A 70,392-nucleotide genomic window follows, 5' to 3' on the forward strand; every position below is an offset into this window, starting at 1 on the left:
AATTGTGATGGAGGTGGGTAATGGGTATTTAGGTGGGAATTGGGGAGTGAATATGGCTCGTGAGTATAGCTTGGGTCGATTTGTTTCATCATTTGTACAAGCTTACTCTCTATATTTTGAGATGTCTTTAGAGCTTAACGAGTCATTTTCTTGAAAATTGAGTGATTGTGAAGGGTAATTTTCTTGGAAAGGTGGAGGTGGTATTTCATATGGGTGTGGGTAATGATTGTGTGTATGAAATGGATAAGGATAGGGAGGTGGTAAGTAGTGGTGTGGAAATGGGTAAGGATTTGGAGGTGGGCAGTGATATGTTGGTGGAGGGTAGGTATAGGTGGAATGGGGGTAATAGGGATATGGTTGGGCTAGAGGATTTCTATAAGATTGTCCTCCATGATGTGGGTAACCATGGAGATTCATTTGAGAACTCGTTTGTAAGCTTCAATTGATTGAATGAAGAAAATTTCCTATGCAAAGCTTAACAAACAACAAACAATTCGCAACTAGAGGTAGTTGCAAGTGAGTAGCAAAATATTCAAAGATAGTATGCTCACTTTCTCAATCAAATAAATAAAATTTAAGAAAATAAAACAAACAAAAGAAAGAAAGCAATTCAAGAACTCTTTCAAATCTACTTCAAAAATGTCAACACAATTTAAGAACCGTTTGCCATCCCCGGCAACGGCGCCATTTTGACGAGATTGTATGTCTAGGGTGAGTGTGAATGTAGGTATGGAGGGTGTTAAAACGAAGAGTCAAGACTCCCCGAGTGTCGTGTCTCTCAAGGATGACAAATTGGAACGAATGTGTGTTGGCGTTTAGGAAGTTGAAAAAGAAGAGTTACGGGAATGGCTAAGGGTAGGATTCATTTGGTAAGAAAATAGAAGGTTGAAAGTGGTTGTGTAGAAGGAAAGGAAAGGCAGAGATTGGGGCTTGAGGCTATCCTATGTGGTCTACCGTCTTAAGGTTTTGCGAGCAAATGACGTGGATGTGACTTGGGAGTTCATGGCACTTTACCAAGTGGCGTCACACTTTGGACTCCCACATCCTCATTCGGTTGGGGCATTTCATCGAACACCTTGTCTACCACTCCTCTCGGACCTCATCCTTTCGGACTAAGGGCGGAGATGTGGGTGAGTTAGACTCGTGAGTGGCCGCTATCGCGCACACACTCACTTTCTCTGGGTTTGCTACCTAATGTGGCCACACTTAGGCACAAAGCTTCAAGAACATAAACCACACAAGTTTACAATCCAACATTCAAAGAGCTCACATTTCTACAAGCAATTTCATATCAAATCAACCACATAGTTTAGCTTTGGGGCCATCAATCCCCTTTCTAATCTACTCTAGCATAATAAAGAAACAAGGAGAAGAAATGAAAATCTCAAAGGAAACAAGCATTAAATTAAGACATTAAAGAGAAGAGTTACCACCCATAAGAATGGATCATTTACATCTTGTTCTTGAAATTTCAATCCTCGATGTTGCTCTTGAATCTAATCTACTCTAAAAGGAATTTTCCCCCAAGAGGGGAGAAAACCCTAAGGAATTTCAGATATAGTCTATTCTATTGCTCTCCTCCTTCCCCCTCCTTTTAGGTTTAGGGCAAAAGGGGTTTATATAGGTGGCAAAAAGACAAATTTCCCGAAATGGCCCTTGTGGCCCGACCACGCATGCCACCACGCGTGGTGGAGGGCGTGGTCGGTTACTGGAAATATTCCACGCCCCTCCACACGCGTGTTGGGCTGCGTGGGAAGATTCTGCTTTGCGGCTTCGTTTGTCTTTTGCTCTGTTTTGCCTCAGATCCCTTTCCGATCTGTAAAATACTTCAAAACTTTTCCTAGAATCAATGTTAGAAGATTTTGATCACATCCGAGCTAAAAAAGCATGAGATTGTTATGATCGGATGGTAGAACTTAATATTCTATCCTGTTTTAGACCCTTTGTATGTACTATTCTTGGTGCTTATCAGAGGTGTTCAGTAATAACTGTTCACTAGGGGCTATTCACTACCCGGAGGCTTGGAAACCGATGGGTGTGTACACAAAGGTAATGGTTCAGTTTCCAAATTGATAATTGAGAGGTAGTTGAGATTGCTACTAGGGATCATTTACTACTCAGGGGCTTGGAATCCCTTGTGAGTGTACACATAAGTGATAGTTCAGTTTCTAACTGTGAATTTCTAATATGGGTATTATTCTTGTATATGAAATTGGGACTTGAAGTGTTCTCCACATATAAATACATATATTATTATTATTATTATGAAAATGATATTATGAATGGATATGGAAAAGTGTATACAAGTTTTGAAAATAATAAAATCCAAGCCTATATTTTACGGGGTGAAGTGATGCTTACTTAGCTTATGCTAATTTTTGTCTACACCATGTTTTTGTATTAAATGATTTTACAGGTGAACATGGATGAGAATTTGAGATGAAATCAAGTAGAGAAGGAATTAGTCTATCTAAGAATGGACCTGGAAGATTTATTATTTGAGGAAATCATTTGGTTGTAAATTTATTTCACTTTTATGTATTAAAGTTGAATTTTGATAGTTATTGGATTTTGTAATTTTAGCCTTAGCATTTGGGTATAGGAGAGATACCTGAGCGTGGTGGGGTAACACCCGATTTCATTTGGTTAGTTAATGCTTCCGCTATGATTGTAGTAATTTTCAATTATGAAAGAAAGATTAAGGAAAATTTAGTTATGAAAATTGGGGTGTTACAATACTGCCAAAGCCATGCAAGGCTTAGGTTTGCCTTCCATTTTTTCTACCATTGCTTGTAATTTTTTAATCTCATGATTCATTGCTTCAATCTTCGCCTCGCTCGCCACATGACTATTAATCTCATACATACCTCCGTGTTCTCCTCTTCTGTCATACCAGCAGGAGGTATTCTTAGATATCCTTTCAATTAATTCTTCTGCTTTTGGTAATGCCAAGGAAACGAAAGCGTTGCTCGAAGATGAGTCAAGTAACATTTTTCCTTCATCAGTCAGCCCTCCGTAGAATGAACTTATGACATCCCATGGATGCATTAAGTCTTGTAGGCATTGCCTTTTTAGAACTTTAAACCTTCTCCAAGTTTCTCCCAAACTTTCAAGCCTTCCTTGATTGAATTCTTGTATTTGTCTTCTGATTCTCATGTTTTTAGTAATAGGGAATAACTCGTTCATAAACTCACGGTGTAGCTGCTGCCATGATCTAAAATGGTTATCATCTTGACTTTCCAACCAGCGTGCTGCCTCTCCTATAACTGAAAACGGGAATAGCTTGAGTCTAATTATCTCTTCACTGACACCTTCTTGTCTGTACATTCCACATGCTCTTATAAACCTAGTGATGTGTGCATTAGGATCTTCTGATGGCAATCCTAAGTATTGGCTATTTTGGACCAGAGTCAGTATAGTTGGATGTACATGGAAGTTGACATTTGTAACACCCCGTAATTTCGTTCAAGCTTTGAGACCGGTAATTATTTCTACCGTGTAATTTATTTGATTTAATTGGGCTTCGTTCTTATTTTGGAATTAATTATTTATTTTAAGGCCCTATAAGGGATTTCTTTAAATTGGATCCTTATATTTATTATAAGTAAAAATATTTTGTAATGGCCCAATTTATTTATTTTTGAAGGACAAATTTCATACTTACTAGTATTGTATTGAATAATTCAAGACTCATTCTTTATAAAAGCCCATTATTTATTCTAGTTACCCTAATATAATATATACACTATGTATGTTATGATCTTCCTATCCATATAAAAGAGTTTGTGTTAACTCTTCCTACCCTTTTCATTCTCCTACAAAATAACTCTTCCTACCCTATCATTTCCTAAGAACCCTACAATATACACTATCTTCTATCCTTCAAGATTCAAGACAAAGATTGCTCCTTTATGATTTCTAGGGCTTGGATAAGTGTTTTTCTTTATGAATATGCCTTGTATCATCTCATTTTCATTATCTTTTTATAGGTTCTTATGGTGTTCTTTTGGGATCTTTCTTTTGGAAAAGATGATCAAGTGGGTGGGTTCGAAAGATCAAAGGCTGATACTTTACAAACAACTCATGGATAAATGGATGAATAAGAAGGGTTAGGGATCAATCACTCAGGGGGGAAGATCCTTAACCAAATAAGCAAGAGAACACAAGATTATCTAGATCAAAATGGACGAATAAGGAGGTTTAAGGATCAATCACTCAGGGGGAAGATCCTTAAACTAATATGGAGTCATATTCACCTTCGAGAGGTGATAACGAGGGTTTCAACGGCTATCTGTGGAAACGGCTAATTAAGAAATAAATATTAGCCATGTGGTCTTCGGTTACTGACGATTTTCCTATTTTTAAGGACATTATCTAGGTTAGTGGGAGCATGCTCAAAAAGTGACACTTATTGTTTAATTATCCCCACTTTCTCGAGTCCCAAACCGTCCCAGACTTTATCAAATATACCCTTACCAAATGATCTTCTCATAACCGTTACATAAAGGGTATTTCTGACATTTCATGTTTTCAAATCAACCGGGATCACCAATCGGGTCAAACTCTTAACCCTACCCAAATATCCGACCCATTTCCATAACCTATAAAAGCTAAAACCCGTCTTCCTCACCCGTTACCAAGCTAAACCCAAATACCCAAATTCCCAAATTCTTAACACTGTACACATTCCCTCCAAAACTTCAACTCTCAACAATGGCGTCTTCTATGTCATCATCGTCATCTTCTGCTCAATCATCCGACGCATATCAGAAAGAGCTACAGCATATACGCACCCTCATTAAGCAAGTCAAGGCTGGGAGCATCCTTGACAAGGAGGGATACATTACCCACTCGGAGAATCCAAAGGAGACGACAAAGGTCCTCAAGAAGTTTGAGAAGGCAGGGCTACTGCGATACATGACACACGACTGTCAGACCACTCATGCCCTCGATTTTACAGAATGGTTCGCAAACGCCAAAGTCACGAAAGGCAAGATTGTGAGCAGTATTCAATAATCCAAGTGACGGTGGTGATGGGAGACATAAGGGCTGCGTTTGACTTCCCCACATCGGAAGGAACGGTCACTGACTTATCTTCTTACCAGCTGGACAAGCAAACCTTCTGGGATAAAATCCGATTGGAGAATGCACCACCCAGCGCAACCTCTGCTCTCCGAAAGTACCATCTTAAGGAGAGGTTCGCAAAAGCAGCTGACCTAGTAATGAAGTTCATTATCAGCAAGGTCTCCGGCACCGATGAAATAACGATGGACATGCTCAAGCTAATTCATGCCATCTGGAACAAAGTGCCAATGGACTGGGCTCACATCCTCTTCAACTTCCTAAAGCAGCAAGTGCAGGGCTCGGTCTCGAATGTCAACTAATCGATCTCTCCAAAGGTTGGTTTTGGATTTCTTGTTCAACATCTTTTGAGTTTAAAGGGCTTTCAATTGAGGGAAGGGAAAGGGATCCATCGAAATACCTATATGGGTAGGACGAGATCCCAGGCCCCTAAATCTAAGACTGTCAAAGTTGCCCCTTCTCCCCCAAAGCCGAAAGGCAAGGGCAAAAGGAAAGTCCAATCAGCATGCTGATGAGGAGTCTGATTCCACACCTCTTAATGTGGCTTTCAAAAAGACTGCTGGTAAAAGAAAATCCAGCCCAGTAGTAAGGAAGGCTAAGAAAGTCAAATCTGTTGCTGTGTCTGAACTTCGAGAGGTAGCACCTTCAGTGATATCAGTTCCATTTGAGGACAGGGCACAGGCCCAGGGGGGACCTCAAGCTACACTGGCCACTGAGGTTGAGAGAGTACCCCCTACCAGGTCCATATCTGGTGAGATTATTGTTGATTTGATTGTGGATGGAGCTGCTGAAACTGTTGAAGTGGGTGCATCTGAAAGTGTATCTCGAGAGATGGCTCGAGAGGCTGAAAGCACTGGGATCAGTGATCCAGTGCAGGCTGATGTTGATGAACCACTTGTGGTGGTTCGAGAGATAGATAGCACAGCAGAGGAGGTTCGAGATGTGGACAGTAGTCTGGAACCAGTTGAAAATGTTGACACCAACAATGCTGCTGTGGATATACAAGATCAGGGCACTGTGGTCAGGGACTCAGTGCAAAATGCTTAAAATGTTGAACTGACTCCCACCGAATCTGCTCAAGTTGATGGTTCGATTGCTCAAGTGATAGCAGATGCCGGGTTGGGTGATGTAACCCCTCGCCTATTCCTATAAGACTAAGGTTCGAAAAATATGTCTTTAGGCAATGAAATTCATAAGATGATCTCCCGATGCTTCAAAGGAATTTTTTATAAGGGAGTATAGTTGTTATTAAGCTGCGATCATACGTACCGGTCGCGAACCATAAAATTTTTAAGGAACGAATTTTCAGCTCGGATTTCCTAGGAAATGGATGATTATGCATATTATGACTAAGTATGAACTTCCTGCTTAGTTAAGTTGGAATTAGACGGACTACAAGGGTGAAAATTTATTTTGACCGTAACATCGCAGAACTTCGCGGTGTACCGAACCTAGCCCAATTTTGAGTTTCAGTCTGAGATAAATTTTTAGTTTCGGAATTATTCCTATTTAAATTATTTCCTACCGAAATTATATCTGTTTTGACCCTTACCAGTCCAATTGAAGATATTTTTCTTGAGTTACCATAAGATTTTGACACTTGTCACCATTTCTAGCCACATGTTATTATTTAATTAATTCTTGAAGATGATCCAAATAATGTGGCTTATCCTACAAGCTCCCTCATATAATATATAAGCTTTGTCTTTAATTTTTTTTCCATTTCCCTTCAAATTGCCGAAATCAAAGAGAGAGAGAGAAAGTGTGATCATCTTCATCTTCTTCACCATTTTTCCTCCATTAAAGCTTGCTTCCATAGCCAAGTTTCTTCACAAGTGTCAAACTATTCGGTAAAACTTCGATTTTATTCGGTGGAAAGCTTTGTTTTTCCTCCTAGAGCATGAATCTAAGCTTAAGTTCTTAATATTTGTTGTTATGGTGTTGATTTTGATCTTAGGGTTTTGAGTAAATTGGGGGAAAAGATCCAAAATTCATCCTACGGTGTTAATATACTCTCAAGGAGGTAAGGAATCCCTTTATTTGGTTGAGGTTATTTGAAACTAGATAATTGATAGCTAGGTTGTGAATTGTGGTTGATTGGTGTACATGAAATCTATGTGTTATGTGAAAATTATGTGTTTAACTTGAGGAACTCTTAGATGGTTCAAGAAAATACTCTTTGAATTTTTGGTAGTTTTTGTGTACATGTTCATAGCTAATATATGCATGTATATGTTGTATTTATGTCCATATAGGCTTATACTTGTGAAAATATTGAAAATCAAGATAGATTTCTGGCAGTAACTTCCGAGATTTATTGAGAAAATTTGGTAAGGTATTTTGATCCTATTTTCTTCAGATATGTAGTTCAATAAGTGTAGAACCTGCATATAAAATTTCATAATGATCGGAGTAGTATAAGTATGGTTTTCGAATTTTTTTCCAAAACTGGTCCAGAGAGAAAAATTCTGGACAGCACACTGCCAAGGGCAAAAATGGAATTTTCTGTGTTTATTCGCGGATCAAAATGATCAAAACTTTTTATGGACATCAAGTACTATGAGTTGGGGTTCTACCATAAAAATTTCAAGTGAAAAAGAGTTCGGGAATTATTTTTACCGGCTCAATCTTTCGGACTGCGCCAAGCTGAAATTTTCTTATAAGGAGGTGGTATTATGTACATGTAAAGAGTAAATGTATTTTGTGTATTGTGCCTATGTTAAGGTTGGGAAGTACATATGTTATATGTATTGAGATGTATGTCAAGTATGGAACTTATGTGAAAAATGTGGGGTTGGAAGTGTAGAATGGTTACACTTGATTTACCATTGTGAAGGGTTGTTAGTGGATTATCTAAATGTTTTGCAAGAGAAAAGGGAAATTTCCGAATTTGGTTAAAAGGGGGAATCGATTTCCGAGTATTGGAATTGACTCAAGTATGTCCAAAATATTTTCAAAGCAAGAAAAGGGAAAAGGTGGAAAAATGTTTTCAAATCTTAGTTCTAGTAAAAGTGGTGAAGGACCTTGTCTTGTAGCCTACGGGATAGAGAGCTTAAAGTGCCTTCCCGTATGGTGGTTATGTTATTGTATGACCAGTTCATACTGTGGGCGAAATCTATTCGCCGAGTACTATATCACCCGGAAGGAAAAGGGTCTCCTGCGGGGGTGTGCACACTTAAGTATAGTCACTCTATATTCGGGTAGGGGTCGTTCTTATGAACCTAGTGAGGCTAGCTAGGAATCATTCCAACGCTCCTATAAGTCCAGGGGATCAGTATTAGACCGGGCGATGACCACTGAACCCGAGTTGAACGATCCAAGTGGTCAGTCAAAAGTGGAGAAAGGATACTCTGAGGCCTCACACTCACTTTCTATCTAGGACCAAGTGGATTTTTAAATATGAATGTAGTTACGCTGTAGCTACGGAAAGGAGATATGTGACAAGTAGTGAAAATACCCAAAGGTTGTGGGTGATCTCTCTTTGAAAGGTGAAAAGTGATGAGAATTCCCTTTTGAGGGAAAGTTTTTGCAAATAAAGTGATTGAGAGCAAGGTGTGGAATTTGTGTTTTTCCATTACTTGCTTGCATGCCTAAATGTTTAGCCTTATATTCTTTGGGTGAGTAAATGATCTTCAAATGACCTCGTCTAGAGGGAAAATGATTCAAGATGATGTTGAATTTTGCCTAATATGTGTGCAAGTTGCCATTTATAACTGTTGCAGGTAGAATCCCTGCTGATGAGTAAGGTATAGGGTTTCCATGTAAAAAGTTTTACCAAAACCTTTATTTAGTTTTGAATAACCCGCGGATATCCTTGCTTAGCCGTCGCGCTAACTACACTTCAATGTGTCTTTTAACAGATGATGAGCGATGAAAGTTCATCTGAGTTTGGGGTTCCAGTATTGGACTATGATAACTATGTGCAGTTCTTGTTAGATGACGATCCCTATGTTCCTAGCTGCGCTCCTGACCCTCCTGCTCCTCCCTCTCTGAAGTATACTCCTTTTTGTGTATATATCTTTTGTAGTCATGCTAATTCCAAATGGCTAGTAAAGGTCGGGTCTAGCTCAAACTTCTTTATGGGCTGTAATTAAACCATGGTACCTTTTAGTAGCTAACTTAGCTACTCTTTTACTGATGCTACATATATATATATATATATATAGTTATGATGGTTATGATTACGGGGTACAGTTTCTTCATCTTTAGCCTGTGCACCTAGAGTGGATTCTTCTTGTATTTGATTGGGTTCAGTCTAGGTGTGGCGGTAACCACTCCGGTTGTTCGGTACAGCCGAGCCGGGGTGTTACAGGTGATGATCTCTCGGATCAGGGTCGAGAGATCACTGAACATGCTATGCACGACACAGAGAATCAATCTGCTGACCAGATTGATATTGATGAGGACATTGTAAATCAGTTGAGATCAGAAGCTGCAAATGAAAATCATTTGGATGATTTCTCCAGAGTGATGAGATGGATTGAATGGAGAACAGGTCCCTTTGCTCAACTGATGGCACAAGCAGCAGCTATGGAGGTAGAAGAACAGTTTGCCCTTCAATGGTTTGGCATTGCTGAGATCCCAGCTCATGAACTATTTAACCTTGCTCATGAGGTACGAGCAACCAAGCTACATAGCGGGCGAATAGATAAGGGCAAAGGCATAGCTGCTGAAGAGACAGAGGACGAGCCTGACCTGAATCCTGAGCTAGAAGCAAAGTTCTGAGAGGACATTAGGCTTGCCACTACGCTATCCTTGGGACACCAAGTGGTTGATACGAGAGGTCCTGGGAAAACCTCGGGAGTTGCTAGGGATGATCCTGAAGATCCAATTGCAACTGCAGCAACTCCAGTGTCCCAAGTAAGTGAATCTGCTCTGGACAGACAAGAAGCAGCTTCGAGAGGTGACTTCGAGACCTCTGAAGCACACGAGGCAGACCCATGTTTGGCAACCTCGGAAGGAGGACAATACTCTTGCATAAATGCCTTGTAAAGTTGTTCCCAAGTAACAAAGTGGTTGGCAGGAAAGGAATTGAGCCAACTCAAAGCTTGATCTCTCAAAGAAAAGGGAAACAATCTCAGCTTAATGACATCACTGGAATTTCATTCATCTTTATAGTCTGGCAGATCCTGTCAATGTGAATAACATGGGCCTTGGGATCCTCAACCCTAGCACCTCCAAACTGATTAGCTTGAACCATCTAGATCAAAGAAGTCTTCAGCTCAAAGTTGTTCGCCTCTACTCCTGGATAAGCAATACAGTCATCTTCATAAAACTCAGGAGCTAAGTGGGCTATCATTGATGGTTGACCACCCTGCTGGAACATAGGAGGAACTCCTTGTGGAAACTGTTGGGCAAAATAATTGAAGAGATTGGGATTCATCTGATAAAGAAAATTCTGCATCCCAACTCCTTGGCCCTACTGCTGGAACATAGGAATGCCACCCTGATTCACGTTAGGATAGTATGGGACTTGAGCTTGTGGAACTTCTATTCCCCAAGCAAAAAATGAGAGAAAATTAACCTCTAACAGATTGTTAAAATTTAGAGAATTTGTCCTTAATAAAGGATTCAAAATTAAATGGGAACATATAAAAGGAAAGGATAATAAAATTTTTGATTTATTATCTAGAAAATTATTATGTGATTTATTTGCCTTTTATAAGTTGTGAAGAAAATTTGAGACGCTAAGCACAAAATTTGAGACTCTCAACATCAAATTTCAAACTCTAAACATGGAAAAAAATTTCACATTTGATCAGACGGAATTAAAGACATTCCCGGAGAAAAATCAATTTAAAACAACATTCCGAAACAAACTCCATGATGAGGAAACATGCCTCTTGGACAACATTTGGAACTTGTTTACTGAAAGGCAAGCTAACCCAAAACATATGTCTGCTATGTTTTATACAATGGTTCTAAGGCCGGAGTATATTTAAAGTGGGAAGAAATGGTACCCCAAAATTCAATCTATTTCTCCACCTAAATAGCAAATTATTTCTTCTGAATAAGTAAATTTAAAGACATTTGTTCTCCTTCAAGACTGTTATTAGCCCAAATTCAAATGGACCAAATTTTGCCCAAAGGAATTTCCACTACTTGGGAATTCTCCTATAATATTTTCAAAATTTGCCATAGCCAATATCCCAATTGCCCAGAAAACCAAGAGGGAGAATGATTCTGTAAATTTGATTCTGCCATTAGAAAGGCAAATTTGGAAATTCCAAATTCTAAACAATTTAAATTCAAAGATTACCTAGTCACTATTCCAACACTTATCAAACATGGGTTGATAAATTCTATCAATTTTCCACCACTTCCAGACTATTCTTCATACCTCCCATCACTCCTGGCTGATACATTTGAAGCCATAATTCTGGATCTGAGGAAACATTCTAGAATAAATTTAAAATCACTCTACCCAGATTTTGAAAGAAAAATTCCATCTCACCATGTATTGGAAGTTTTCTTCAAATATTTTGATGATGAATATCAGTAATTTACTGTAGAAAATTCCAAATTTAAGACCTTCAAAATTGAAGAACCAGTGGAAACACAGCTGAAAATTGTCCGAGGAAAAATTCTGGCAGATGAATTTGGATGGACAAGAAAGAAATTTTCCACCATGAACATTTTAAGAGAAGATGAACATGCGAAAATTTATTGTGAATCATCAATAGCATCCAAGTTCTTCTTCCCTTTTCAAATTGAGCATTCAACACCAAGACTAGTCCAGATATACAGAAGGCACAGCGAAGCTCTTCTAAATTCCAATACAGGTGACCATTCAAGACACTCTTCATCTGACTCTTTTCAATAAAATGATTGAAAAAACAAATTTGTGACCTAAAAGAAGAAAACTTCAGCCAAAGCAAATTTGAAATGACACCTACTTTTGAAAAGAGTTGTACCCATATTGTACATGGAACCCAATTTTAGAACAAAATTAAACACCATATTGCTAAGAGAAGGGAGTCTGTCCCTTCCAAGAGATAAGATCAACTTATCTCTGAGTTGTAAAAAGATAAGATAAGATTCTCTCTTATCTTCATCTTTATTATAGCCTGTAAATATGTAACATCTGTATAAAAGTAGTGGGTAGCTGATAAGATAAGATTCCATTTTATCTTTATCACTGTAGATAGTAGACTTCTGTATTATTTTAGAAACTTCTACTGCTTGTATAAATATGTGTGATGCTCTCTCTGCAGAACACACACAACTTTCATCATCCTTTGCATCATAAATGAAATCTCTTTGTTTCCTACCCACTAAATTTTCATACTAAATTCATTTACTCCTAGTTCTTCAAATTGCTACTACGAGGTATGATTCTAACTTAATCTTCTTACTTTATGTTAGTTTTTGTTTTTATTTTTAATCATATGCATATCTGTATCCAAAAGACGTAAATCTTGTTTGAGCCGAAGCAATCCATGTAGTCTAGAAAACCTTCGGGGAAGAAGTACCAGGAAGGGAAAAGAGTACCCAAATAAGGTTCATAGATGTCATTAGGATCGTAGATGGAGAAATCCGGTAGTAGGTTAGGGATGAAAAGGTGAGGGTCCTAGATAAAATTATGATTAATTAGTAAGCATAAGAACTAACATGAACTGATCAGATTAAAAAGAATCATATCTGGAAGTAGTAAAAAGAAGAAGGATTAAAGCTTAAAAAACTGTTGAAAAAACCTCAAATTTGAAAAAAATAAATTTTTCTGAACAAACATTTTGAAAAAATAAATTTTTTTGAAATGGATAAAAAATTTATTCAAGACTATTTTGGCAACAATTAAAATTTTCAAGTTGAAAGAAATTTTGGAAATAATTTTTCAACATATTATTTATGTGAAAAATCAAAAGACGAAAATTTTATGGAATACCCAATTAATATTCCAAATTATAATGAAAAAATTTACTACCTGCTCACAAGATTTCCTTACCCAGACTTGGTAAAAAAAATTATAAAATATTTAAAATTTTCCACATTTCAAGAAAAATTTATAATTGAACAAATAAAAGAAAAATTCCAAAAAGACTTTGAGGAAGATAAATTAGAAAATTTGATTGAAGAAATTCTTGAACTAGTCTTCCAGTCAAAACATATCAGAAATTTTGTAGCAGAATTTCATCAACAACTTTCGCACATAAATTATGAAATAGGAAAATCCTCTAGATATTCAACTCCTGTTTATCTTGTAATTTATGACTCTGAAAATTATAACTCCGATAAGAATTATAAAAATTATTATAGTGCAGCAGAAACAAACTAAATTAAAATTTTCTAGCAATTTACATTAAAAGATGGAATCATTAAAAATTCAAAAGACCATTTGGAAAAGAAATTTGTATTACAGATCCCGACATACTTGCACTAATCAGATCAAATTTACCCCAATATAAACAAGAACCAATTTTAGAAAGAAGATTACTCCCTGTAAAAATTCAGATGCAACAACTCTCTAATTTTATCTTCAAACATTTTATCTACACACATGAAACTCCTGCAGAAGAAATTAATGAGACTCAAATGTTTGATATAATGAGGCAATATTTACAAGCACATAAACAATAATTGGTATTTTTCTGAATTTCTGATTTCCAATTCTTGGTTCAAATTTTCCATAATTAACTCATCATTTTTAATTTTTTCAAATTCTTCTAATGTGAGTGCTCTTGGAATATTAGAATCCATAATTTATTCTTCTTCTAAATCTTGCTGGTTAGAATTTTCATAATTTTTGAATCTTAATAACAAAGATCCATTTTCATTAGTATAAGTTACTACTTCAGTTGGCCTAAAGTCTCAACTTCTGTAGTTAAGTTTTCAATTTTCCATTCTTCTCCTACCAGAACAGAAGAAGAAAGTGGTTTTGGTCCCAAAAAATTAATTCCCTTGGACTCAATTGTCTTCATTATGTTATCAATTTTTATCTTAAATCTCGGACAAACTTGTGTGGATAATCTTCCCATGAAGATTACATCCAACGAAATATTTGATCCTTTATAATTTCCAAATCCTTTTATTTGGACTTGAATTTTTATGTACTTAATATCTTTTAGGGCCATAGTATAATTTGGACATAAATAATGAATTCCAATATTATTATTCATTTCTACTTCTATTACCCCAATTACTTGTTTGTTTAATGAGGATTGATTTCTAGTATCTAAAACAACAACTAGGACTTTTGTCCCGCTTTGTTTCATTACTAGTTCTCTGACTCCAATTGTAATTAGTCCTAAATGTATATAATTTAAATTTTTGGAAGAAATTTGGGTTATACTTTCATTTGTTATTAACCCAAATGTTTCAGTCCTACCACCTGGTAGTTGTAGCATTTCAGATCTATGTGTCATAGCTAGAATTATTTTCTAAAATTCCTGTTTCGTATAACATATTTGGCCTTAATGTATTAATGTAATCATTTGACATAATTTCTTGATCTCTTTCTGCATCAATAATTTGTTCTAATTGGTAAGAATTTCTGTTTGAATTTAGTCTTAAAAGTCTAGTTAAATAAGAAGGACTATTAGTTTGGTTTAATGTATTAATTCTAGAAGAACTAGGTTCTTCAGAGGTTAATGTTCTTGACCTTCCAGAAAAAGGATTCATTTTTTCAAATTTTTCTTTACTTCTTCTAAATTAAATGTCAAAAAATTCTTTGTTTTGGGTTTAATTTGTGAAGAGATTCGAATATGTGAAAATTTTTTAGATAACAAATCTATGGAATTGTTTATCTCAATTAATTTTGGATTTTCAATTATCTTTTTTTCTCTTAAAACTAAGTCAATTTTTGTGTAGTAAAATTTTTGAGATTTTTAATATCTTCTAGAAAAAATATATAATTTTCAAAAGTCAATTTATACATTTGAAGATTTTGAGAAAATTCTTGCATTTTTTCATCAAAAATTAAGAGGGATATATATATATATATATATATATATATATATATATATATATATATATACTAAACTACAAAGAGTCAATATCACCTCTACGGAGACTCGAAGTGGAATCGAGTGCCACTAGACCATTAGGCCTTGACGAAAATTATATATTCTATTAAAATAAAAAATTCTAAAACCAAAATAGATATGTGAAATTTAATTTATTCTAATAAGATAAAATTGAAATCTTGAATTTTAATTAAAAATTGTTAAAACTAAAATAATTTAATTTGATTCAAATATATATATATATATATATATATATATATATATATATATATATATATTCTAAAAATGGAAAATAATAACTATAATATATATATATACATATTGAATCATTGTTGCATGTCAAAAATTCACCCAAAAAAAATTTGTTGCATGTCAATTTGTTTACTTCATCTAATTTTTAAACATAACTACGATATTATTACTACTATATATAAATTTCTCCCTACATAAATTATTATGATTTTAGTATTCTACTACTGACAAATATAAGTATTATTGCATTAATTTAAAAGTTTTGTAGTACAAATGCTGTAAACAAATTTTATAAAATACCATAAATTATAAAAATTTACAAATCTAAAATAATAGTTATTATTATTTAAATATTATGAGCCCAAAACAAATTAATTTTCGTTAAGTTAATAACATAACTGAAAAAAAACTAACATAAAAATGAATTAATTGAACTAACTTACATTTGCGGAGTTTGAAAATAATATAATGTTATTGGGTAAATGTCTCACATTTAAATATAATGTTATTAAATTAATTAAAATTCACATATTTAGGAATGATGCATTATCTTTCACTAAATTTGTTAAAATGAAGAAATAAACTTTCACTAAATTTGTTAAAAACATATTGGCTCTAGTGGCACCCGGTTGCACCCCATATGAGGAGGGGTGGGTGGGTTCAAGCCTCAGTCTAGGTGATATTTGCAATAGTATTATAAAATAAGAATGTTTTTTCATGCAAGAAAAAAAATATAATATTTATCACTATCTATATAATAAAAAAATTATCAATTTCTCTTTTTATTCATTTATGTAGTCATATATTATATTTATAGTATTTTGTACAATATGAAAATATATACACATTTTTTTATAGAATTGTGATTATTGACATAATTACACACGTTAATTATTACACTTGTTAGTTACTAAAAAAATTATTTTAAATTATGTCTATACTCATACTCTTAATTAAAAATTCACAAATATTTAAAAATTTGTCTAAGTATGTAATATAATTAGGGACTACATTAATCCATATAAATTTAAAAATTAAATTCTTTTTATTTGTAAATGTAATTTTATTAATTATGATTAATAAAATATAAAATATATTTAAAAATAAAATTATAAAATTAACAAAATGTGTGTTCATAAATATTTATATTTTTAAAAAATGCATACATACATATACTTATGCATTATACTAATCATACAAAATTAAAGTTCTATTTTTTAATTTCTAAATTTAATTATTTTAATTATAATTACATAAATTATATTATAGAATTTGCATATATACATATTAATAACTATTATTTGTATATACATTGTATTACAAAATCATATAAGAAAATGGATCTAATTAGAGTTTAAAATCACATATACCATACACAATTAAAATTTTATATTTTTTAAAAATTTATAAGTATAATTTTCTTAGTTATTATCCATATGGTTAGAATTATAATATATATGAAATACGATTATGAATAATTCAATTTATTTATGTAAATTTTCTCTATAAATTTATCTAAATATGTACATGATTAGACATTATATTAATCATACAAAATTTTAATTTTAATTTTAATTTTTTATTCTACGATAATAGACACTTGAACAAATATATGAAAATTTAATTATATTATTATATTATTATTATAATGTACTTATTTGTACATTTTAATATATTTTCATATTTTAAATTTTTTAATTAAATTCATAATAACAAATATTATATATAAATACTAGTATTTATATATAATAGAAGTAGATAGTATATTGAGTTTCTCCGGTAAATGAGTTCAAAAGAGAAAAACGAGAATCATATCCCTCGTGGACGAACGATAGGACCGGCCCCTGAGTCCTCCACGTTGACGGCTGACTTCTTCCTTTAGTAAATTTTGTCCATACCTTTAATTTCTAACAAAAATAATATATTCTCCTGGTCGCAGGTTCATCTGGGATTGCAGGTATACATAGGGAAGCCTGAAAGAACAGATTTAAGCAAAAGCAATACTGAAGATTTTACAGAGTGGTAAAGAGGTAAAAAATATTTGTGAGTAGACACAGAAATAACCAATCTGATCAACTGTATCATGGCTTTCTTCTCATCCATTTATGCTTGTTTGCCAAAATCAAAAAGAGTTTCTTGTAAAGGAGATGAAGTCAACAAGCAGCACAGTAAACCACCCATCAATGAAAAAGAAGAGAATATCGAAAAGGTTAAGAAGAAGAAGAAGCCCAAACGTCCCCCAATTAAATTGCCATACTTCCCAACTGGCTCCAAATTATTATTTTATTTTTAGTTTTACTAAGCACAGCAGAGCTTCATGAACTATTACACAGTATTACCAATTTTGGAGTCAACCATTAGTTCAAACAGCAAGGTTATTTCATTCTATCTTTTTTAACGGAGGACAGCCTCTGTGCAAACTGCAATGGTGTATGTTTGAGGATGACTGTTGGAGAAAATTTTATTAATAACGCATATAATTCTATCTTTATTTTTTTAATTGGTTATTTCATTCTATTAGGATCAATTGTATTAATTTTTTATTTTTGTATTTTTAAACTTTATTCTCATATATTATAGACTCATACATAACCAAACAAGGAAATATAAGTTATATAACATTATCAGACTCAAATTACATAGTTAATTTGAGATGACCTGAACCAAACACCCCGTAGTGTCATTGCAGTCCCCATTCAGAATTTGCAAAGATAATCTGTTAGGAGTACTATTAAGAAAAAGGAAGTAGTATAACGTCTTTTTTTTTTTTTTGCTTTAAAATAAAGGAATAGTGACTGCATTAATGTGTAATCTACCAGGTGCTTTAAAAAATGAGAGTGCAGAACAAACATAGAGATAACTGAATGAGTTCTTGAAATGTTTATTTATGGTAGCAAATCAGTACAAAGAATTCCTGAAATGTTTCAGCGGAATGAGTTCTTCTTCAAGTTCAACTGTGTATACCTGAAATACAATATTGAAGCAAAATTTGTGAAATGGCCAAGTTTTCTCAGATGCAGTTGTTACAAATACAAATGGAAAAAAGAAGCTGACATTGTATGACCATTACCATTATCAGAACTCATAACTCAAATAGATTCCTCATACTTGTTAGATAAAAATAGATTATTGATGATATGCACCATATTCCCTTTTTGCCGGTTTCTCAAACTATCATTTACGTGGTTATTGAAATAAAAAATAATTGGATTTGATAATATAAATGTAATATTAATTGAGCAATTATATTTTTCCATATGCTGATAGGGGATTAATTTGCTTGTTCCTGGTGTGTTGACGGATGTTGATTCTTTTGTTAATAATGAATAGTGTTAGAAGAATGAGTATGCATTACTTGTACAAATTGAATGCTGAAAATATACCAAAAGAGAAATGATAGATGAGGGGCAAAATCATATCATCGATGTATCTCTTTCACTTATATCTGGGAGAGGGCTAAGCTAAAGGGAGCTAATGATGCACACCACCTTCAATATGATTTGCCCAACAAAAAAAAAAAAAATTACTTGAATGCTCAACAAATTCCCCCACTCTTGAGGAATCAATCTTGAAATCTTGTTTATATGAAGCTCTAATTGTACTAAACTTGTTACGTTTGACATAACTGAGGTGATACATTGTTGTTATTAAGTAGGAGTCACCACTTATCGTGATGGAATCAATTGAAGAGGCAAGCAATACATGACAATTAAATGTCTTAAAATCAAAGATCTTGCACTACAAAAAAACGCAGAAATAACGACGGATTTAGCGACGGATTTATTCCGTTGCTAATGTAACGACGGACTAGCGACGGTTTAATTTAGCAATGGATTTACTTATTTTTAAAAAATTAAAAATTAGCGACGGAATTTTGCATTGGAATTTTGCAAAATCAATAATGATAGATTACTGCATAATAACATTAATAAAGTCAGGTGGGACAGAGTCCTAATAAAACGTGTTTGAAGGTGAATAGGCCACCAAAACTAGAGTGTGAGCTAGGTGTACACGAGTTCGATTTTGTCATCACCATTTACATTAGCATTAAAAAATTACGTAGTCAAGTGGTTTACCAATCAACATTTAATCTTACTTCTAGTGACAATGTAGAGGTATGTAAGGGTATACCTTTAAATAGTGACAACGGTTTTTCTTTTCACAATAAAAACACACACGCATCTGTCTCAATTTCACTTTTTTATTGTGTTTAAATGTATTATGTTTTTTGAGTTGTTTTATAATACAATAACTTTTTTTTTATTGATACTTGAGTAAACACCTCATTCAAATCAACACTCTTGAAACTCTATATATATGATTATTAAATGAATGTGCACTATACATATGCGAAAGATATAACACAATTCTGCCTAAATGATAATTCAGGTATGCATTGTCCATCGGAATCTCGTCGCCAAGTGTATCAAATACCCAGGGCAAGATAAATTAAATCCATGAATTAATTTTAGTTTGTCCATTAATGTTACCCTTCGATGAATTAATTATGTTCATAGTTAGAAATTTATTTATATATGTAATAAATGTGATGGGACAAATGATGTTGGATTTCAATCATTAAATGTTTAATCAGTCGTGGTTAAAAAATGGAAACTATATATATATATATATATATATATATATATATATTAGTATTACTAACTCTGTTACTATACGATGCAGAATCTGTTCATAACTACTTTTTTAACCTACTGAAGCATAAAGAGACTCTGTTACAATGCAGAAGAAGAAGAAGAAGTATATAAAGTAATTTTTGTTAGGTCTCATCAAGAGGTCGAAACAAAGATCAATCAAACATCAATAGGGCGAATGAAGAACAAGCAGAAGTTTTACCTTGGATGAAAAGGAAAACTCATAAGACGCGAAGTAAAATGGAACAAGTTTGTCTCTATTTTGAGGTTGTGCACTAATATAATTGTTGTGGTTAAGATTGAAGTTTAGCCAACATTATATAAGAGAGAGTTAGGCGATGAATGACGTTAGCCATTTTGTGGTAGTTTCCTGATGTAATGGTGTTTTTTTTTTTTTTTTTTTTTTAGGGAATTCGCTCCACCTTTTTTAACAGGTGTAGCGAAAAGGTCTCATTATATGTTCACTTTTGTAGTAGTGAATGATACTTTAGTTGTGTTGAAATAAAACTGAATAACAAGTCTTACATATTGAGTATATGATAGTCAAATTAAACTGTAGTTATATCAAAATAATACTTTAGTTGCGTTGTAATGAAACTATATTGTATATAAATTGAAACTGAATAACAGTTTCACATATTTAAATGTATATTGTCCAATGAATCCGTAGTTGAATTAGAATTATAATTTAGTGGTGTAATAATAAGACTACAGTGTGTATAATACTATAAAATGAAATACAATAACAGGTCTAATTGTAATAAGACTACTATATATATATAATGTCAAATGAAACTGTAGTCGAAAAAATGCATATAAAATTAAACTAAATATGTTATATAAACAAAACTAACTACACTGAATGGATGCCATTTCTTTTCATTAAAAGAAACGAATCCGTTTTGGACCATGGTTCACAGCAAAATTTGCCTTACATGTCTTCACCCAACCCCACCCATGTTGACCCGCAGAGGGTGGACTGTTTCAAAACCCACTCCATCCCACCGAATACGGGTACCCACTCCGCTAATTCTCAACTTACTGAAGCACAAAGAGAAAACGTCCCCACTGGGGATCGAACCTGTGACCTCTCACTTGAGAGAGCCATAACTATATCGCTTGACCAAAAGATCTTTGGCAAATCCGCTAGTTATATTAAAACAAAATAAAAAATATATAAATATAGCAACTAAATTTTTTATTTTTGTAAAAATAAACATATTAGTTTTAAGTTTTAAGTATTGGCAAAAACATGTGTGAGACCGTCTCACCATGAGACGAGTCGGGTCGGGTCGGGTCAAGATGCAAATGTAACACTTATATGCACAAATGTCATACTTATATGCTCAAATGTAATACTAATCAGGAATAAAATTTTTGTTACTTATTAGGGTAAATGTAATACTTTTAAAGGAAAATACAATACTTTTACATTTCGATTTAAAAGTATTACATTTTTCCTCAAAAGTATTATATTTGCCCTTATAAGTGAGAGGCACTTGTCAACATTACTTATTATGAAAAATGTATTACTTTTTCTCTTATAAGTAACAAAAATTGTATTTTTGATTAGTGTTATATTTGAGCATATAAGTGTGAGATTTGCACATATAAGTATGACATTTGCATANTTTTGTGGTAGTTTCCTGATGTAATGGTGTTTTTTTTTTTTTTTTTATTTTAGGGAATTCGCTCCACCTTTTTTAACAGGTGTAGCGAAAAGGTCTCATTATATGTTCACTTTTGTAGTAGTGAATGATACTTTAGTTGTGTTGAAATAAAACTGAATAACAAGTCTTACATATTGAGTATATGATAGTCAAATTAAACTGTAGTTATATCAAAATAATACTTTAGTTGCGTTGTAATGAAACTATATTGTATATAAATTGAAACTGAATAACAGTTTCACATATTTAAATGTATATTGTCCAATGAATCCGTAGTTGAATTAGAATTATAATTTAGTGGTGTAATAATAAGACTACAGTGTGTATAATACTATAAAATGAAATACAATAACAGGTCTAATTGTAATAAGACTACTATATATATATAATGTCAAATGAAACTGTAGTCGAAAAAATGCATATAAAATTAAACTAAATATGTTATATAAACAAAACTAACTACACTGAATGGATGCCATTTCTTTTCATTAAAAGAAACGAATCCGTTTTGGACCATGGTTCACAGCAAAATTTGCCTTACATGTCTTCACCCAACCCCACCCATGTTGACCCGCAGAGGGTGGACTGTTTCAAAACCCACTCCATCCCACCGAATACGGGTACCCACTCCGCTAATTCTCAACTTACTGAAGCACAAAGAGAAAACGTCCCCACTGGGGATCGAACCTGTGACCTCTCACTTGAGAGAGCCATAACTATATCGCTTGACCAAAAGATCTTTGGCAAATCCGCTAGTTATATTAAAACAAAATAAAAAATATATAAATATAGCAACTAAATTTTTTATTTTTGTAAAAATAAACATATTAGTTTTAAGTTTTAAGTATTGGCAAAAACATGTGTGAGACCGTCTCACCATGAGACGAGTCGGGTCGGGTCGGGTCAAGATGCAAATGTAACACTTATATGCACAAATGTCATACTTATATGCTCAAATGTAATACTAATCAGGAATAAAATTTTTGTTACTTATTAGGGTAAATGTAATACTTTTAAAGGAAAATACAATACTTTTACATTTCGATTTAAAAGTATTACATTTTTCCTCAAAAGTATTATATTTGCCCTTATAAGTGAGAGGCACTTGTCAACATTACTTATTATGAAAAATGTATTACTTTTTCTCTTATAAGTAACAAAAATTGTATTTTTGATTAGTGTTATATTTGAGCATATAAGTGTGAGATTTGCACATATAAGTATGACATTTGCATAATGATTTGACCCGACCCGACCCGTCTCACGAATAAGAATCCGTGAGACGGTCTCACACAAGTGTGCCCCTTAAGTATTAGCCTTAATTAGCTTTTGGGTATATAGGAGAAACACCTAAGCGTGGCGGTAACACCCATTTTCTTTTAGTTGGTTATTATTGATAATTTTAAAGAAAATTTGGTTATGAAAAACTGGGGTGTTACATATATAAATTAATAAAATTGAGTAAGTTTTGGGCTCAAGGTAAACTATTCTATGAAATTATTTTTGTCAAAAGAATTTAGGCAAACGAAATGAATAACTAACTTTTAGACAATATTTATAATAATAATTTCGGAATAAATTAATACGAGGTGTTACACACACATATAAATAAAAAAATAAATAATATATATATATATATATATATATATATATATAGGGAATGATTTAGGTGCGGGGAAGGGTTCCCGTACAGTTACGGACCTTAGGCATTACAATGGCGGACCTTAAGCACACAAATCACTAACCTTAAGCACACAAACAAAGTACCTTAAAAACACAAACCACGCACACCTAAAGCTTTAGGCCAACGCTCCTTAAGTACACAAGTCACGCATCTTAATAACACAAATCACGCACTTAAGGTTTTAAGATGGCGCACCTTAAGTTTCAACAACTCATCGCACAACCACACGGGAGACACCCTACCGCACTGGAACTGAATTTTATATGTATACTAGTATGGCTAACAAGTTGTGAACAACTTAAACTTTCATGTTTTTGGACCCAATGGGTCGATCCTTGTATATATAGTAGTAGCTAACCTAGCTACCTTCCTTTCTTCCCGCTGCAATATATACGTAAAGCTTTTGTCAAGTAGAAAGTGTGTGAAACAGTCTTCCTTCTTTAGCCTGTGCATCTAGAGTGGACTCTTTCTGGATTTGATTGGGTTCAGTCTAGGTGTGGCGGTAACCACTCCGGATGTACGGTATAGCCGAGCCGGGGTGTTACAAGTTCACCAGTTTAAGCCTAAACCATGAGTGAACCTCTATTTTGATTTGGAACGACTCTCAAACTACTATACATTGAATGTGAGAATACATGAACCGGGGAAATTTCCCGGGGACGAATACTAGTTCCATGGCCCTAGCTTAAAAGCCTTGTTTCTACTAGTCCCCTTGAAATGCTACTCTGTCTAAAGAGTTGGTATTTAACAAAGCTTCGTCTTGACCAACTTTCATGGGAGTATAATTGAGAATTGTCTATCACATGCCAGTATAGTATGTTTGTTAGACTTTACATTTCCCTTTTGCCCAGTGATTACAATTTTAGATTAATTAAAGAGTAGCCACAACATCTTTAATTTACTAAAAATTTTCTAAAGTTCAAATCACGTAAAGATGGCAATGATAATTGCCTAGTGACCTTATAATTTTAATTAGTTGAGAAGTAGCCACAACATCCTTACTTAGTTAAAATTATATATTGAGTTGTTGGATCACATAAAGTTTTAGACATATCAATTGTGATTAATTGTTTGTAATATGATGGAATTTAGCTCACATGAAATTTCGTTATATTTGCATTATTAATTATGATGAAATACTGAACTATGATCATAATTTAGCCCACATGCAATTATATATCGGAATGTAGTTTAGTAGTTTATTAGTGATGATAGAAATAAAGAATTTTATTTACTTTATGCTGATTTGTAGATAATTTTCGTCCCTATCATGAAGCTTAATTTTATGATGTAAACTTTGGATCATATTTCTTAATTTTCCCAAAGGGATTAAGAAAAGGAACATGATTTCTTAAGTTTTATATCATAATGGTTGTAATGAATCTAATTGAATTAAAGTTTTAACCTATATGCAAGTTTTATGTCACTTGATTCTTCAACTCATTTGATAATTGTTTAATCATAAAATTTCAGTTCGATCTAATTGAGTAAAACTTTAGCCCACAGGTAAGCTTTATGTCTCTAGATTCTTTTTGTTATTTTGTTATTTAGTAATTGATATTAAAATATTATCATAAGGGTTTACTTGGATTTAATAGAATTAAAACTTTAGCCCACAGGCAAGTTTTATGTCAATAAATTCCTCAACCTCCTAGGTAATAATTTCATTACAATTATTAGAATTTATAAATTTATTTCAATTATAATTCTAAGTTTCATGGTTTGCATTGGTAAACCATGTATTTAGTTACTTACCAAAATTTAACCACCTTTTTTAATTGTTCACGAAGCTTACTTTGTTATTTGGACTAACTATAGTAAGTTACATGGTATGATATACCTCTTTTGGATTCAAAAAATAAAATGTGTCTTTTGAGCCAAATTCCAACTTCATTTTGGAATGTGTATTTTATTATTTTAGTATGTCCACCTATGGTGGGGAGTTATATCCTCATTAATTATTCCGATCCTTTAGTTGGATTATAATTGGAACCAAAATTGATTATTTAATATGCCCAACTAATGGTGGGGATTTATATCTTCATTATTTAGTTGGTCAAATCAATTATGAGTGCGTATATTATTAAGTTCATTTCATTAATTTTGCTGAAGAATATTTTAATCACTGGGAGTGATCAATTTGAAAAAAGTCATTAAAATACTTTACTAAAGCTGATGAATTTAATTGTCTTCATACATTTCAAATTGTATTGTAGGTCTAACATTAAATCCAAAAGTTTCCACATGTATTAATCTAGGTTTTGTTCTTATGAATTCATAAGTTCAATTTATTGAACATTTGGTTGTACAACATATTTATGAAAATGTTGTAACAATAATAAGGGGTTGATTAGAGAAAAAACATTTAACTTGTGGTGCGCAAGGGGTGTAAACAAATCAAATATAAAATTGAAATTTTGTATATGTACGTAAATCATAAATTACTATTTATTATAAATTAAGGTACGTAAATCATAAAGGTACGTAAATCATAAACTACTATTTATTATTATTGGTAATTACTGTTATAGTTGTTAACCGTTTTTTGAAATAGCCACATTTTATTTTTAAGTATATGGAAACATTAAGATATGTATTACTATGTTTCTTATTATTAAATGTTAATAGTGATTATAATGTTCCTTATTATTACTATTATTTTAATTAATGATAACATTATTTTTAAGGTATTAAGTCATTGATTGTTTCCAAATTGATTTATGTGGCATTGTTTGAGATAAAAAAAAAAATATTACACACATTATTATTTTCTAGACATTAATATTTTTCGAACTTAAGTTTTATTAAATTTTAAAGTTATATTCGAAAACGTTTTAAAAGTTAACGGTTTAACTATTTTTTTCATATTTAGTCTCGAAATTAACGGTTTAATATTATTATGGCTATTTATTGCTATTTTGGATTATTTACAATTTTTTGCCATTAATAATACTTTTAATTAATTGAGTTTTGGAGAGTGAATATGAATCCGTTCAACATTTTGGAAAAACATATTTTCTTAGGGAACTGACTATTGCAATTATTGTATATCTATCACATAATTTATTTAGTATTTCAATTATGATTTTAAATGTTTTTGCTCACATTAAGTGAAGTATGAATATTTGAATATATATTTGGTGTTTTTCATACTCTTTAGATTGTTTTTATGCATTCAATCACATTAAGTAGATAAATTAAGTTTAATTATGCAATTAGGGTTTGTGAGATTTTGATTCACGAATGAGATTTTTATGCAATTAAAACATTTTCATGTGGGCTTACAGTTTTTTAACCTTTCAAAGTATATATCTATTACATTATTATACAATATTTTGGATTTCATTTGGTTTGAAGTTATACTAGTTTTGAATATTAATTATATACTTTGATGTTATTGCTCAAATGAAAAATTATTTTTAGTTATGCAATTTAGTTGTGATATATGAGTTTACTATTTAATTTTATGCATATTTGGTCTAAGCATTATATTTTATTTTTAAATTATGTGATTTTTGTTAGGAACCCCAAGTTACTGATTTTGATGATACCAATAACCCGAGGATATCCCCAATTTTTGGATTGTCTTTTAGAATAGATTCTTGATCTCATATCTTAGTCTTATAGGTTGACCAAATCCTTAGTAACAAACCATCATTGAAATATCTCTCTTGAAAAGGATTCAAGTCACTAACATGGAAGCCTTGGAAAATCAAACCGAAGTGTTGAAGATCTGAAGAACCGAACACTAGTACAAAATTGCACATCCGCTACTGTTGTAAATGACTTTTCGCTACTGTTGTACAACAGTAGCGGAAGGAACAGTCACTAATTGTCATTGACTTTCCGCTACCGTTGTGGAACGGTAGCGAAAAGTCTAGTCATCCGCTACCGTTCCTCGCTACCGTTCCTAGCTAGGAACGGTAGCGGATGATATTTTTTTTTAAAAAATAAATAGTAATAAGGGTATCTGCCACCGTTTTTAGTTAAATACGGTGGCGGATACCCAAAATTAAAAAAAAATCATAAAAAAAAAAACAGATTCGAGTAATTATATATGATAAAATTATTACAAATAATAAATGAAATATTAAACATAAGATTCTTCTAATTGTTGTATATACTTATAATATTACATCACAAATATTAAATAAACATCACCAGTCTTTCTAGTAACCATATTAAATAAACATCACTAGTATTTCTAGTAACCATACTAACCAGCTCCTTGATAAAATTTACAACAAAAATACATACAATTCTTCAATATAACATATGGGTGAAGAAAAACCAGTTTCTCTTAAAAAATCAGACATAAAAACAAAAGATAATTTACAGAGAGCTGCAGATCCCTTTCATCCTCATTTAAAGTTCTTGCCAACAAGATGAATCTCCACAGAAACATAGAAAGAAATCAAATAAACAATGATAAGGTAGTAAAAGCAGGATTGACAGGAAAAGAAATGGAGAAATATAGACCATGTACTGGGGAACTATATGATCTAACTAAAACAAAGACAAAGTAATGTATTGAATAGGAAATATCTTACAGTTATATTTTGTCCATCCAATGGCCTGACTTTCAAGATCATAGAGGACTAGCTTATTTGAAAGTACCAAGTCTGCAAGCATAAGAAAATATTTTGCTAAATAATTTTGGTCCATGGTGCTCAGGTATTCAGGCAGTGTCAAAACAAAAATGACTAAATGAGGTGATAAATCTCCATAATATCAGGTGTCCAATTAACCATGCTCAAAGCAAATTCCATGGAACACTATGAAAACATCAATACTTAGCTGCATGAAAAAGCACAATTTTAGCCCAATAATAGACCATTTGAATTGGCTCTATAATATTAATCATATATATCAAAAGAATTGTGTGGAAGGAAACAAAACAGTCAAGATTCGCATACTCAAATTCTGTACTAAATTGCGACTATATATATAAGAAATCACACCAATTCTAATACAAGTTAATTGGTGAATGAAAATAATCATTAGAATAGGAATAGCTATTTAATTCAAACTGGCAGTTATTTCCACTCTTCCAAGTTTTATATCTCATTTAACAAGTCCAATGGCAACGGGGAAAAACAAAATACAAAAGGAGCTAGCTCAATTAATCTCACAGCTTTGTGGAGGGCCCTCTGTTGTAGCAGATTGTAGCACAAAGAGACACAATGACCCCAACAGTAACAAAAACAAGAGTTGTCACCATAAACCCTATCTCCACTCAATGTTGGCAACACCCCAGCTGTAACAAATCCCTAAGAAATCCAGTTCACACCACAAAGTTCATAATTTTTCTTTAAATATAAATTTATCATAATTTCAAGTAATTCATAGCTAACTAAAGAATATGATGTAAATTACCGTAATAAACTTTGAGATAATTGACGTTGAAGCCATCAGGGAACGAATTATCTTGCTCACATCCAACTTCTTCAGTTGTCATCTTAAAGAACTTCACAAATCAACAAGTATCCTATTCTGTTAGAGAAATGTAGTGAAAAAAGGATAAATAGATTACCAGATCGGCAAACCCTAGCTACATGAAAAGGTGGGAAAATCAAAACAGAGTTCCGTCACAGATCTCTCACCCTCCGTCGCAGATCTCTCCCCCTCTGTCGCAGATCTCTCACCCTCCGTTCGTCGCAGATCTCTCACCCTCCGTTCTTCGCAGATCTCTCTTTCTACGCCGCAAAAGACTTCCTACGCCGGCCGGTGGCGATCATCGCTGCCCTCTCACCCTCCGTCGCAACGCTGCCACTAAGCTCCCTCCATCGCCACCAAGTCATCGTCGAGAGAAGAGAAGGCGTGAGCTGATAGAGAGAGAGATAGACGAGAGTGGAGTGACGGAGAGAAGAAAAATAAGAAGAATCGAGAAGAAAAGTGTGAAAGAATTTTTCATTTTTTTTAATATTATTTTCCGCCACCGTTTTAGCGAGAAACGGTGGCGGACAATAAATGTGTCTTCTTCTTTTTTTCAAATCGCATCTGTTGCAGCGAACAACGGTAGCGGATTATTGATTGATTAATTACAAAATTGCCACCGCGAGTTTTTTTTAAGAATAGACTACTGTTCTTTTAACAACAGTAGCTAAATGTTAGTGTTATATGTTCTTTTTTGTACTAGTGGAAGTGTAGAAGGCTTGAAGAACCGAAGACTAGGATTACAGGCCGAAGGATGGAAGGGCCAAGCTCTTATGACCGAGTAATCAAACTGTGATTGTCTCGAGGAGGTTAAGAGGAATGATAAGGTCAATCATTCTCTCGCACAACCAAGGCAAAGACATTCTCTGATAAGTTGTCTTATCTACTGCCTTGAGAATGGGTATAACTGAATGTCAAATCGGATCCTATGCAACGATCCCAAGGAGCATTTAATGATTGTCACCTTTTTGTGAGACAAAAGACAAATTGTCCTTGCACAAAAGTGAACAAACGGCTAGAAAGTACTAACATTCTGAAAAAGGCTAAAACCTTACCCATTGGATATTACACACTGGACAATAGGTTTGAATTTCACATTCCCTCCAACGGATTTGAAATTCCACCTATAAATACCCTTGTCCCATCTCACTTTGACAAGGTTGAAAAAGCGAAATATTCTCTAGCAAGTAAACTGCTCTCAGTGTGATAAAATATTCAAAAGCATACAAGTGATATTTAGCTGAAAAGAGACCGTGTGAAGCTGAAAAGTTGACATCAAGAAGCTCAATCACAAGGATCTCAACGTTGGAGAAACATCAAAACATTTCAACCATCTCTACAAGTGAAGTAGAAAGAGGCGGAGTAAACTTGGAAGAAGTTGAAAAACCTACATCAACGTGGCTGCCGGGCTTAGTGATCAGAGGAGCACGTTGTAACGGAGTTTGTACTATTAAGGGGAATATAGTGCAAACCTTCACGTGTTGTGAAGAAGAGCGGAGTAGGCTTAGTTAACAGCCGAACCACTATAAAAATCTCTCTCTCTATCTCTTTACATTTACGCATTGCATTGCACACCTCACGTAATCTCAAACGTAATATCTTTTATAAGAAAATCCTAAGTGCAAAGTGAAACTAAAACTTGACATAATCTTTCCGCTGCGATATAACTCTTTTGAAAAAGTTTTCAAAAACCCCTTGTGAGTCTATTCAACCCCCCCTTCTAGACTCACACCGTTACCACCGGGACCAACAAGTGGTATCAGAGCACGTTACCTTGAACGGTGAACACTCTGTGTATACTGCCTGGTGATCCTCTTTGAAAAATCATCAAACTCTTTTTCTACTTTGCACTATGTCTAAAATGGAACATCATAGGCATTTTCTCATGTTTAACTTGGACAAATTTGATGACTAGAAAGTGCGAATGCAGGCTCACTTGTCTGCTATTCATGATGAGATGTGGGACGTGATTACTGGCGGACCCATCAAGATATTGCAAGTGAAGCCCAATCGTATTCCTACTGATCCAACATCACCAGAGATGATACCGAAGGAGAAATCCTTGCTGACCACCGAAGAAAGAACCCAAGTGAATCTAGACAACATAGCCAAGGACATACTTTACAAGGCTCTGGATGAATCATTGTTTCCACGAGTGAGAAAATGCAAGTCTGCCAAAGACATCTGGGATGTACTCATGCAAATAGGCGAAGGAGACGAACAAGAAAAGGAAAACAAGTTGACGATTGCCATGAAGATGTTTGAGGATTTCAAACTTGGACCGAAGGAATCCATAACTGACATGGAGGCTCGGTTCATGAAATTGCTGATGGACATCAATGATCTTGACGAAGAAAATCTATCACAAAAGGAGATCAATCTGAAGATTCTCCGAGGACTACCCAAAAGCTGAGAGATGAAGATGGTGGCTATGCGTGATCATCGAGATCTCAAAACCACAAGCACCACTCAGATCTTTAGTGATCTGAAAGCTTATGAGTTTGAGAAGGAAGCATTAAATGATGATGAACCAGAAACAAGAAACATAGCATTAGTTGCGAATCAACAACCTTCATCGTCAAATGTAAGGTCGAATTCTAATCCCTCATCTGACTTATTCACTGACGACCTGCAGTTTGCTTTGTTTATGAGAAAGTTTAAAAGGTTTATGAGAAAGAATCAGACACATGATACTGCAGACAAGTCGAGAAGATCAAAACATAGGAGCCACGATAAACCAAGTGGATCCAAAGCACGCGAAAATGAAGAAACTCAGATGTTATGTTACAACTGCCGTAAGCCAGGACATTTCAAGGCCGAATGTCCTTACCCCATTGTCAGAAAGCATCATGACGAATACAACTATAGGAAGGGTTCGGGAAACTACACTACCCCAAAGAATACATCCAATGATGCTGATGAGCAACCTAGCAATAATCAAAATAATAACAGGCGAAGGAAGGCTCTAGCTGTGGAGGAGAAATCAGGAGAAAAGAACGATGAGACATGCACGTCTAGCTCCAGCTCCGAGAGTGACAGCTCGGAAGACGAAAAGGGGCTACTATGTCTCTTTAGCCAAGAGGATTCGGACAAAGAGATATGTCTTATGGCTGATGAAGAAGAGGTAACTTCACAAAACCACTCATCTAACTATAGTTCCGAATCCATATATCATGAAAACCCTAGGGAAGCATTCGAAAGAATGATGAAGAGTTTTAATGATATTGAGGATTCACACTTCAAACTTAAAGAAGAGAATGCTAAGCTATTGGCTGAAAGACAAAATCTCGAGGACTTAAAGTCCAAAAATGCTGAGATGATTGAATCTATAAGCCAGCTTGAGAGGCAAGTTCTTCTTTTTAAGGAAGAGTGTAAAGCGAAGGATGATAGAGAGCAAAACTTGCGTGCGGTAATTGCGACGTTTACAAATTCATCCAGATTAATGGATCGAATGGTAGACGATCAAAGACCATCAGGGAGTAGAACCGAACTCGGTTATAACTCCAGCTCTCATCAACATGTTCTCCTTGTACGACCAACTGACCCTTCTACTAGTGGAGGATTAAGCTTAGTTTTTGTCCAAGGTCAAACCGAAAATCTTGAGCCCATGATCAATGCCGAAAATGGAACAGAACCACAATCAACGAGTCGATCTAATAATTCGACTGAAACACGAATTGTGGAACCTATGAGAGGGAACTCCCAAAACGGTAACCCGAGAAGTCATCAGATTCCTCGATACAGACCTCGCAAGCATAACCATCATGGTTTCTTTGCAAATGGTCAACCACATGGGAATAACCAATCCAAAGGGAAATTTCAAGGCAATAAGAGGCAACACTACTTACAGAGGCAACGCAAGGGTAGACCTCAGGGAAGACCGAATTCTTACCCGAGTAGTGTCAAGAATTTCAAAAAGTTTCCGAGCAAGCATAGAGGCGGAGATGGTAGACTATATCCCAGTGATGAGGACTGGTTCATGGAATATGAACCAATGACAAGAGCAAAATTTTTGCTCACTCATAGACATAAACAGACCTCATACACTAGGATAAACACGAATAAACAAACGCCGCCACTTCATAAGGTTTATTCACCGAAGTCTCCTCAGGCCTACTACGCTATCACTTATGATTATCGTGTGTTTAACGGGTATCGTGGACCGAGGATGAACCTTACGAGTTCTAGGTACGCATGGATGCCCAAGCTCACAGCTAACCGTCAAGGACCCAAGAAGGTATGGGTACCTAAAAATACCTAATCTTTGAATGCAGGGAAACAGGACCATCTGGTATGTAGAAAGTGGATGCTCAAGACATATGACGGGTGATAAATCAGAATTGAGCAACTTTAAAGCGAAGAATGGTCCTAAAGTAGTCTTCGGTGGGAACTCAAGTGGACGAACTATGGGCACCGGAGATGTTATGTGATAAGACTCCGAGATACCCTTATTTCAGGCACATTTTAGGGTGTTTTATCGCGTCTATAGCATCCTTATTTGGTAAATTATGTGCGTAAATGCTTGAAAATCACTAACTGATGCACAAAAGCTATTTTTAGCCTAAAAGAAGTAAAACAGGAGCCCCAGGAGCAAATAGGACAAAAAGATGAGCTTAAAGAGCAAACCAGGCAAAAGCGGAGCCCCGGAGGACCAATCTGGAAGGCCACACGCGTGTGAGCAAGCGTGGAAACTTTCCAGAAGCTCCCCACGCACGCTCACACGCGTGTGAGAGGCGTGGAGGCGTGATGCGCGAATTTCAGCTAGGGTTGTCATTTCGGAGACTATTTAAACCCCTTTGATGAATTTCCATAGGAGGATTTTCCATAATTTTAGTTTTTCCCTTTTCTTAGTTTTTCCTTTGGGGAACATTCTCCATTTTTCCTAGTTTTTAGATTAGATCAATCTCCATTGTAGAAGACAACAAGCTTGGATTGAAGATCTTCTTCTCTCTAGGTGATCTCTATTTCATTTCTATAATTTTAGTAATCTTATTCTTGGATTAAATTAGCTTTTGCTTTCATTTCATATCATGAGTAGCTAATTTAGTCTAGGGATTTGGATTGTGTGATTGAATATTGCTTTTGTGATGATCTTATTTCTATATCTTGGATCTATGAGTTTGTGTTGATGGATTATCTATTCTTGTCTTTTGATTGTTGTTTTGATGAGATCTTGTTGGATTTGGCCAATCTAGATGAGAGATTGAGCTCTTGACTCTTTCATGTCTTTGATTAGAGTTAGGATTTGAAGCTTTACACAATCAAAGTTCCTATGAACTTCTTAAGAATAGTAGGATAGTGTGTAGCTTAGTGTTTGATAAAATTCCTCTTAGAACTTTGGATGCTTGAAGGCACTCCTAAGTCAAAGAAGCCTTAGTACACAAGGTGGAAAAGGACTAAGACAACACACTCTTGAATAGACAATATCCTAGCAATCCTAATCCATGACCTTAGACTCTCACTATGCAATATTCATGAACACTATCCAATCCCTACCCCTTTTACATATTCCCAAAATCACTTTCACTTTACTACTCTCTTGCACTCAAACCAACCAATGAACTACACTCTCACTAGCAATTCCACCTTTCACCACACTCGAGTCCTATGCATGATTCAATCAAGTAAACTCCCGAATTTTTGAAATACCTCCACGTCCCTCCTTCGAGACCGACACTCGGGGAGTCACAGACTTTCCGTTTTATCATAAAAATATCTTTTGACATTTCACCCTATACACGCAAGTGTTGTCAAAATGGCGCCGTTGCCGGGGAGGGCAATAGGTTGTCATATGTTTTTGTTTACTTTGATTGCATGAATGCTAGATTTGAGAAATGTTAATCCATTCCACTTAATTTTGTTTTATTATTACTTGTTTTTGCTACTAACCCAATTGACTACTTCTAGTCAATTGTGGAAATTTTCGTTTCGTTGATAATTTTACTAGGTGAATGCACACGAGAGCAAAAGGAAATCAAGGTCTACTATAGCTTGATATTTTTTGAATTTATGAATTCAACCTATTGCTCACAAATTTTATGCAATTAAAACATTTTCATTTGGGCTTATAGTTTTTTAATCTATCAAAGTATATATCTATTACATTATTATACAATATTTTGGATTTCTTTTGGTTTGAAGTTATACTAGTTTTGAAAATTAATTATATAATTTGATGTTATTGCTCAAATGAAAAATTATTTTTAGTTATGCAATTTAGTTGTGATATATGAGTTTACTATTTAATTTTATGCATACTTGGTCTAAGCATTATATTTTATTTTTAAATTATGTGATTTTATTATGCATTTAGAAAGCATAGTTTGAGAGTGGATTTAGTTCCTTATTAAGTTGAACTTTATGCATAAAATTAGTTGCGGTAGTGCTTAAATTTAAGCATGTTTCGTCCATTAATTTAGTTCACCAGTTTAAGCCTAAACCATGAGTGAACCTCTATTTTGATTTGGAACTCTCAAACTGCTATACATTGAATGTGAGAATACATGAACCGGGGAAGTTTCCCGGGGACGAATACTAGTTCCATGGCCCTAGCTTAAAAGCCTTGTTTCTACTAGTCCCCTTGAAATGCTACTCTGTCTAAGGAGTTGGTATTTAACAAAGCTTCGTCTTGACCAACTTTCATGGGAGTATAATTGGGAATTGTCTATCACATGCCAGTATAGTTTGTTTGTTAGACTTTACATTTCCCTTTTGCCCAGTGATTACAATTTTAGATTAATTAAAGAGTAGCCACAACATCTTTAATTTACTAAAAATTGTCTAAAGTTCAAATCACGTAAAGATGGCAATGATAATTGCCTAGTGATCTTATAATTTTAATTAGTTGAGAAGTAGCCACAACATCCTTAGTTAAAATTATATATTGAGTTGTTGGATCACATAAAGTTTTAGACATATCAATTGTGATTAATTGTTTGTAATATGATGGAATTTAGCTCACATGAAATTTCATTATATTTGCATTATTAATTATGATGAAATACTGAACTATGATCATAATTTAGCCCACATGCAATTATATATCGGAATGTAGTTTAGTAGTTTATTAGTGATGATCGAAATAAAGAATTTTATTTACTTTATGCTGATTTGTAGATAATTTCCGTCCTTATCATGAAGCTTAATTTTATGATGTAAACTTTGGATCATATTTCTTAATTTTCCCAAAGGGATTAAGAAAAGGAACATGATTTCTTAAGTTTTATATCATAATGGTTGTAATGAATCTAATTGAATTAAAGTTTTAACTTATATGCAAGTTTTATGTCACTTGATTCTTCAACTCATTTGATAATTGTTTAATTATAAAATTTCAGTTCGATCTAATTGAGTAAAACTTTAGCCCACAGGTAAGCTTTATGTATCTAGATTCTTTTTGTTATTTTGTTATTTAGTAATTGAGATTAAAATATTATCATAAGGGTTTACTTGGATTTAATAGAATTAAAACTTTAGCCCACATGCAAGTTTTATGTCAATAAATTCCTCAACCTCCTAGGTAATAATTTCATTACAATTATTAGAATTTATAAATTTAGTTCAATTATAATTCTAAGTTTCATTGTTTGCATTGGCAAACCATGTATTTAGTTACTTACCAAAATTTAACCACCTTTTTTAATTGTTCACGAAGCTTACTTTGTTATTTGGACTAACTATAGTAAGTTACATGGTATGATATACCTCTTTTGGATTCAAAAAATAAAATGTGGCTTTTGACCCAAATTCCAACTTCATTTTGGAATTTGTATTTTATTATTTTAGTATGTCCACCTATGGTGCGTATATTATTAAGTTCATTTCATTAATTTTGCTGAAGAATATTTTAATCACTGGGAGTGATCAATTTTAAAAAAGTCATTAAAATACTTTACTAAAGCTGATGAATTTATTGTCTTCATACATTTTAAATTGTATTGTAGGTCTAACATTAAGTCCAAAAGTTTCCACATGTATTAATCTAGGTTTTGTTCTTATGAATTCATAAGTTCAATTTATTGAACATTTGGTTGTACAACATATTTATGAAAATGTTGTAACAATAATAAGGAGTTGATTAGAGAAAAAACATTTAACTTGTGGTGCGCAAGGGGTGTAAACAAATCAAATATAAAATTTGATTCGTGATTCGAATTTAAATATGCCGATACGAATTCGAATAATTCGAATACGAATCCGAATTCGAATGAATTCGAATACGAATTCGAATTCGAATTGATAGTATTCAATTCAAATAGTATTCGATTATCGAATATGGAATATATATATATATATATATGAAAACTTAAAAACCCTAAGCAAAAGAAAAGTAAGGGACTGCAGTCATTCATGCAAAACCAGACGGCAGACCCGTAGATTTTGATTCACGAAGTCGGTAGCTCTTCCCTACCGGCATTTGATTGACGAAGTTGTCACTCATCCCTGCGGGAATTGGATTCATGAACTGAGCTTCTTCGATCTCTAGCGCGACAAGTCGGCAACTTCCGGAGACAGCAGCGGTAGTGTAGATGGATTTTTTTTTTTTTTTTTTTTTTACGTTTTATCTTAATTTATTGAAGGATTTGGAAAAAAAAAAAGTAAGTTAGGCATTTTAGATCGAATATATTCGAATAAAGTGATCGAATGAAATACGAATCAAATTTGGGATTCGAATAATAAACGAATACGAATACGAATATTTATCATATAGTCGAATTCGAATCGAACAGTAAGATATTTGACTCGATTCGATTCGATTCGTTTACACCCCTATGATGCACTGCCAATTAATAAATTTTTTAGCAATTAATAGAGTCTTTAGTTTATTTAAAATTGATCTTTGGTCATATATATATCATATAATATATATCTTTAATGAAGGTTGTGCCATATATTTACATGACGTAAAATTTGTTAACAATGTAATAAATTGACTTGAGAATTAATTTACACAATCAAATATTAGCATATTATCCTATAAGGCATTATCAATATAATATATTAAATCAACAATCACTTGATTTTATTTCACGAATGATCATACACACGTATTAGGAATTGAATAACAAGAATTTCGTTGAAAAATGAAAATTTGATTTACTTTGTTATACTTAGGGTGAGCAAAATATCGGTTAACCGCTCAATGATCGATAATCAAATTGATTAAAAATTCAGTTTTCAATCAATTTCAGTTATTAAAGTTAAAAATTTTCGATTATTTGGCACTTCAGTTATTGAGCGGTTATTGACTTTTTGTTATCAGCCGCTAATTGATAACCAATTTACACACACACGTACACACATATATACATACTCCCTTCGTCCCATTTTATGTGTTTAGTTAGTTTAACGAAGTTTGACTGAAGTTATTTTTAATTCAATTTTTTATAATATTTAGTATTAGAATACAAAATTTATATATTTAGAAATTAAACTTAAATTACAATAAAAAAAAATTAAAAATTACTAAAATATAATCAAGAAAAAAAAACAAAGAAGAAAGAGTTGGTTTGAGTAGGATACATAAAATCGGATAGAGGGAGTATGTGTGTGAGTGTGTATGCATATAAAATTCGGTTCCAGTGAGGTGGGGTGTCTCCCGTGTGGTTGTGCGATGAGTTGTTGAAATTTAAGGTGCGCCATCTGAAAACCTTAACTACGTGATTTGTGTTATTAAGATGCGTGACTTGTGTACTTAAAGGAGCGTTGGCCTAAAGCTTTAGGTGCGCGTGGTTTGTGTTTTTAAGGTACTTTTTAAGGTACTTTGTTTGTGTGCTTAAGGTGAGTGATTTGTGTGCTTAAAGTCTGCCATTGTAATGTTTAAGGTCCGTAACTTTACGGGAACCCTTCCCTGCACCTAAATCCTTCCTATATATGTATATGTGTGTAACACCCCGTATTAATTTATTTCGAAATTATTCTCATAAATATTGTCTAAAAGGTAGTTATTCATTTCGTATGCCTAAATTCTTTTGACAAAAATAATTTCCTAGAATAGTTTACCTTGAGCCCAAAACTTACTAAATTTTATTAATTTATATATGTAACACCCTAGTTTTTCATAACCAAATTTCTAACAATTTTTCTTTAAAATTATCAATATTAACTAACTAAAAGAAAATGGGTGTATACCCAAACGCTAAGGCTATACTTAAAACTTACAATAAGTTAATCAACATCCAACTTAATACAATAAGAAAAAAATGCTATACAACCATAAAACTCCTCAAAACTTACAATAAGTTAATCAACATCCAACTTAATACAATAAGAAAAAAATGCTATAAAACCATAAAACTCCTCAAAACTTACAATAAGTTAATCAACATCCAACTTAATACAATAAGAAAAAAATGCTATACAACCATAAAACTCCTCAAATTAATAAATCTTTCACACCGTCGTCTATCCTTGGATAAACTTAATTAATTCCTCCTCAACTTGCATCCTAGTTCATATTCACCTATAAACTTAATTCCTTCTCAACAGAGTATAGATAACATTAACTTAAGCTAAGTAAGTATCACTTCACCCCGTAAAATATAGGCATGGATTTTATATTTTCAAAACTCATACGTTTTAGTGTATTTATATATTAAAAACTGTAAACAAAATATAAATTAACTGCAATGCATATCCATAATATTAAAAAGTGTAAACAAAATATAAATTAACTGCAATGCATATCCATGTTTACATGGTTTATTTGGTACGCTAAAACATTTGATATAACATGGATTCTCTTTTGCTTTTGCCCATCTAGTCGTAACTCACCCAGAGAAGGTCCATTTCGCCTATCCAGTGGCACACCTCTCCTTTCCCGGGAGATGTCTTGAGTAGTTTGAAGGCCATGTGGTTCGGTGTCCTGTCCATATGACAAATTGCAAAGAGATTATTGATTGTACCACTTTTCTTTGGACTAATCACTTCCACCGCATATACTTGTGTTAAAGGCAACATATGACAATAATACGCGGCAAAGGGGAAAAACACCTCATGACATGCAACTATCTTTTCGGTCTTATTGTAAGGTTTAAGAACATTCCTAATCGTGACAACTCGATTCCCCAGGCCTTTTGTATTCTGCGATGCCAATGCCACCATATGTTTGCAGCCTAAAGTATCCCTAGAGAACTCAATCATGTCCTCTAGGATCTTTGCACAAGTACGCCTTTCTCCCTTAACTCTGGAAGCATCACAATGGTGAAGGCTCATGTCCACAGAGGCCTTGGTGGATGGAATGGAAAGTGCGGTGGGAAATATCCTTTGCAACTAGCTCTCGCTAAGTCGAATAGTTGTGGCTATTTGACGAGGTAAAAAAGCACGGTTAGGGAATTTGTTGTCGAGTTCAGGCTGAGTTACTTTGTTGCGGTTTTTCAGGACCGAAAGTCTAAAGAAAGACCCTTCTTCAATAGGGAAGGTAACATTATCATTGGGATAGTTGTGGTTGGTATAGATAATGCAAGCAATTGGCCTTACAGCGGTTGTACAAATCAAATTAGCTTTTCTGCATAGTTCGGGATTGGACGATACTAATGGAGATATTGCTTTTGTTTCGAGGTCGGTGAGGGGGGATAGTTTAGAAAAAACAGTGTGTGGCATCTTGTTATCTACATTCTTGGACCAGAATTTGAATTGTTCAAAAGCAACCGAAGATGGAGAAAGAGCATTAGAAGCAACAAGCGAGAGGAAAATGAACAAGAAAAACGATATAGAAGCCATACTTGCCTCTTTACCACTCTGTAAAATCTTCAGTATTGCTTTTGCTTAAATCTGTTCTTTCAGGCTTCCCTATTTATACCTGCAATCCCAGATGAACCTGCGACCAGGAGAATATATTATTTTTGTTAGAAATTAAAGGTATGGACAAAATTTACTAAAGGAAGAAGTCAGCCGTCAACGTGGAGGACTCAGGGGCCGGTCCTATCGTTCGTCCACAGAGGGATATGATTCTCGTTTTTCTCTTTTGAACTCATTTACCGAAGAAAACTCAATATATTATCTACTTCTATTACGTATACGAGTGTTATACCCGTGCAAGACATGGAAAAATTTTTGTTATTGTGAATTTAAATTTTTAAACAAATTGAAAAAAATGAAATATTGTTAAAATGTACAATATAATAATATAGTTAAACTTTTATATATTTGGTGAAGTATCTATTTTTATAGCACACAAAATTGAAATTAAAATTTTGTATGCTTAATATCATCTCTAATCATGTACATATTTAGATAAATTTATAGATAAAATTCACATAATTAGGTTGATTTATTCCTATTTATATTACATATTTATTACAAGTGTATGCTCTAAGTGTCTCCGGTCTTGGGGAGAGGGTACTGTGAGGTACAGGGTGGTCTTGCGTGTTGCTGATCATAGTGGAGATGCTCCCATACTTGTATGGGATCGAGAGTATTCCAGTTTAGTTGGGAGGTGATTGTGTTCCAGTTGAACTTCAGTGTCTTAGTAGAATGGCTTTGTTATTTTGAGTTATTGTGAAGAAGGAGCAACTTGATAGTCTTCGGTCTTCATTTATTGTGCTTAGTATTTGTAAGGATGAGGAAGTGCTTAGACTAAGACACTGTTCAGAGTCTCATAATTTGATTAGCTCATTGTAGACTACATGGTCGCGAGAAGAATGGAGTACAAAGATTTCTTGGCCGGAAAAATTTTTTTTGTCATTTTTGTTTTTGGATATGATTTTTGAAAGACTGAGGAATGTAACTTTTTGAGGTAGGCAAATAATGAAAGTTGAAAATTTGTATATGAAACTCATCAAATGCATAGATATGACGATATGAGATGTTGTTATTAGTTATGGGTTCATATAGCCAATTGTTAAATATAATTCCTCCTCAATTTTATTATTAAATTATCATTCAACTTTAGGCAAATATTATGTATTTAATTTTCTCATTGAATTTTAATTTAATATTGAGGTGTACATTAAATTGCTTGACCTATTGCAATTTATTTAGAATATATAGGTTAATATATATTCATATGCATAATCCAATCATGCTTTGTACATTTATAATTATTTTATTGTTATAATTATGCGTCTAGAAAAGCATGTTTAATTTTAAAGATGGATTTAACATATTATTAACTTATAAATTCATTATAAAATATCATTCAATTTTAGATCTGTAGGCCAATTTAATTAAGTCATTATGGCCTATTAAAATAACTTGTTTGGTTTCCCTTTAATATTAGACATATTTTAATTTTGTGTCTCTTGGATTTTTAAACCTATTTTGGACAAGCTATTTGGGACCTATCTTGGGTCATTAAAGTATGGATCTTACCATTATTGATTGATATTTTAATAATAATTATAGCTTTTTTATTTGACATATAACTAGTTTATTAAATTTTAATATAATTATTACTAACTACCATAGTTTGTTAATGGTCTTCATCATTGGTAATAATATATATTAGATTTGGATCTATTTCAGTACTAGATCAGTTTTAATCCATGTTGTAATTCACTTGGGTTAGTGCTATTGATAGATGCGGTTTGCATCATTAAGGTACGTAAATCATTAATTACTATTTATTATTATTGGTAATTACTGTTATAGTTGTTAACCGTTTTTTGAAATAGTCACATTTTATTTTTAAGTATGTGGAAACATTAAGATATGTATTACTATGTTTGTTATTATTAAACGTTAATAGTGATTATAATGTTCCTTATTACTACTAATATTTTAATTAATGATAACATTATTTTTATGGTATTAAGTCATTGATTGTTTCCAAATTGATTTATGTGGCATTGTTTAAGTAAAAAAAAATATTTAAAAAAAATTATGGACTTAAGTTTTATTAAATTTTAAAGTTATATCCGAAAACATTTTAAAGGTAAACGGTTTCATTTTTTTTTTCATATTTAGTCTCGAAGTTAACATAATAATATTATTATGGCTATTTATTGCTATTTTAGATTATTTACAATATTTTGCCATTAATAATACTTTTAATTAATTAAGTTTTGGAGAGTGATTATGAATCCGTTCAACATTTTGGAAAAACATGTTTTCTTAGGGAACTGACTATTGCAATTATTGTATATCTATCACATAATTTATTTAGTATTTCAATTATGATCTTAAATGTTTTTGCTCACATTAAGTGAAGTATGAATAATTGAATATATATTTGGTGTTTTTCATACTCTCTAGATTGTTTTTATGCATTCTATCACATTAAGTACATAATATTAAGTTTCATTATGCAATTAGGGTTTGTGAGATTTTGATTCACGAACGATAACATATACTATAGCTTGATATTTTTTGAATTTGTGAATTCAACCTATTGCTCACAAATTTTATGCAATTAAAACATTTTCATTTGGGCTTATAGTTTTTGAATCTATCAAAGTATATATCTATTACATTATCATACAATATTTTTGATTTCTTTTGGTTTGAAGTTATACTAGTTTTGAATATTAATTATATACTTTGATGTTATTGCTCAAATGAAAAATTATTTTTAGTTATGCAATTTAGTTGTGATATATGAGTTTACTATTTAATTTTATGCATATTTGGTCTAAGCATTATATTTTATTTTTAAATTATGTGATTTTATTATGCATTTAGAAAGCATAGTTTGAGAGTGGATTTAGTTCCTTATTAAGTTGAACTTTATGCATAAAATTAGTTGCGGTAGTGCTTGAATTTAAGCATGTTTCGTCCGTTAATTTAGTTCACCAATTTAAGCCTAAACCATGAGTGAACCTCTATTTTGATTTGGAACTCTCAAACTGCTATACATTGAATGTGAGAATACATGAACCGGGGAAGTTTCCCGGGGACGAATACTAGTTCCATGGCCCTAGCTTAAAAGCCTTGTTTCTACTAGTCCCCTTGAAATGCTACTCTGTCTAAGGAGTTGGTATTTAACAAAGCTTCGTCTTGACCAACTTTCATGGGAGTATAATTGGGAATTGTCTATCACATGCCAGTATAGTTTGTTTGTTAGACTTTACATTTCCCTTTTGCCCAGTGATTACAATTTTAGATTAATTAAAGAGTAGCCACAACATCTTTAATTTACTAAAAATTGTCTAAAGTTCAAATCACGTAAAGATGGCAATGATAATTGCCTAGTGATCTTATAATTTTAATTAGTTGAGAAGTAGCCAAAACATCCTTAATTAGTTAAAATTATATATTGAGTTGTTGGATCGCATAAAGTTTTAGACATATCAATTGTGATTAATTGTTGTAATATGATGGAATTTAGCTCACATGAAATTTCGTTATATTTGCATTATTAATTATGATGAAATACTGAACTATGATCATAATTTAGCCCACATGCAATTATATATCGGAATGTAGTTTAGTAGTTTATTAGTGATGATAGAAATAAAGAATTTTATTTACTTTATGCTGATTTGTAGATAATTTCCGTCCCTATCATGAAGCTTAATTTTATGATGTAAACATTGGATCATATTTCTTAATTTTCCCAAAGGGATTAAGAAAATGAACATGATTTCTTAAGTTTTATATCATAATGGTTGTAATGAATCTAATTGAATTAAAGTTTTAACCTATATGCAAGTTTTATGTCACTTGATTCTTCAACTCATTTGATAATTGTTTAATCATAAAATTTCAATTCGATCTAATTGAGTAAAACTTTAGCCCACAGGTAAGCTTTATGTCTCTAGATTCTTTTTGTTATTTTGTTATTTAGTAATTGAGATTAAAATATTATCATAATGGTTTACTTGGATTTAATAGAATTAAAACTTTAACCCACAGACAAGTTTTATGACAATAAATTCCTCAACCTCCTAGGTAATAATTTCATTACAATTATTAGAATTTATAAATTTAGTTCAATTATAATTCTAAGTTTAATTTCATGGTTTGCATTGGCAAACCATGTATTTAGTTACTTACCAAAATTTAACCACCTTTATTAATTGTTCACGCACGAAGCTTACTTTGTTATTTGGACTAACTATTGTAAGTTACATGGTATGATATACCTCTTTTGGATTCAAAAAATAAAATGTGTCTTTTGAGCCAAATTCCAACTTCATTTTGGAATGTGTATTTTATTATTTTAGTATGTCCACCTATGGTGGGGAGTTATATCCTCATTAATTATTTCGATCCTTTAGTTGGATTATAATTGGAACCAAATATTGATTATTTAGTATGCCCAACTAATGGTGGAGATTTATATCTTCATTATTTAGTTGGTCAAATCAATTATGAGTGCGTATATTATTAAGTTCATTTCATTAATTTTGCTGAAGAAAATTTTAATCACTAGGAGTGATCAATTTGAAAAAAGTCATTAAAATACTTTACTAAAGCTGATGGATTTATTTGTCTTCATACATTTCAAATTGTATTGTAGGTCTAACATTAAGTCCAAAAGTTTCCACATGTATTAATCTAGGTTTTGTTCTTATGAATTCATAAGTTCAATTTATTGAACATTTGGTTGTACAACATATTTATGAAAATGTTATAACAATAATAAGGAGTTGATTAGAGAAAAAACATTTAACAAGCAAATTAATCCCCTATCAGCATATGGAAAAATATAATTGCTCAATTAATATTACATTTATATTATCAAATCCAATTATTTTTTATTTCAATAACCACGTAAATGATAGTTTGAGAAACCGGCAAAAAGGGAATATGGTGCATATCATCAATAATCTATTTTTATCTAACAAGTATGAGGAATCTATTTGAGTTATGAGTTCTGATAATGGTAATGGTCATACAATGTCAGCTTCTTTTTTCCATTTGTATTTGTAACAACTGCATCTGAGAAAACTTGGCCATTTCACAAATTTTGCTTCAATATTGTATTTCAGGTATACACAGTTGAACTTGAAGAAGAACTCATTCCGCTGAAACATTTCAGGAATTCTTTGTACTGATTTGCTACCATAAATAAACATTTCAAGAACTCATTCAGTTATCTCTATGTTTGTTCTGCACTCTCATTTTTTAAAGCACCTGGTAGATTACACATTAATGCAGTCACTATTCCTTTATTTTAAAGCAAAAAAAAAAAAAAAAGACGTTATACTACTTAGGGTGTGTTTGGTTGGTGGGTTTAGGCATAAGGAATGGGTATGAAAGTGATTGTTTGTGTTTGGTTGAAAGGTTTTGTGAATGCTACTATGGGTTTGGAATACCCCATTAATGACAAAATCCATACCCTTATTACATAAGGGTTTCATCTCCCTTCCTCCTTTCTTCCTCACTATTAATAATCATTCCCATTCCACCCAATTACCAAATATGTTAAATACTTTCACCAAAACCCATTACCATTACCAAGTATTTGATACCTATTCCGATTCCGATTCCCATGTGCGAACCAAACGCACCCTTACTTTTTCTTATAGTACTCCTAACAGATTTGCAAATTCTGAATGGGGACTGCAATGACACTACGGGGTGTTTGGTTCAGGTCATCTCAAATTACCTATATAATTTGAGTCTGATAATGTTATATTTCCTTGTTTGGTTCAACTAATAAAATTAGCTGGTAATGTTATATTATCTCAAAGCTGATACATGTGGCGGTAATGTCTCAACTTTGAATATTACCTTGAATTATTTCAACTTTACCCTTCTTAACTAATCTTCATAAAATAATAATAATAATAATAACAACAACAACAACAACAACAACAACAACATATATAAAATAAATAAATATTTATATAATCAAATATACATATGTGTATATTTATATATTTATTTTTTTAATATTAAGCATCGATATACATTCACACATAAATTAATAAATACATACATACATATATATACATACATATATATATACATACATATATAAATGTCATCTGAGTACAAGGTGCTTGGCCAAATAGAGGTAGTTCATTGTCTTTAAACATCTCTTCGTTTTTTACAACTCTAAAGTTTCCTAAAAACATCCATTTCAATGTGGTTGCTTGAACATGGTAGTCCTAAATCTATTTACCAAGAACATTAATAAAATAGCTGAGAATTTTCAGGTATATGTACGTTTACAACATGTTATACTGCAACTTCACCTTAGTCATGGATTTAGTTGAAGTTCTTTTCAAAAGCATGACTTGAGATTAAGTCACTGTGTTATAGTTGGTACTAAATGTTTTCCATGAATTGTGTTGTAGTTTAGATTATATTGTGAATATTATTGCATGATTGAATGATTATTTGTGGATGATTAAATTTAATTATGTTGAATATGGTTGAAATTTACTGTAGTAGGGAGAAATAAATTTTTAAAAAAGGATAGGCGTTTGTCTTGTTGAGAAACTGACGCCTAAAGTAAGGACTTTTAGTTATATGCGAATGACCTTTTTTTACTACCGTCGGTTTCACACTTTTTTTGTTAGGTGACCTAATTACACGAATAGTAAAATTTCGATAGCCTATTTGACACTTTTTTCTATTTTTTAGTTCAAACTTATGAAAGTATAAGACCCTTAGAACAATGGATTTCACATTCTGTGGGTAAGAACAAGTAAAAGAATGGAATATTGGTGAGTCAATGCAACGTGGGCTAAGATGTTTAATTGTTTATTTTGTATGTTTGATGCGTGTACGACGTAAGATGTATAGCAAATTGAAAAAAAAAAATTAAGAATTGTCTTAATACAAAGTTTTCAAGTTTAAGACTATTTTGTTGCTTAATTATTGACGTTAAAGTTTTCGAACGGTTGAGCATTGCTAGCAGGGGAATCTTGATCTATAATTAGTTTGCTTCGAAACAAATTTAAAATTTTAATCAACTCATTTTATATCTTATTTAATTAGTAAGATTAAATTTAATTAAAAGTCAAATTTAAAATTACAAAAACAAATCTTGTGATCTTGAGATAGTTGTATTTCATAAATTCAATTCTTAAAATATCTAGTATTATAAATGCATTCTTTCAATATTTTTCAAACTAAAGTGATTAATTTTATCATCTTCAACTTAAAGCAATTTTTTGTGACATAATGGATCAAATTAATGACTTTAAAATATAATTAAGAGTATATATACTATCAACACCTACTAGAGTGGTGTTACATTACTTTTCTAGTATTTACCTCCTGACATGCTAGTATATAATTGACTCAATAAATAGATTCTTTTTTTGTTTAAATATAGGATGGGATTAGTCAACTCACGGCATGCAATGAATAACAAAAAGGTTTTATTGTCAGGTAGCAGGTGAACATTAGAAAGTATGAAATCAGAAGGGATAAAAAAAATTATTTTAGGTAAATTTTACAAAATAAAACTATTATAGATCAGAGACCAAACATATATATAGTTTGAGACAAAGAACGAGACGAGGTGTGAGAGGTCCTTGGAGTTGATGATTCAACCTTTGGGAAAAGTTTGGGACAAATGGGCAGCAAATAGTGGATATTGGGTAATGCCTTTTTGCACAATGCAAGAGTGTACTGTATAAAAGGATAGCCCCATGGACCATGGGGAAGAGATTTTCTTCTCCTTGGTGACACAACATGCTCAATGCATACTTGAAAACAGAAGCAAGATATTATTTTTTCTTTTTCGGTAGTCATTTAAGACCTATGGGATTATGTCAATTCAATCACTTTCTTTTGTGCAGCTAAAGTCTTTTTATATGCAAATGGGTCACACTTGTGTCAGAACGTCTCACGAATTTTTATCCGTAAGACGGATCGGGTTGGGTCGAATCAACATGCAAATGTCATACTTATATGGGCAAATGTAATACTCTGTACTAATCAGAAATAAAATGTTTTTTACTTATAAGGAAAAATATAATACTTTTGAAAAAAAATGTAATATTTTTACATTTTGATGTAAAAGTATTATAGTTTCCATCAAAAGTATTACTGTACATTTTTCCTAATAAGTAATGTTGACAAGTGTGTGTTACCTATAAGGGAAAATATAATACTTTTGAAGAAAAATGTAATACTTTTAAATCAAAATGTAAATCTATTATATTTTCTCATATAAGTAATGTTTTATTCCTAATTAATATTACATTTGTGCGTATAAGTATTACGTTTTCATCTTGACCCGTCTCACAGCGAGAAGATATCATACAAGTATTTGCCTTTGCAAATTTCACTCCATGAATCCATTTGTTCACTCTATTCTTTAAGTAAATTTTCCTTTAGTAGGTTCCAAAGAAAAAGCATATAATGTTATTATCTTTTTTTCCTTCTGTGTGCCATAGGCACTTTCCGGCCTATTTCATTAATCTTGTTAAATAATTTAAATGAAAACTCAAAACTTATATTGATTAGTGACTCGTTTTTTTTTTTTTTTAAGACTCGTTTAGTTAATTTTTCAATAATGATATATTTAAATACAAATGCAAATCAAATGTTAAAATTTTATCTAGATATGAAATTCACTTGGTATAGCGCCAAAGTTGTTTGGATTATACCTGGTCTAAAATGCCCTAGTAATGATAGTAAGCTCTAACAAGAATCAAAAAAAAAAAAAATGTATTAGTATAATTTGTTACAATCTTCGTTTGTATGTTGTGTTTATTTCCTTGTACACTTGCAACATTTTGTCCGATTTAACCGTTCTTTTTTCTTTTCTCTTGTAAGTTATTTACATACTCACTTTTTTTTTTTGTACACTTAAAATCTATTTCTGATTTTATATTTCTTTTTATTCATAATCTATTAATTATTTTACAGCCTTCTCTCTATTATAATTTTAATATTTTTTCTACCGTCCTATTAATTATTAATGTACTTCATTTGTTTTTACACTTGTAATAATGTTAATAATCTCATTAGGCATTTATTACAATACTCAATATTTGGCAAGTTTATAAATACGATTATAAATAATTTACCATTAAATGAATAATTAATGAATGTATTCCACAAAGCCGTTTATTTTGCATGTTTGACACGTGTACGACGTATGAATGTGCAAGAATTTTGGAGCCATAGCAAGATATATCTTGCAATTTATCTCATCCAACAATCTTACAAAAGCAATGCTGAGAACCTTGAAATTTTTTATTCAAACTTATGATAGTGTGGGACACTTGGAATGATGAATTTTACACTTTGTGGGTAAGAACAAGTAAAAGGATGGAATGGTGAATCAATCTAATGTGGGCTAAGACTTTTATTTTGCATGTTTGACTTATGAATGCTCATTAATTTGAGTCATAAGCTAGTAGATGCACATTTTGCAATTTATCTCATACACCATTCCTACAGAAAAGAACTCAAGAACCTTTAAATTTTTTATTCAAAGTTATGATAGTGTGGAACCCTTTGAATGATAGATTTCACATTCTGTCGGTAAGGACAAATAAAAGGATGGAATGGTGAGTCAATCTAATGTGGGTTAAGGCGTTTATTTTATCATGTTAATTGACACGTGTACGGCGTATGAATATGTAGAAAATGGAGAAATTTAAGAATATATTGTCTTAATACAAAGGTTTCAAGCTTAAGAGTGTTTTGGTTTCTTAATTATTGACGTTAAAGTTTTAGAGCGTTTGAGATTAGCTAGCTAGCTGAGAAATCTTGATCTATATTTAGTTTGTTGCCAACAAATTTAAAATTTCGTTATTTTAATTGAATCGATTCATTTTATACCTGATTTAGTTAATGAGATTAAAAAAAATTTAAACAATAATTTAAACTAATACTCAAAACTTAAATTTTTTTTGAACGTTTTTCACAAGCTTGTGTTAGAATGTCTTCCCCTTGAATTAATCAGAAACGCACATATTCATTTTTTTTTTTTTTGGTGGGGGAAGGGATCCGAGGATCCCATAAAGCTAATGTCGTCTACATGAAGCTATCCCTTGAGCATCCCGAGCTAAAAGAGTGCTCAAACCGTCAGGGGGTTGTTCAAGCAAAGTCGTGCCCCAAGCTGATTGTTGTCCGAGGTTTGCGAGGAAGTCGGCGCACTGATTCCCTTCCCGTAGTATATGTTGAAGTCTAAACTCCTGGAAGTGTGGTATAAGGGCCTTACAGTCCGCGATTAAAGTGGAATCCAGATTACCGTCATCTGGGTTGTTATCAATGACGCTCACCAAGGCCTCAGAATCGGACTCCGCAATGACATGGGTGAAGCCGCGTTGGATTGCAACGATCAAGCCTTCTCAAAGACCCCAAACTTCAGATCCGAAGCTAGAGGTGTGATCGATATTCACCGTGAAACCAACGATCCACCTCCCTCTATGGTCCTGAATTAAACCACCAGCGCTGGCTAGGCCTGTGGAAGATTTCCTTGCTCCGTCTGAGTTTATCTTAACATAATTCAAATGCGGGGGAGACCAAAGGACCCATGTTTGCCGTGCGTGTAAGGGGCCCATGTATTTGAGAAGAATTCTGTGGGCCTCCTGTGCTTCCCTCTTCGTCTTGATAATGATGTCATGCGCCAAGGCGTGGGTACCATTGAAGACAAGGTTGTTGCGAGCTTTCCACATGTTCCATAAGAGATAGGGGAAGGCCGTGTGCCATCTGTTTCCATCAGCCGTAGTGGCCATCGTGTAGGCCTTCATCATCCAGTCAATGAGAGGCAGGTGGAAGCTTGTCATAAAACTCGCAGGTGCTGAAGCTGCCTCCCAGCATTCTTTTGCAAAGTCGCATTGTCGAAAGAGGTGATAAGTGGATTCTTCTTGTGCGCCGCATCTAGGACATTCTGCATTTGGAGATAGGCCCCGTCGGAAGCGTTCAGCATTTGTAAGAAGGCCATTTACCGCCACTTTCCAAATGAACAATCTGACTCTTTCGACACTGGTGATCTTCCAAATCCAAGAATGAGAATCCTCCGCTTCATCATACCCTGAAATAAAGGAAAAGGCCGAAGTAACCGAAACTGAACCAGAATTTGAAAGGGGCCAAGTTAGCTGATCTACCTGATTGAGAGAAGTTGGTAGAGCGATTGCCCGAACCTTGTCCACTAAGTTAGGAGAAAGGACATTGTTCAGGGCTTGGGTGTTCCAGGTGTTGCTAGGAGTGATGAATTGATCCACCGTAATATGGTCGGGAGTGGAGACGCCACGATTTGGAACAGCATCCGCTAGAGGTCGGTCACCCACCCACCAATCTCTCCAGAAATTAATAGATTTACCGTCACTCACTCGCCACTTTAGACCTTTAGTGAGGATGTCTCTGCCTTTTAAGATACTACGCCACCCCCACCAAGCGTTCGAGCAAGTCATGAGTTGTAGAAAATCACTCTGTTTGACGTATTTATCCTTCATAGCTTGTACCTAGAGCTTATCTTGGTTAGACCACAACTGCCACGCCATTTTGGTGAGGAAGGCCATGTTGAAGTCCCTCACATATTCATTTAGTAACACACATAATTGAAAGGGGAATCCCTCATACATCAGCAAAATAATAATGGAAAGGGCCAACATGCAAAATGTCCCTCATACATCATCAAAGCAAAATAAAAAGCAAAGCTCACTAGTCGCGAGGCGGGTCGGAAGTCATCCTGGCCTCAGTAGCGGTGGGAGGTCATCCGTACCCTCGGGGATGTGGATCTGATCCAAAGGAAGAGCAGCAGCAGCAGTAGTCCCGAGCCCAAGGGAGAGGTCCGGAAGGTCATCAGCGAACTGTGTAGGCGAAGCGGCGGCTGACTGAGGTGCAGACAATGTCCGGAGCTCGGCGGCAGCATCCGCCGGCTGGGCAGACTCGGCCCTAGCAGTTGGATCAGGGTTGTCAAGAGCCAGCGGTAGACCCCAAGCCTCGGGATCAAAGGATGCATCTCGGTGGCGAAAGGCAGCATATAAATCCCGCTGCATGGTATACTGGCCCACATCAAACATCAACACCCCCTCGGAGGCCAAACGCTACTGAACGACCTCGGTAGCAAGCCATCCGGTGACAATAACCTCTCTATGCGCGGTAATGTAGCTCTCAACATCCCTCTGGTAGACCTCGGACTCCCTGTAGCGCGGGATCTCGAGGATGAGGGCCTCCTGGCACGACTTGAGCTCGCCGGCATACTTCTTGGCCTCCGCAGCATACTTCTTGGCCTCCTCATCATACTTCTTGACCTCATCAGCCTGAGCCTTCTCCCGTGCTTGGTGCTCCCGATCTCGTAGCGCAAGCACCTCGCTCAAGCCGGCAGTCCTCTACCTCTCCTCCTCCAAGAAGATCTGGGCGGCCCTCAGATTACTCTCCAAGAGAGTCTAGCGAAAGAGTAACTACAAAGAAAGTTGGAGCATGCACAAAAAATAGTTAATCAAATATAATCACAAAGAGAAAAGGTGTTGTTTATGCTTACCTCAAAGGCGGGACGGAGACCGGAACCCTCCTCGAGGATCTTTGAATCACAGGGGGAGATGAGACGACGGGCAACAGTCGCCAAAGGCAGATCACCTTCGAGAAGGGACACGGTCGGAGGAATCTCAGTGGGTCACCCCACCCTCACACTGACGCGGAGGAAGAGGGTGCATGGGGTGGGGGGTCGGCCGCCAACGCTGGAGGGTCGACGGACGCCGAGGCCGAGGTCGACCGGGTGGACTCACGGCTCAGTGACTGGCGCGTAGTGATATCTACTATTTTGTACAATAATTCACCCCTTATTTTAGTTGTTTTGATGCTTATTTTCTTTATCCTAGTGAAATTGATAATTGTTTGTGTGTTATATTGTCTCAAGGGTTGAATTATCCACAAGGAGCAGCAAAAAAGAATTTTGGAACATTTTGGACAAGTTTTGGAAGAAAAGGAAATTACCTAATCACAAAAGAAACAAGAATAAGAATTGGAAGCTGCCTCATGGGCCAAAGCCCATCTATCTCTTATTTATACTACAATTTTCTGCTATTTTACGGGGTTCCCTTACAAAGTTCCCAACCGTAGTTAGTTTTAGTTCATTTTCCCCATTCTCTTTATATTTCCCTAGCATAGTTTAGATTAGTTTTATATTAGATTATTTAATCTCAAGCTTGGAATCACGGATTAAAGTTGGAATTGTTGTTCATTATCAGTAAAGTTTTCTCTTCCCTTTATATTCCTTGCAATATTTATGATGATTTATTATAGTTTTGCTTTGTTTACTTTTATGATGCATGAGTAGTTAGCTTTTGGGTTTGGATTAGGGTCCTATTGCTATTCTTGATGCTAGATTTGTGATTATTGCATAAAGGGAAATAATTGTTTACCTAGGGTTTATGTTTGAGTTGGATTATATTTTCCTCTTATATATTGATAATTGATACGCAGCTTTTATTGATTTGTTTTGGAGATGATTTCATCACAACGAATGTTGGGTGAAAGACTCAGCCTAACCAATTTCAATCCAATTTTTCCTACTATGAGAATAGGGGTAATTTGGGGGCTTATAATGCTTTTGTGTTTAAGGTTATGATTGATGCATCACGAAAGTGGGGCAATCTTAGCCTAATTCTTGTTATTGATTACGAAAGTAGCTAACTTGAATTCTTGAGTGCATTGCCAATAAATCCCTTGGTTAATTGTTTTTCATTAATTTTGAGATTGTTAGAGCATTAATATTGCAATACCCCTAATCTGACCCACTATTTTATCATATAGTTTATCCCTTATTTAATTTGCATTATTCTATTTCCATTCATTAATCTTAGTTTGCTTGGATTCTAGTGAATTCCAATATTTCAGTGCCTAGAATTTAACAATTCACACAATACGTGCCATAGCCCCAATGCTCAGCGGAACGACATTTACACCCTCTTTTTACACTCACAACTATACTCATCACGTAGGCGGGCCTGAGGGTGGCGGCGGGGGCACGTGGCTGCTCTCACCCGTCTTCTGCCGCTTGTGAGCCGGTCGCGACTTCACGCGGTTCACAAGCTCCTCATAGGACAAGGGACGACCGACCATATCTACAAACCAATCACGAAATATATGAGTATCACCAAATCATAACCACGGAAGCATCAACACAAAGAAAAATCCACACCGGAGGACTCCGAGTCGGGGGCGTCGAGGTCGACCGCCTTGGGGTCGGCCATGCACGGCCCGGGGTGAAGGAGGAGGGTAGCGCTCAAAGCCGCCTCTGTCACCAACACGGCAGCGTCAATATGATTGCCGTAAGAACCGCTATCGAGTGGGCCCGAGCTCCGAGCCGGGCCGAGCTCGCCAGGGCCTTATACTTGAAAACGTAACCCGCCCAAGAGACACGAAATGGAAGGGAGGGACCGGTAGAAACAAAGACAAACTGGGGTTTCCAACTCTTGTTGGATGTCTTAGGCTCATGAAAAATCTTCCTATTAGAACGGGCCAAGAAACCCGCGAACCCCTTGCCTAGGGTGGCCGAGGAGCATCCAATATTGAAGTAGTAATTGAAAAGCGCTAGGGACGGGGTCGCGCCGGTGTTGGCACGCCTAATCAAGAAAGCAACTAGAAGACGATGGGAGTTCGGCACTAGTTGAATTAAAAAAATTAATTACACTTTTAATTAAATTTAATGTCATTAATTAAATTTGATATAAAATGAGCTAATTCAATTACAAAATAATGATATTTTTATTTGTTTAGATGAAAACTAAATATAGATGGAGATTTCCCCGCTAGCTATATATGCGCAATTGCTCAAAAACATTAACATCAATAATTAAGCAACCAAAACAATCTTACACTGGAAAACTTTGTATTAGAACAATTCTTAATTTTCTCAATTTCCAACACATTCATACTTCATACACGCTTCAAACATCGGATATAAAATGAGCTGATTCAATAAAAAATTTAAAGGTTCTCAATTAAGCTTCCTTTTTGTAAGATTAATAGATGAGCTAAATCGCAATATGAGTCTCAATTACCTGATGGCACGAAAAAATTAAAGAATGAATTTATAATAGTAAATATTTTAAGAACAGAATTTATGAAATACAACTATCTCAATATGACAATAGTTTTTTCCTAATTTTAATTTTGACTTTAAATTAAATTTAATCTCATTAACTAGATCAGATATAAAATGAGCTAATTCAATAAAAATAATGAAATTTTAGATTTGTTTGGAAGTAAACTAAACATAGATTGATATTCCCCAGATAACCATGCTTAACTGCTTGAAAACTTTATGGTGTGTTTGGAAGCCCGGAAAATGATTTCTATAAATCATTTTTCGGGCTTTGTGTGTTTGGCAACAGCAGGAAAACGTGGTCAACGTAAAACATTTTCCGTTGACCACGGAAAATCAATGCAAAATTCCGGAAAACGACTTCCGGACCAGAAATGGGAACAAGGCTCCATAGCGAGGAGGGACGGAACAAGCCGTCCCTCCTCAGTCGGCGGACTGGTTTCCGTCGAAAACCAGTCCGCCGGCTTTGGTTTCCGTCGGAAACCGGGCAGCCGCTGTCCCTTTTCTTTTTTTTTTTTTTTTAATATTTCTAATTAATTAATTAATTTATTTAAAATAAATATTATTAGTTTATATATTTTTATTTTTTAAATAAAATCATAAAAATATATAATTATATATTTCTACTCATTTTCCGGAAAATGAACCAAACACTCAAAGACAGTTTTTCGGAGTACATCCAAACACGGAAAATGAACTCATTTTCCGGAAAATAACTCATTTTACAGAAAACATTTTCCAAAAGTAATTTTCCTGCTTTTCAAACGCACCCTTAATGTAAATAATAAACTTTAATCTAAATAATTAAGCAACCAAAATAGTATTACACTTGAAAACTTTGCATTGTACTCAGACAATTCCTAAGTTTTTCAACTGCCGACACATTTATAAGTCGTACACACGTCAAACATACAAAATAAACGTCTTAGCGCACGTTAGATTAACTCACCACTCCATCCGTTTACTTGTCCTTCCACACTGAATGTGAAATTTATCATTCCAAAGGTCTCACACTATCATAAGTTTGAATAAAAATGTTAAAAGGTTCTCAGCGTTCATTATTGTAGGATTGACAGATGAGATAAATCGTATGGTCGGTCTCTACTAGTTGATGACTCCAACATTCTTAAACATTCATACGACATACACGTATCAAACATGAAAATAAACGTCTTAGCCAACATTAGATTGACTCACCACTTCATCATTTTACTTTTATTATTTTATTAATTCGTATTTTCTTATAACGCAACCAAATTAAAAAATACTATCTTAACATTCCTCCATAAGATTTGAGTCGTCTTTGTGGAATACATTCATTAATTACTCATTTAATTAATGGTAAATAATTTATATTATTATTTATAAACAAACCTAATATAGGGTATTGTAATAAATGCCTAATGAGATTATGAACATTATAAGTGAAAGAAATAAAGTAAATTAATAATTAATATGACAGTAGAAATAATAAAGTAGTAAAATTATAAATATTAAAGGGCTGTAGAAATTATTAATAGATTATTAACAAAGAAGTGTAAAATCAAAAATAGATTATAAGCGAAAAAAAAAGAAGGTATGCCCCTCTATTTTCGGCCCCAATGTTCCCAAACTACATGTACGCTTAATCTCTATAATCTCTATAATAGCTTTATTTTGTAAATTTCACCTAAATATTGTTATTTTTCGCATCAGAATTTATATCTTCTAATGTTCACCCGTAGCCTAACAATAAAACCTTTGTTATTCAATGCATGCCGTGAATTTACTCGCCCCACATTATATTAAAAAAATTACTTTTATTAAGTCAATTGTATTTAAATTTCACCTAAATATTGTTATTTTTCCCATCTGAATTTATACCTTCTAATGTTCACCCGTAGCCTAACAATAAAACCTTTGTTATTCAATGCAATACGTGAATTTACTTGTCCCACATTATATTAAAAAAATTACTTTTATTAAGTCAATTGTATTTTCAAAAAAAAAAAAAAAGTCAATTGTATAATTGACATGTAAGGAGAAAAATATTAGAAAAGTCATGTAAAATCCAAGTGTTTTTTTTCTGTTACAATGTGGAGTCTTGTTCATACATTTACTTCCTCAACCTACACAAACACAACAAGCCATCGCCCCCCACTAGGGATTGAACCTGTGACCTTTCACTGAAGAGGATCACAACTATGCCACTTAACCACAAAGCCTTTGGCACTCTAGCAAGTGTTAATAATATACTCTTTAATTATATTTTAAAATCATCAAATTGATCTTTAATGTCACTAAATAGTTACTTTACGTTTGAGAGGATAAAAATAATCTCTATAATTTGAAAGTAATTACAAAATGCAATTATAATACTAAATATTTGAAGAATTGAATTTTAGAAATACAACAATCTCAAGATCACAATAAATTTTTTTCAAATTTCAATTAAATTTAAACTGATTAATTAAATCAGATACAAAAACAACAAATACAATAAAAATAATGAAATTTTAAATTTGTTGGAAGCAAAATAAATATAGATAGAGATTCTCCACTAGCTATGATCAACTGCTCGAAAACTTTAATGTCAATAATTAAGCAACCAAAATAGTCTTACACTTGAAAACATTGTATTAACATAATTATTCATTTTCTCGATTTCCTACACACTTATACATCATACACGCGTCAAACATGCAAATAAAAAGTTGGACTGACTCAGCATTTTATCGTTTTACTGGTACTTACCCACACAATCTGAAATCTATCGTTCTAAAGGTCCTCAACTATCGTAAGTTTGAATATAAAAACTTTAATTATGTGTTTTAAATATAATAAATTTACTCCCTTAATTAAATCAAATATAAAATGAATTGATTCAGTAAAATTATGAAACTTTAGATTTATTTGGAAGCAAACTACATATATATTTAGATTCCCCGACTATATGCACAACTGCTTACAAACTTTAACGTCAATAATTAAGCAACAAAAACAATCTTACACTTAAAAACTTTGTACTAACTATTAAGAAAATTCTTAATTTTCTACATTTCTTATGCATTTATATGTCATACATGCGTCAAACATGCAAATAAAAAAACTCAGCCCACGTTGGATTGACACACAATTCCATCCTTTTACTTGTTCATACCCATAGGATGTGAACTCCATCGTTCCAAAGATGCCACAATATCATAAGTTTGAATAATAAACAAATTTAAAGGTTCATAGATCTTTTTATAATAATTCTCAAATAAATCGCAACATGGACTTCTACTAGCTGATGTCTCCAAATTAATCCACATTAGATTGACTCACGATTTCATCCCCTTACTTTTATTAATTTTTAACTTCGTTTCTTATAGCAGAATCAAATTGAAAATGCTATCTTAACATTCATCCAAAAGATTTCAATCTTCTTTATGGAATACATACAATAATTACTCATTTCATGAATTGTAAATCATTTATATATAATATTACTTATAAATTTGAGCATTATAAGTGAACGAAATAAAGTAAATCAATAATTAATGGGACTCTAGAAATAATAAAGTAGTAAAATTATAAATATTAAAGGACTGTCCAAATTATTAATAGATTATGACCATAGAAGAAGATAAAATCATAAATAGATTATTATAAGTGAAAAAAAATTATGCCCCTCTATTTCCTGCCCAATGTTCCCAAACTACATGTACGCTTAGTTTCTATAATGGCTTGATTTTGTAAATTTCACCTCAATATTGTTATTTTTTGCATCTGAATTTATACCTTCTAATGTCCACCCGTAGCCTAACAATAAAACCCTTGTTATTCAATGCATGCCGTGAATTTACTCGCCCCACATTATATTAACCAAATTACTTTTGTTAAGTCAATCCTATAGTTGACATGTAAGGAGAAAAATATCGAAAAAGTAATGTAGAATCACTCTAGCAAGTGTTAATAGTATACTACTTAATTATATTTTAAAGTCATCAATTTGATCTTTAATGTCACTAAATAATTACTTTACGTTTTAGAGTATAAAAATAATCTCTATAATTTGAAAGTAATTACAGAATGCAATTATAATACTAAATATTTGAAGAATTGAATTTTAGGAATACAACAATCTCAAGATCACAATAATTTTGTGTGTGTGTGTGTGTTTTAAAGCTCTATAAATAGAGAGGTTGAGACTTGAGACTATTCACTCCATACTTCTACTCTTTACGCATTCTCAAGTCTTTCTCTCTCCCATTTTGTGATGGATAATCTAAGTTTGTTGTTTCCGGGAATTCGCTTCCAGCCCACAGATAAAGAGTTGGTTTTGCATTACCTACACCCGAAAGTTTTCAACTCTCCTTTGCCAGCCTATATCATTCTTGAGATTGACAATGTTTGCAAATCTGATCCTTGGGTTTTGCCTGGTACACTATGTTGGTTTCTGATCTTTGTTTTTGTTGTAAACAAAAACGTATAATTTAACATGTTTATTGTATTCAGGTGATTTAGATGGAGAGAGGTACTTTTTTAGTATAAGAGAGTTGAAAAACGGCAGCGATGCAGCCGAGCCACCTTATCTGGCTACTGGAAACCCACCGGCAAGGACAAGAAAATCGCCGTTTCTGGAGAGGCCCAACACGTTGTTGGAATGAAGAAAACCCTGGTGTTCTACAAAGGAAAGGCTCCGAATGGTTCTAAAACTGATTGGATCATGCACGAGTATCGCCTGGCCGATGCCCCTCAGCCCCAGGTTTGACGCCATCTTTTGTACTCTGTTTGCCCCAAATGAAACGTACTAAAACCACATCTTCCTTTCATTTTTTGTGCAGGCAAATTGGGTGCTTTGCCGCATCTTCCTAAAGAAGACGGGCGGCAGGAACGGCGAGAGGAGCCACAGCAGCAGCCGAGTTGCATTCCATGATTTCTTCGCCGCAGAGAGAGCCGATTTGAATCTGGCTCCGGCTTCCTCATCGTCCTCGCGCTCCAGTGATCACCAGGAGTCCTAGATCAGAAGCAGTCCTATCCATTAGTTTCTTTGAACTAATTTCATGCTTTCTAGTCCTTTACTTTAATTTCTTACAAGTAATTTCAAGCTTTCTAGTATAGTTCGATCCTTTATTTTCTTAGCTTTCAAGTACTATAATAATTTCCGTTTTTCAGAATAAGCACTTCCGACTTCGGAGATGTACTTTTTTAGTTGTCAATTCCAACTTTCTTCCTTCAATTCTCACTTCAGTGTACGTTTATCACAAAAGACAAATCAACACACCAAAAAAGGGTGTGTTTGGTGGAATCAGAATCGGAATGGGGATCACATACTTGTGATGTTAATGGATTTTGGTGAAAGTATTTTACATGTTTGGTGGTAGGATGGAGTTCGAATAATTATCAATATTGATGATTGCTTATGTATAATCCTATAATAGTAATAAATGTTTTAAAATACAAAAATAAAAAATGACAATTGATCATAATATAATGACATCTAATAAAGCACCAATATAAACAAAACATCAAAATAAAAATCTAAAAACACTAATCCAAACTTAAAAATCATACTACTAATACGTGTTTTCAAAAAAAAAAAATACTACTAATACGATGGAATGATCCCTGTTTTTAATTAGAGAATTAAGTTTTTAATTGAAGAGGTAACCAAATCTCATAATTGTGTTTTAAAAAGTAATCAACCAAACACTAACTATGATTTTGATTCTCATTCTAAGTGTCTAAACCAATAAACCAAACACTGCATACCCTAAAATTGTTTTACTTTTATTAGTTTATTAATTTTTCACTTCTTTTCTTATAACACAATTCCGAAAGAATTCAGTCGTCTTTATGGAATACATTCATTAATTATTCATTTAATGTTAAATTATTTCTAATCGTATTTATAAGCTAACCAAATATTGGGTTTTAATAAATGCCTATTGAGATTATGAATATTATGTGTAAAAATGAAAATAAATAAATTAGATTAATAATTAATAGAACTGTAATTCTCTCTCTAGCAAGTCTAGGGTTTTCGGCTCTCTCCCTTGCTTTTGTCTAGGGTTTCTCTTTTTTCGGTGTTTTCCTCCGATTGATATCGTCGGTTTCTTCTGTTTTTCAACGTTTTCCACGCTGATAGTTCCGTTGCAGAGGCAGTTGTTCGTCTGTTTGGCTTACGTTCTTTGCATGGCGACGCAACAGGTTGGAGACGAGGTGGTAGGTTTGTCCGCACGTTGGGCGGATATGGTTCTTGAAAACGAAGCCCTTGAATTCGAACCGATTGGAGATACGGTTGGTGAGGTAGGGGCGGAGGTTACCTGGGTTGTGGTCGGCCGTTTCTTGACCAACAAGCTTGTAAAGGTAGAGTTCATGCGGCAGGTTATGGCTTCTGTTTGGCGTCCGGTTAAGGGAGTCCAGATATCTGAAGTTCAACCAAACTTGTTTATGTTCGTGTTTTTTCACAAATCTGATATGGAGTATGTGCTTGACGAGGGACCTTGGTCGTTTGAAAACAACACGTTGGTTTGTAGATAGGTACGTGACGGTATCCTCCCCGGAGACGTACCTCTGAATTCTATTGATATGTGGGTGCAAGTTCACGAGCTCCCTGTTGGGTATACTTCAGATGTTGTGTTGGAGCAGGTAGGCAATTTTCTTGGCTCTTTTATCCAATGCGACGACAGATTTGTAGGGGCTCCATGGAGGACCTTTTACAGAATCAGAGTTGCTATCCCGGTTGACCGCCCATTGAAGAGACGTATGAAGCTGATCAAATGAGACAAGTCATGGTGTTGGGTGGTGTTCAAATATGAGAGGCTACAAACCTATTGCTTCTTCTGCGGTATGCTCGGGCACTCATTCAAGTTCTGTTTAGGTGCTCGGGAGTCGCTATTATCTCCGGAGCAGTACCCCTACGGGGCTGACATGCGAGCAGGATGAGGGCGAAGGGGCCCAAGGGCCGTAGGTGATCCATGGTTGGTTCTTATCACGGGTCCAACGTCGGCAGGTGGAGGGGCTGGTGACGTTGCGGGAGTGAGTCGTGGTGGCGAGATGGTAGCTGTTCCAGACTCGCAGCGTGAGACAGAGAGGGGAGTGGTGGCGGTTTCGAAACGCCGCCGTGAGGCACCCAGTCCAGGCGGTCGACGCACAGGGGGTAGCAGTGGTGGCGATGTGGCGATGACAGACGTGTCAAAAAACTTGTTCAAGGCGGGATCTGGTGCCCAGTCCCGCCCATCATCATGAGTGCTGTTAGCTGGAACTGTCGTGGCTTAGGCAATCCACGAACAGTTCGCGAAGCTGTGGACTTAGTGTCCTCTAAGAAGCTTGATTTTCTTTTTCTTATGGAGACTAAGGTTGCTCGAGTTCATGCCGAACATTTACGAGTAAAGCTTGGTTTTGATGGACTTTTTTACGTGGATAGTGTTGGTCTGAGTGGAGGTTTAGCACTCTTCTGGAGGAGGAATTGTACGGCTAGGTTGCTTTGTTTCTCTAAGTATCATATTGATGTGGAAGTCACTATATCTAATTCTACCCCTTGGCGTATGACGTGTTTTTATGGATACCCAGAGCGTCACAGAAGGGCTGAGTCGTGGGCCTTACTTCGTTCTTTATCTACTGCTTCGAACTTGCCATGGGTCGTCATAGGGGATTTCAATGATCTCCTGTTTCAACATGAAAAGAGGAGAGGTAATCCCCATCCGGATGCTCTCCTTCGCGGCTTTGGGGAGGCATTGGATGACTGTGGGCTGTCTCAATTGCCTTTGCGGGGTTACCAATTTACATGGGAGAGAGGTAAGGGCACTGCGGATTGGATGGAGGAGAGGTTGGATAAAGTCCTAACTAATGACGGTTGGAGAGGACTGCAGGAGGGAGCTATTGTCGAATATATTCTGACTCGCTCTTCTGATCATTCCGCCTTGTTCCTAAGGTTGTCTGAAAATGTAGTGAGGCGTGGGATTTTCCGTAGAAGCTTCAAGTTTGAGATGGCTTGGCTGCAAGATGAGGGGTGCAGGGGGGTGGTGGAACATGCATGGCAGGATAGTAGGGCAAGTGGGTTGATGAATTGCCTGCAGCTCTGTGGTGAGAGGCTTTAGAGGTGGGGTGGTGACCAGTTCCACAATTTTGGTCGACAGCTGAAACTCCTACGGAAGTCTCAGTGCAGGCTAAGGGGTCTTCGTGATCCGGAATCCTTAGCTGAGTTCCAAAGGTTGGAGAATCAGTTGACACGTCTCGAGGCCCAGGAGGACACGTTTTGGAGGCAGCGAGCAAAGCAACACTGGCTCAAGGGAGCTGATGCGAACACAAAGTTCTATCACAGGTATGCCTCTGCTCGTAGAAAGAAAAATTCCCTTACCAAGTTAAAGAATGATGCGGGTATATGGGTTGAGGTGGAGCCTCTTGTATTGAATTATTTCAGTCATATTTTCCATTCATCTGGGTCAGTATTAGAGGAGTTCTTTTTCAATACTATTCTGCCTCGTGTGACCCAATCTGATAATGAATTGCTGCTACGGCCGTTTGAGACTGTTGAGGTTAAGGAGGCCTTGTTCTCGATGTTCCCAGATAAGGCTCCTGGACCAGATGGGATGAACCTAGGGTTCTACCAGCACTGTTGGGATGTGGTAGGAGGGGATGTGTCTGAGTTTGTCATTAATTGCTTGCATACTTGTTCTTTCCCGGAAGGCCTTAATGCAACAAATGTTGTTCTAATCCCCAAGAAAAAGGACCCTGAAACTGTGGCAGATTTGCGCCCAATTGCTCTGTGTAATGTGGTGTACAAGATAATGGCAAAGATCTTAGCCAATCGAATGAAACCTTTGTTAGACAAGGTCATATCCGAGTCTCAAAGTGCTTTTATTCCCGATAGGCTCATCACTGATAATATCTTGGTTGCTGCTGAGATAGGTCATTATCTCAATAGAAAGCAGTGTGGTTTAGTTGGTTGGGGAGCTTTGAAGTTGGATATGGCAAAAGCTTATGACCGTATGGAGTGGCCCTTCCTACGAAGAATGATGGAGACTTTGGGGTTTGCACCCAGGTGGATTGAGTTGATTATGCTGTGTGTCTCAACGGTCTCCTATAGTTTCCTGGTTAATGGTGCCCCTACTGGTAGTGTTGTTCCTTCTCGTGGGTTACGTCAGGGAGACCCTCTGTCTCCATATTTGTTTATCATTTGTGCAGAAGGACTTTCGTTGCTATTACAGAATGCTCAGGCAGAGGGTGCTATTAGGGGCTGTAGAGTGGCTAGGGGAGCCCCCTAGTTTTCGACTTATTTTTTGCAGATGACAGCCTCTTATTTTTTAGAGCAAACGCCCAGGAGGCTGGTGTGGTAAAGCATTGTTTGAGTTTATACGAGAATATGTCTAGTCAAGCAGTAAATTATCACAAATCAAGTGTTTGCTTTAGTAGGAACACACATGAGGTGCAGAGGGAGGAAGTGGAAGCAGTGTTGGGTGTTGTTCAAGCCCAAAATTTCGGGAAATATTTAGGCTTGCCTGCTTTTGTGGGCAGAAACCGGAAGGTAGCCTTTGCTTATATTGAAGACAAGATTAAGCAGCGAATTGGGTCGTGGAATAAGAAGCTATTATCACAGGCTGGAAAGGAGATCTTGTTGAAAAGTGTGGCTCAAGCAATGGCTACTTTCTCAATGAGTGTCTTTTTGCTACCTAATTCAGTATGTCTGTCTATTGAGAGAGTGATGAACAGGTTTTGGTGGGGTTCGGGTTCTGAGAGAAGAATTCATTGGAAAGCATGGGATCGCTTATGCAAACCCAAGAAGTTTGGAGGGTTGGGTTTTAAAGATCTTCGTGTATTTAATTTGGCTATGTTGGGAAAGCAAGCCTGGCGTTTTCTAACTATGCCAGACTCTCTAGTAGCAAGAATATATAAGGCACGTTATTACCCCAAAACCTCTTTTATTGAGGCATCAATTGGTAGTTCTCCAAGTTTCTGTTGGCGTAGTATCATGGCTGCTCATGACCTTATTTGTAGCGGTGTGAGACGCAGGATTGGAGATGGGAAGACTACTCTAATATGGGGCCACCCTTGGCTGCCTGACGATCCAACCCCAATGGTTCAAACACCAATGCTACCACACCTGAGGGGTTCGGTTGTATCTGGTTTAATTGATATTGATAGTGGCACATGGGACATCACTATTCTCAATGACATTTTCAATCAGCACGATGTTCAGCGCATTAGCAGGGTGCCTATATCGCTAGATTATGAGGATCGGTGGTTTTGGCATGATGACCCAAGGGGCATTTATTCTGTGAAAAGTGGTTATAGGTCAGTCATGGGTGAATTCAATGGAATGGAGGGTGAATTTGGCAAATGGAACTCACTATGGAAAATAAAAGTACCCCCCAAGTGGAAAGCTTTTCTTTGGAGAGCCCTAACTGATTCCCTACCAGTCACCACTAACTTACTTATAAAGAGGGTAGATGTAGACCCAACATGTCCAAAGTGTGGTGTAGCTCATGAGAATGTTTTGCATGCATTGGTTTCGTGTGTTTATTCCAAATTAATTTGGCATGAACTCAACTTACCTACTGTACCATACGTGGGTGAGTCCTTTAGTGTGTGGTTCTCAACTGTTTTGCATGGATTTTCAGAAGAGGAAGTTGCATTGACGGTAGCTGCGTTATATTACACTTGGCGTGCACAGAATTCAGCTGTTTGGGACGGCATCCTTCCACTGCCGAGGAAGGTGAAGGTCTCAGCAGAAGTTGCGCTGCAGGCATGGAAGGCTCTTCACTACGGCAGCTCATCCACATCCGAGGCTGCGTCCAATACAGATGTCGTTTCGGATCACTCGCAGACAGCGCGGCCAAATTGTTTCTTCGATGCCGGGTTCTGCGCATCCATGCTCAAGGCAACATATGGAGCAGTTCTACTCACGGCAGAGGGGGAGTTTTTAGTAGCCTGTGTAGGGCCCCTGCCCGATTGCTATTCACCATTAATGGCGGAGGCGGAGGCATGCAAACTGGTTCTTCCTTGGCTGCGTGATAAGGGGCTGGCGTCGATGGTGGTTCATACGGATTGCTCACAACTACGGGCACACCTTTTACACGGTTATTCCATCCGCTCACATGCAGGTTATGCCATTCAGGCATGTAGGGCGTTTATTCAATTATTTCATAGTTGCGTTTTCCGTTTAGTTCCTAGAACGGAAAACGTCATAGCATATACACTTGCCGCATCGACTTTTTTGCAGTTTAATTCCTTGTACTGGGACTCTGTCCCTCCTGACTCTATTTCTGCTTTGCTGCATTAATCGAATTATTCCTTTGATTTCAAAAAAAAAAAAATTAATAGAACTGTAGAAAAAAAAAGTAGTAAAAATACAAAAGAAAAGGGCTTTAGAAATAATTAATAGATTATGAAAAAGAAGAAATACAAAATCAGAAATAGATTATAAGTGTACAAAAAAGTAGGTAAATGCTCAGTAGTAACTTACAAGAGAAGCGAAAAAAGAAGGGTTAAATCAGATAAAATTTTATAAGTGTACAAATGTGCAATAAAATATATAATAGTATTTATAAAGAATTTCAGTCGTCTTTATGGAATACATTCAATAATTACTCATTTCATTAATGGTAAATCATTTATATATAATAGTATTTATAAATTAACCAAATATAGTGTATTGTAATAAATGCTTAATGAGATTATCAAAATTAATACGATTGTATTTATATATAATAAGTAGTAAAGTTATAAAAGAAAAAGAACGGTAGAAATAATTAATAGATTACGAACAAAGAATAAATATAAAATCAAAAATAGATCATAAGTGTAACAAAAAAAACAAAGCATGCCCCACCACTTTTAGATTTGTTTGGAAGTAAACTTGTAACCCCTCGGTTTTTCCAACAAAGTTAGGGTTCGAAAAATATTTTTTTAGGCTATAATATTTATGAGATGATCTCTCGGTACTTCAGAAGGATTTTTATAAGTAAGACTAGTTATTAACGAGCTGCGATCTACGTACCGGTCACGAACCGAAAAATTTTTAAGGATGTATATTCAGTTCGAATTTTCCTAGAAATTGGATTATTAAGTATCATATGATTAAGCCTGAACTTCTAGTTAGTTCAAGTAAAATTGTAAATGGACTGTAAGGGGTAAATTGTTACGAACTCTGTACCTATATTTCGCGAGATACCGAAAAATTCCCAATTTTGGTGATTTGCGACGGGATCATTTTTAGGATAATTTTGGTATTAGAATTTTCCCGAATTAAGTTATAATCCTCCGAGCATTCATCTGATTTAACCATAAACTGGCCAAATAAGTTGTGATCTTCCTAGAGGCTCCATAGGGTATTGACAAGTGGCAACCAAAATCTAGCCAAGATTGGATCATTAAATGCCATGACATAAGGGGTATGTGCACTTGCACTTGATTGCTTAATTAACAAGACAAATTCACATCATCATCTCTCACTCTCCCATTCCATTTTCGAAACTACACCATTAGGAAGAAGAAGAAAAATTAGTTTGGTCTTCCATTGTGATCAAAGAGCTCCTAAGCATTCTTCCAACCCAAGAGACTAAGTGTAGGGTCTTTGAACTCAAAGAAAGGATCTAGCAACTTCTCGGCTTTGAAATCTTCCATCAAGGTAAGGAATCCCTTAAGTCGGTTCAATCACTTGGAGGTGAACAAATGCTAGTAAATTATATGACTAGGAATTTTTACGTGGAAATTATGTGTTAAGTTCGTGGATCTACAAGTTAGCCTAAGAAACTACACTTTGGATTTTTGGTAATTTTTATATACATGTTCATAGCTAATTTATGCATGTATATGTTGAATTTATGCCCATATAGGCTTATACTTGTGAAAATAGTGAAAAGAAATCAGGATAGATTCTGGCAGTAACTTCCGAGATTTATTGGGAAAAATTGGTAAGGTATTTTGATCCTATTTTTTTTAGGCATGTAGTTCTATAAGTGTAGAACCCGCATATAAAATTTCATAATGATCGGAGTAGTATAAGTACGGTTTTCGAATTTTTTTCCAAAACTGGTCCAGAGAGAAAAATATTCTGGACAGCACACTGCCAAGGGCAAAAAGGGAATTTTCTGTGTTTATTCGTGAATCAAAATGACCAAAACTTTTTATGGACATCAAGTACTATAAGTTGGGGTTCTACCATAAAAATTTCAAGTGAAAAAGAGTTCGGGAACTATTTTTACCGGCTCAATCTTTCGGACTGCGCCAACTGAAATTTCTGGCAGATTTAACGCGGACTCGTTTTCGACTTGTTTTTTACCCGGTTTTTCCCCGATGTTTTTAACCCTGAGTGTTGCAATGTTTTGAAAGCCTACGGGCATCCGGGTGAATTTTTGAAGGCCCAAATATTATTTTTGTGCATTATATTTATTAACTTGGAAAGTACTTGTGTTTTGAAAATTNTAAGGATGTATATTCAGTTCGAATTTTCCTAGAAATTGGATTATTAAGTATCATATGATTAAGCCTGAACTTCTAGTTAGTTCAAGTAAAATTGTAAATGGACTGTAAGGGGTAAATTGTTACGAACTCTGTACCTATATTTCGCGAGATACCGAAAAATTCCCAATTTTGGTGATTTGCGACGGGATCATTTTTAGGATAATTTTGGTATTAGAATTTTCCCGAATTAAGTTATAATCCTCCGAGCATTCATCTGATTTAACCATAAACTGGCCAAATAAGTTGTGATCTTCCTAGAGGCTCCATAGGGTATTGACAAGTGGCAACCAAAATCTAGCCAAGATTGGATCATTAAATGCCATGACATAAGGGGTATGTGCACTTGCACTTGATTGCTTAATTAACAAGACAAATTCACATCATCATCTCTCACTCTCCCATTCCATTTTCGAAACTACACCATTAGGAAGAAGAAGAAAAATTAGTTTGGTCTTCCATTGTGATCAAAGAGCTCCTAAGCATTCTTCCAACCCAAGAGACTAAGTGTAGGGTCTTTGAACTCAAAGAAAGGATCTAGCAACTTCTCGGCTTTGAAATCTTCCATCAAGGTAAGGAATCCCTTAAGTCGGTTCAATCACTTGGAGGTGAACAAATGCTAGTAAATTATATGACTAGGAATTTTTACGTGGAAATTATGTGTTAAGTTCGTGGATCTACAAGTTAGCCTAAGAAACTACACTTTGGATTTTTGGTAATTTTTATATACATGTTCATAGCTAATTTATGCATGTATATGTTGAATTTATGCCCATATAGGCTTATACTTGTGAAAATAGTGAAAAGAAATCAGGATAGATTCTGGCAGTAACTTCCGAGATTTATTGGGAAAAATTGGTAAGGTATTTTGATCCTATTTTTTTTAGGCATGTAGTTCTATAAGTGTAGAACCCGCATATAAAATTTCATAATGATCGGAGTAGTATAAGTACGGTTTTCGAATTTTTTTCCAAAACTGGTCCAGAGAGAAAAATATTCTGGACAGCACACTGCCAAGGGCAAAAAGGGAATTTTCTGTGTTTATTCGTGAATCAAAATGACCAAAACTTTTTATGGACATCAAGTACTATAAGTTGGGGTTCTACCATAAAAATTTCAAGTGAAAAAGAGTTCGGGAACTATTTTTACCGGCTCAATCTTTCGGACTGCGCCAACTGAAATTTCTGGCAGATTTAACGCGGACTCGTTTTCGACTTGTTTTTTACCCGGTTTTTCCCCGATGTTTTTAACCCTGAGTGTTGCAATGTTTTGAAAGCCTACGGGCATCCGGGTGAATTTTTGAAGGCCCAAATATTATTTTTGTGCATTATATTTATTAACTTGGAAAGTACTTGTGTTTTGAAAATTATTGTGT

The 70,392-nt window shown here is 34.4% G+C and overlaps 2 protein-coding genes, 1 long non-coding RNA gene and 1 pseudogene across 3 annotated transcripts; 2 read left to right on the plus strand and 2 right to left on the minus strand.

Moving 5' to 3' along the window:
- Nucleotides 1–27,503: 27,503 nt before the first annotated feature.
- LOC116027980 lies at nt 27,504–29,151 on the minus strand. The gene is made up of 4 exons (XR_004100040.1): nt 28,906–29,151; nt 28,679–28,795; nt 28,435–28,572; nt 27,504–27,924 (listed from the first exon to the last, which is right to left on the minus strand). It is a non-coding gene; the product is annotated as an uncharacterized LOC116027980 (long non-coding RNA).
- Nucleotides 29,152–30,662: 1,511 nt separating this feature from the next.
- On the plus strand, nt 30,663–31,151 carry LOC116026944. Its single transcript, XM_031268371.1, has one exon. The coding sequence runs from the start codon at nt 30,663–30,665 to the stop codon at nt 31,149–31,151; it is 489 nt and encodes a 162-aa protein (XP_031124231.1).
- Nucleotides 31,152–39,496: 8,345 nt separating this feature from the next.
- LOC116026945 (polygalacturonase-1 non-catalytic subunit beta-like) lies at nt 39,497–39,952 on the minus strand. Its single transcript, XM_031268372.1, has one exon. The coding sequence runs from the start codon at nt 39,950–39,952 to the stop codon at nt 39,497–39,499; it is 456 nt and encodes a 151-aa protein (XP_031124232.1).
- Nucleotides 39,953–59,829: 19,877 nt separating this feature from the next.
- Nucleotides 59,830–60,574, plus strand: LOC116026946 (annotated as a pseudogene).
- Nucleotides 60,575–70,392: the final 9,818 nt, after the last annotated feature.

Source organism: Ipomoea triloba, chromosome 8 (genome assembly GCF_003576645.1).
Source record: "Ipomoea triloba cultivar NCNSP0323 chromosome 8, ASM357664v1".
Taxonomy (NCBI): domain Eukaryota; kingdom Viridiplantae; phylum Streptophyta; class Magnoliopsida; order Solanales; family Convolvulaceae; genus Ipomoea; species Ipomoea triloba.

Excerpts from the sequence above, each read along its gene's own strand:
- LOC116026944 (XM_031268371.1), top strand. The coding sequence starts at position 30,663 with ATGCAGGCTCACTTGTCTGCTATTCATGATGAGATGTGGGACGTGATT.
- LOC116026945 (XM_031268372.1), bottom strand. The coding sequence starts at position 39,952 with ATGAGCCTTCACCATTGTGATGCTTCCAGAGTTAAGGGAGAAAGGCGT.